This window comes from Palaemon carinicauda, chromosome 2 (assembly GCF_036898095.1).
Source record: "Palaemon carinicauda isolate YSFRI2023 chromosome 2, ASM3689809v2, whole genome shotgun sequence".
Taxonomy (NCBI): Eukaryota; Metazoa; Arthropoda; class Malacostraca; order Decapoda; family Palaemonidae; genus Palaemon; species Palaemon carinicauda.
Genome location: NC_090726.1, coordinates 43,996,262 through 44,048,761, shown reverse-complemented (window position 1 = coordinate 44,048,761; position 52,500 = coordinate 43,996,262). Strand labels below are relative to the sequence as shown.

General features: G+C 39.2%; 1 protein-coding gene across 1 annotated transcript; it reads right to left on the bottom strand.

The window, feature by feature from the left end:
• Positions 1-20,653: 20,653 nt before the first annotated feature.
• Positions 20,654-47,656, bottom strand: LOC137624398 (uncharacterized). Its single transcript, XM_068355139.1, has 2 exons — positions 47,460-47,656; positions 20,654-24,405 (listed from the first exon to the last, which is right to left on the bottom strand). The coding sequence occupies exon 2, from the start codon at positions 24,403-24,405 to the stop codon at positions 21,115-21,117; it is 3,291 nt and encodes a 1,096-aa protein (XP_068211240.1). The 5' UTR covers positions 47,460-47,656; the 3' UTR covers positions 20,654-21,114.
• Positions 47,657-52,500: the final 4,844 nt, after the last annotated feature.

The following is a 52,500-nucleotide window of genomic DNA, read 5'->3' as shown; positions in this document are numbered from 1 at the left end:
GGGATACGTTAACGTAGTGAAAGGGTTTTTGCATCGCCATGATCACCAACGCTGAAGGCCTACTACTCAGGGCGCCACTCATACTAGGTTGGTTTTCTGTACCAGTTAGACCCACTCTTGATACGTTGGTTTGTTGGACTAGTCAGAGCCACCCATACTAAGATGATATGCTGTGAGCGATCAGACTAAAGTCTCCCACCATCACCAATCCGCAGTGGCAAGCGTGGTGATGAAAACTGGCCAAACCAAAGACACGAAGAAGCAAGTGTTTGAGGCCTTTGTCCTACATTGGACTAGAAACGGCTGCATTTATTGTTGTGTGTGTGTATGTTTGTGGTTAAGCTGTTAGAATGAACTTGGTATTGATGATAAATATTGATTTCAATAATCAAAAATAATGATGAACAGAAAAAAAAAATTTCCAATGCTTCAAGGGTCCACTCATTTTCAATAAACAATAAAATATAAACGTGTTTGTTTGTTATTTTATGAATAATTAATTGAAAACCTAGGAATGTTTAGAAGGAGATGATGATGATGAAGATGATGATGATGATGATGATGATGAATTTACAATCGGAAACATGACAATGACGTCAATGTGACATGAGATTACATCAATCAAAATCTGGTGTGATGTCAACTAGGCGATGGAGTATTAGTTTAAAGGTCGCTCATGAATGGCAGAAGCAAGGGACAGAACATTGGCATAGAGGCTGACCATATATGCCTATGATCCAGCGGCCAAGCCTCTCTCCACATCAAGCTAGGACCAAGGGGGGCTAGGCAGTGGCTGCTCAGTCCCAATCCCCTCATTCCTAGCTCACAAGGTGAGGTTGCAGATACAACTCGAAAAGCACTCTGAGAGTGCAGACCTCCGCCTCGGCAGCTTATTTCTCGAAACCAGCTTGCCTTTCCCAGAATCAATTTAGAAAGTAGGCGTATTTGAAGTCTGTGTGACAACCATGTGCGAACTTGTGGTTAAAGTTAGGGTTAATCGGTCGACCCTTTTCTCGACCTTGACCTTTGACCTAGGAGTTTCAAAATTGAACCACTTCCACGTCTCGACATAACAATTAATCCCTGAAAGTTTCACTACTCTATGAGTACAATTGCGGCCAGGAAGTTGTTCCCAACCAAACAGACAAAACGGGTTCCCAAACAAAGACAAATAATGAACTGTAACGAAATATTTTAAGAATGGTAACAACATTAAAATAGATATTTCATACGAAAACTATAAAAAGAAATTTATGTCAGTTCGTTCAGCATAGAATTCTCTCTCTCTCTCTCTCTCTCTCTCTCTCTCTCTCTCATCCCAGACCATCCAAGACTGGAAGATGCATTAGCAACTCTCTGGTGGATATACGAGGTTCCTCACACTGAGGGACCTGGGGGAACACAAACATAGAATATGTTTAACAGGCTGACATAAATTTCTTTTTATAGTTTATGTATGAAATATCTATGTTAATGTTACCATTCTTAAAATATTTCATAGATCATTAATTCTCTCGTAGTTTATTTATTTCCTTGTTTCTTTTCTTCACTGGGCTATTTTTCCCTGTTGGAGCCCTTGGGTTTAGAGCATCCTGCAATTAGGGTTGTAGCTTAGCTAGTGATAATAATGATAATTATTATTAATAATAATAATAATAATAATGATAATAATAATAATAATAATAATAATAATAACATAAATTTACCGATAAACCGAGTTTGGAAGTCAGTCATTATGTCAGTTTTATATATATATATATATATATATGTGTGTATATATATATATATATATGTGTGTGTGTGTGTGTGTATGTATATATATATATATATATATGTATATATATATATATATATATACAGTATAAGTGTGTTTGTATGTATGTGAATATAATATCCAAGTTCGTTTGCTTCATTTACTTGTGTTTGCTCGCTTTTAATTACATTAATTTATTGAAGACACTTAAAAGGACGAGCGTTGTGTTTACCCTCCACAAATGGCGAGTATGAGAATTATATGCATATATGTTTGGGCAAATGAATGTGGAGAAATAGTCACTTGGAGTTTTTATTCATAGATAAACGAGGTGAGATATTTCTGGAAAATTGACGTCGCATCGACTATGGTCAACGACGTAACTGAGGTACACACAATTTGCACAGTAAAAGCTCTAACAACAACAACAACAACAATAATAATAACTAAGAGGGGCACTCAGTAGAACGCAGACTTCCGCCATGGGAGCTTATTTCTCGACCTTGACCTTTGACCTTAACAAGTATTAATTGGCCTGGATGAACCAAGGACAATTTGATTAGATTTAGGAAGTGATTGGGTCAAAGGTCAAGGGCAAAAACGTCTTTTTGCTATATCGTGGTCAATTTTGATCTGATTTGCATAAAAACTAGTGCCAAAATGTGCATAATTCAGTAACCTATATTGAAATATACAACATGATATAGACGAAGGTATGCCCTCTACCTAGTGCCCGTTCTATAGTCCATTTCTTTTAGCGAGTCATATTTGCACCGACTCGCAGCGGTGCCCTTTTAGCTCGGAAAAGTTTCCTGATTGCTGATTGGTTGGACAAGATAATTCTAACCAATCGCGACCAGGAAACTTTTCCGAGCTAAAAGGGCACCGTTGCGAGTCGGTGCAAATCTGCCCTGCTAATAAAAATTGACTATAGTTGAACACAGCTTTGAAAACTAGATTATTCTCGTACCTGTTATTGAGTCATGGGATATAAACCTCCGCCAACGAAGTTGGAAGGAGGTTATGTTTTCGCCCCCTGTTTGTGTGTTTGTTTGTGAACAGCTTCATGGCCAAAATTTCTAACCGTACAGTATTGAAACTTGCAGGGATTAACTGGTATGTAAAAAGCTGGAAATTATTAAATTTTGGAAAGTCAAGGTCAAACTCAAAGGTCAAGGTCAAGCAATTCACATAATCAGACATAAATTTGGACATCGTTGTCACAGAGACTTCAAACTTGGTTCGTATTTGAGTGTATGGAAATCCACTCCAATCAATAAATATTAAGGTTAAAGGTCAAGGTCAAGGTCGAGCAAAAGGTCAAGAAATAAGCTTCCGCGGTAGAGGTCTGCGCTCTACCGACTGCCCCCTCTACTATGGCACTACTCAAGACTAGAGAACACGGGTTTAATTTTGAAGTGTCCTCCCAGAAGAGTAACTTTTATATTCCCATTAAATTTTTTTCACAATTAAACTACTCAACCATCCATGTAGCTAAGCTACAACCCTAATTGGAAAAGCAGGCTGCTATAAGCCCAAGGGCTCCAACAGGGACAAATTGCCCAATGAGGAAGGGAAATAAGGAAATAAATAAACGATATAAGAAGAAATGAACAACCAAAATAAAATATTCTAAAAACATTAACAACATTAAAACAGATATTTCATATATAAACTATAAAAAGGACTTATGTCAGCCTGTTCAACATGAAATCATTTGCTGCAAGTTTGAACTTCTCTTAAATTGCATTCATAGGACTTGCTATTTTTTTTTTATATTTCACCTACTGTTGATCGTCATTATTATTATTATTATTATTATTATTATTATTATTATTATTATTATATTATTATTACTACTAGCAAAACTACAACCCTAGTTGGAAAAGCAAGATGCTATAAACCCAAATGCCCCAGCAGGGAAAAATAGCCCAGTGAGGAAAGGAAATAAGGAAATATATAAATGATGAGAATAAATTAACAATATATTCTAAAATCAGTAACAGCGTCAAAACAGATATGTCCTATGTAATCTATTAACAAAGTCAAAAACAGATATGTATCATATAAACAATAAAAAGACTCATGTCAGCCTGGTCAACGTGAAAACATTTGCTCCAACTTTGAACTTTTGAAGTTCTACTGATTCAACGACCCAATCTTACAGAAACTTTTCCATTCGAGGATTGGTATAACTAGCAATATTTCCCACTTTTCTTAAAAGACGGGAGTTAGTGTGAGTTGAGTTGGTCAGGAAATCACTTGTATGAGATTTATCAGTCATGCATATATTATTACATTTTGTGTAATTGATTAAATCATTTTTCATCTATACAGCAATACCTCGAGTTATTCAGTCCCTCATAAATCGATAAGTTTAGGATTCACGTTTTAATTCAAAAGCTTATCCATTTTAGCTTTACTAAAACCATGAATTTGTAATTCTCTCTCTCTCTCTCTCTCTCTCTCTCTCTCTCTCTCTTTTCTATTCGCAGATGATCCCCCTATTTCCTTCCATAGTATATCTAGAAAGGCCACAGTTTTCTAGTGAATGTAGGAGCGGGAAAAATAAACAATCTCTCTCTCTCTCTCTCTCTCTCTCTCTCTCTCTCTCTCTCTTTTCTATTCGCAGATGATCCCCCTATTTCCTACCATAGTATATCTAGAAAGGACACAGTTTTCTAGTGAATGTAGGAGCGGGAAAAATAAACAATCTCTCTCTCTCTCTCTCTCTCTCTCTCTCTCTCTCTCTCTCTTCTATTCGCAGATGATCCACCTATTTCCTTCCATAGTATATCTAGAAAGGCCACATTTTTCTAGTGAATGTAGGAGCGGCAAAAATAAACTATCTCTCTCTCTCTCTCTCTCTCTCTCTCTCTCTCTCTCTCTTTCTTTTCTATTCGCACGTGATCCACCTATTTCCTTCCATAGTATATCTAGAAAGGCAAAATTTTTCTAGTGAATGTAGGAGCGAGAAAAATAAACAATCTCTCTCTCTCTCTCTCTCTCTCTCTCTCTCTCTCTTCTATTCGCAGATGATCCACCTATTTCCTTCCATAGTATATCTAGAAAGGCCACAGTTTTCTAGTGAATGTAGGAGCGGGAAAAATAAGCAATCTCTCTCTCTCTCTCTCTCTCTCTCTCTCTCTCCTCTCTTCTATTCGCAGATGATCCACCTATTTCCTTCCATAGTATATCTAGAAAGGCAACATGTTTCTAGTGAATGTAGGAGCGGGAAAAATAAACAATCTCTCTCTCTCTCTCTCTCTCTCTCTCTCTCTCTCTCTTCTATTCGCAGATGATCCACCTATCTCCTTCCATAGTATATCTAGAAAGGCAACATGTTTCTAGTGAATGTAGGAGCGGGAAAAATAAACAATCTCTCTCTCTCTCTCTCTCTCTCTCTCTCTCTCTCTCTCTCTTTTCTATTCGCAGATGATCCCCCTATTTTCTACCATAGTATATCTAGAAAGGCCACAGTTTTCTAGTGAATGTAGGAGCGGGAAAAATAAACAATCTCTCTCTCTCTCTCTCTCTCTCTCTCTCTCTCTCTCTCTGTATTCGAAACGAATGCCATCTAACTTAGGGACATCAAATAGAGGAGAGGATTAATACGGAGAATATCCCTGAGCAACTTTAGTTGAAAATCTTCGACACGGCAATTTCTCCACTCCACTCCGAAAGCGAACCGGAAGAAGTTAACACCCGAAGATTTCTCAAAGCTGATGCCTCTTTCAACCAAGCTGGACTTTCTGTGAAAGAAAGCTCGCTCGAAGTCCGTCGAAAATAGCGAGTACCGTAGAGTAATTAAACTTGCAAGGATTAACTGGAATGTAAGTCAAAGTCAAAAGTCAACTATATATATTACATGAAGAGAGAGAGAGAGAGAGAGAGAGAGAGAGAGAGAATTACCGTGGAGAGAAAAAATCTTGAAAATATTTCACTATATTTTATAAGAAGAATTACTTCGGGGAGAGAGAGAGAGAGAGAGAGAGAGAGAGAGAATTACTGTGGAGAGAAAAAATCTTGAAAATATTTCACTATATTTTATAAGAATTACTTCGGGGAGAGAGAGAGAGAGAGAGAGGAGAGAGAGAGAGAGAATTACTGTAGAGAGAAAAAAACTTGAAAATATTTCACTATATTTTATAAGAAGAATTACTTCGGAGAGAGAGAGAGAGAGAGAGAGAGAGAGAGAGAGAAAAAAAAAATCTTGAAAATTATTTCACTTTTTTAAAGAAAAACTTACTTCGCAGAGAGAGAGAGAGAGAGAGAGAGAGAGATTACTTAACTGACTTTTGTTAAATACACACCTGAGAAATGTTGTTTACACGTTAAGTAGTATCACGTAAAAAAAAACCACAAGACACCCGTTTCCGTAAGAAATTCAAATTGCAAAATTAAGTCTTCAAGTCCCTTGCAAAACAGAAGAAATATTGCATCGCAAGACGAAATATCAAATTGCAAAGTTGAGTCCCATGCAAAACAGAACAAAAATGACATTGCAAGACGAAGTATAAAATTGCAAACTTAAGTCTATTGCAAAACAGAAAAAAATTGCATTTGCAAGACGAAAGTATTACGTTGCAAACTTAAGTCTCATGCAAAATGGAACAAAAATAGCATTGCAAGACAAAGTATCAAATTGCAAACTTGAGTCTTCAAGTCTTTTGCAAAACAGAAGAAAAATTGCATTGCAAGACGAAGTATTACGTTGCAAACTTAAGTCTCTTGCAAAATGGAACTAAAATTGCATTGCAAGACAAAGTATCAAATTGCAACTTAAGTCTTCAAGTCCATTGTAAAACAGAACAAAAATTGCATTGTAAGACGAAGTATCACGTTGCAAACTTAAGTCTCTCGCAGAATGGAAAAAATTGCTTTACAAGACAAAAATTCCATCGTTCACCAGAGACTCGGATAAGCGCATAACATTTGGCAAAGTCGAACGCACGACCATTCTTAAATCTCTTCAGACCTACAAGCAAAAACAAATTGCAAGTTGCAATTGCCCTCAGGGGGAGAAGCTTTCAGAAAGGCGGTGGGCGATTAACGAGATGACGATGAGAATATGAAGGGCAACGAATGCCTCGTTTGCATTATGCTTGCTTGCAATATGTTTGCAATATTAGGGGAGTGCATAATCCTGATAGTTTTGCTGGAGAGTGATTGTTGCAAGAGATCGATTATCTGTGCACGGTCTTTCATCTTGTTGACTTTAACCTTTATGTTTGAGTTGTTTTTATTTTATTCCATTTTAGAGAGACAGAGAGAGAGAGAGAGAGAGAGAGAGTCTTGAAAATTATTTTACTATTTAGCATAGGAAGAATGACTTCCCAGAGAGAGAGAGAGAGAGAGACAGAGGAGAGAGAGAGAGAGAGAGAGATTCTTGAAACATTTTTCACTAGGAAGAATTTCTTCGGAGAGAGAGAGAGAGAGAGAGAGAGAGAGAATCTTGAAAATTACTTCAATAGAAAAAATTACTTCGGAGGGAGAGAGAGAGAGAGAGAGAGAGAGAGAGGGAATCTTGAAAATTACTTCAATAGAAAAAATTACTTCGGAGAGAGAGAGAGAGAGAGAGAGAGAGAGAATCTTGAAAATTACTTCAATAGAAAAAATTACTTTGGGAGAGAGAGAGAGAGAGAGAGAGAGAGAGAGAGAGAATCTTGAAATTACTTCAATAGAAAAAATTACTTCGGGGAGGGAGAGAGAGAGAGAGAGAGAGAGAGAGAATCTTGAAAAATTACTTCAATAGAAAAAATTACTTCGGGGAGAGAGAGAGAGAGAGAGAGAGAGAGAATCTTGAAAATTACTTCAATAGAAAAAATTACTTCGGAGAGAGAGAGAGAGAGAGAGAGAATGAATCTTGAAAATTACTTCAATAGAAAAAATTACTTCAGGGAGAGAGAGAGAGAGAGAGAGAGAGAGAATGAATCTTGAAAATTACTTCAATAGAAAAAATTACTTCAGGGAGAGAGAGAGAGAGAGAGAGAGAGAGAGAGAATGAACCTTGAAAATTACTTCAATAGAAAAATTACTTCAGGGAGAGAGAGAGAGAGAGAGAGAGAGAGAGAGAATCTTGAAAATTACTTCAATAGAAAAAATTACTTCGGGGAGAGAGAGAGAGAGAGAGAGAGAGAGAATCTTGAAAAATTACTTCAATAGAAAAAAATTACTTTGGGGAGAGAGAGAGAGAGAGAGAGAGAGAGAGATTCTTGAAAAAATTTTTCACTAAGAAAAATAACTTCAGAGAGAGAGAGAGAGAGAGAGAGAGAGAGAGTCTTGAAAATCATTTTACTATTTTACATAGGAAGAATGACTTCGCAGAGAGAGAGAGAGAGATTCTTGAAACATTTTTCACTAGGAAGAATTACTTCGGGGGAGAGAGAGAGAGAGGAGAGAGAGAGAGAGAGAGAGAGAGAGAGAAATTTTCAAAATTAGCTTTTTCTTTAGAAAAATAATGGCTCTGTATGGATATCAATGTTCAAATATGTAATTCCACATTTCTTTTCAACTTTATTACCCTCCGCCAATAAAGATGGAAGGAGGTTATGTTTTACCCCTTGTTTGTGTGTGTGTTTGTTTGTGAACAGCTTCCTGGCCACAATTTCAATCGAAATGAAACTTGCAGGGATTAACTGTTACGTTAAAGCTGGAAATTATTAAATTTTGGAAGGTCAAGGTCAAAGATAATGGTCAAAGGTCAAGGTCAGGGTCAAGCAAAATGTCCAATTCACGTAATCAGCCATAAGTTTGGACATCGTTGTCACAGAGACTTCAAACTTGATTCATATTTGAGTGTATTAAAATCCACGCCAATTAATACACATTATGGTCAAAGGTCAAGATCAAGGTCGAGCAAAAGGTCGAGATACAAGCTGCCGTGGCGGAGATCTGCGCTCTACTGAGCGCCTCTATTAGTTATTATTATTGTTATTATTATTATTGTTGTTATTATTATTAATTATTATTATTGTTGTTGTTTTCGTTGTTGTTGTTAGAGGTTTTACTGTGCAAGTTATGTGTACCTCAGTTACGTCGTTGACCATAGTCGATACGACGCCAATTTTCCAGAAATATCTCACCTCGTTTATCTATGAACAAAAACTTCAAGTGACTATTTCTCCACATTCATTTGCCCAAAACAGGAAGTATATTTCATTCAATGTTGATGTTTGCATTTAAAGAAAATATAGAAAACCTTTCAGGAGATATAATAAACATATACGAGTTTTGTATAACAGCAGAATCATGATCATCATCATCTCCTCCTACGCCTATTGACGCAAAGGGCCTCGGTTAGATTTCGCCCAGTCGTCTCTATCTTGAACTTTTAATTCAATACTTCTCCATTCATCATCATCTCCCACGTCACGCTTCATAGTCCTCAGCATGTAGGCCTTGGGGAGGTGAGTGCGAAGAGCAGAATAGCTAAACTTATTTGTGGGGAGAGAGAGAGAGAGAGAGAGAGAGAGAGAGAGAGAGAGAGGAGCTTCCAACTCTTCTAGTACCTGGTGGAGCCCAGTTGAAAGTTTGGTGAAACTAATCTCTTTTGGGGAGTGAGTGCGAAGAGCATAAAAGCTAACATTATCTGTGGAGAGAGAGAGAGAGAGAGAGAGAGGGGGGGAGCTTCCAACTCTTCTAGTACCTTGTGGAGCCCAGTTGAAAGTTTGGTGAACTAATCTCTTTTGGGGAGTGAGTGCGAAGAGCATAAAAGCTAACATTATCTGTGGAGAGAGAGAGAGAGAGAGAGAGAGAGAGAGGAGCTTCCAACTCTTCTAGTACCTTGTGGAGCCCAGTTGAAAGTTTGGTGAACTAATCTCTCTTGGGGAGTGAGTGCGAAGAGCATAAAAACTAACCTTATTTGTGGAGAGAGAGAGAGAGAGAGAGAGAGAGAGGAGAGAGACCTATACCGTTGCGTGGAATCGCTCACTTCTGAGTACCGTAACCCAATTTGCAACGACGCTTCTGGCGAACGAGAAGATTGAGAAAAGAAGATAGAAAAAGATTAAAAAAAAAAAAAGATTTGCGGACGTTCTGGACGACTTCCATTGTGGAATATACGATGCGGAAGTGTTGGCTGACCAAAGGAAAGCCACTGGAAAGTTTGTTTTTGATCTGAAGAGACCTGTCGAATGCCTTGCGTAGGAGGGAAACCCCATTATAGACCGATAAGGCTCTGCTGACGGGCTGCCGACGCAAAGCCCGTGTCCAGCAGTAAGGCTGGGCGATCTAAGAAGAAGAAGAAGAAGAAGGCTTTACGTCTTCTGTGAGAAATGGCTGATTATTTCACACTTCTTGTTTTCTTTGGGTCAATAGAAGGAAAGATATTATGTTACGTAAATGATTTCCGTTACGGGTTCTTGTTTTCAAAGAATCGAGGGATATATTTTTGAGATTTGATTATTCCCAGAGCGATGGAAACCCTGGGTGGGCAGTTACGCTTAATTGAACTAGACGATTTTAGATGGTGTATAAAGTATATTTGCCTTTAACTTGTGGACAGTTTAGATAACAAGAAAGTCGAAATTGAATTATAATAAGATGTGTATAAGGGAAGTATTAATATCCATAGATAAGAACAAGTAATAAAGAAAGTTTTGAGGTGAACACAATTACTAAATATAGTTGAAACGTTCAATGTTTCAATCTCTCTCTCTCACACACACACACACACACATATATATATATATATATATATATATATATATATATATATATATATATATATATATATATATATATATATATATATAACAACTGCAACAAATACAGCTATTTCTAGTCCATTACAGGACAAAGGTCTCAGACATGTAAATTCTTTGCCTGGGCTTTGGCCAGTTTACATCCCCACACTGGCCAGTACGGATTGGTGATGGTGGGAGATTTTTGCCTAATCATTTACAGCAAATCAACATAGTATGGGTGACCCTGACTAGTACAGCTTGGCTATCATGGTGGTGCGCAAACCTTTTCACCACGTTAAGATATCCCCACTCAGAAAAGGATATTTCATATATATACAGTATATTTATATATATATATATATATATATATATATATATATGTATATATGTATATATATATATGTGTGTGTGTGTGTGTGTGAGTGAAAATTCTTTTACATAAATGAAACAAGGTAGAACAAAAGAATGTTATGGTTTGAAAACTATGAAGGATTGAATCATCCTTGTTTCATTAATATAGACACTTTCATTCAACAATATACATACATACATATTCCAAGGCCCTTCCCCCAAATATATACTATATTTAAACTTACTTATGGTACCCCCACCTCAATAGGGCATAGAATTGTATGGTTAAAAAAAGAATATAGAAAAGTGTGTTTTATTTCTTCCACCATCCTTTATATTCACTGCATTGTACCTTAGCAACGCAACCTTCTCATGTTTTCATCTTCCAACGCTTTGATTTCTGTTTGTCATCTTAACCTAGTGAATGATTTGCTAGTGAATATGGCCTAATGAAAGCCATTAATTATTGCCTGAAACATCTGTCAATATGCCCTGATGAAAGCCATTAATTATTGACTAAAACAGCTATCAATATGCCCTGATGAAAGGCATTAAATATTGGCTGAAACATCTGTCAATATGCCCTGATAAAAGCCAATAATTATTGGCTTAAACAGCAGACAATTTTCCCTGATGAAAACCATTAATTATTGGCTGAAACAGCTGTCAATATGCAATGGTGAAAGCCATTAATTATTGAAGGATATAGCTGTCGATATATCCAGATGAAAGCAATTAATTATTGGCTGAAACGGCAGTCAATATGCCATGATGAAAGCCATTAATTATCGGCTTAAACAGCTGTCATTATGCCCTGATGAAAGGCATTAAATATTGGCTGAAACAGCTATCAGTATGCCCTGATGAAAGCCATTAATTATTGGCTGAAATAGCTGGCAATATGCCCTGATAAAAGCCATTAATTATTGACTGAAACAGCTATTAATATGCCCTGATGAAACCCATTAATTATTGGCGGAAATAGCTGTCAATATGCCCTGATGAAAGCCATTAATCATTGACTAAAACAGCTATCAATATGCCCTGATGATAGCCATTAAATATTAGCATTAAATATTGGCTGAAACAGCTATCAATATGTCTTATGAAAGGCATTAATTATTGGCTGAAACAGCTGTCATTATGCCCTAATGAAAGCCATTAATTATTGGCTGAAATAGCTGGCAATATGCCCTGATGAAAGCCATTAATTATTGACTGAAACAGCTATTAATATGCCCTGATGAAACCCATTAATTATTGGCGGAAATAGCTGTCAATATGCCCTGATGAAAGCCATTAATCATTGACTAAAACAGCTATCAATATGCCCTGATGAAAGCCATTAAATATTGGCTGAAACAGCTATCAATATGTCTTATGAAAGGCATTAATTATTGACTGAAATTGCTATTAATATGCCCTGATGAAAGCTATTAATTATTGGCTGAAATAGCTGTCAATATGCCCTGATGAAAGCCATTAATAATTGACTAAAACAGCTATCAATATGTCCTGATGAAAGCCATTAATTATTGACTGAAACAGCTATCAATATGCCCTGACGAAAGCCATTATTTATTGACTGAAACTGCAATCAATATGCCCTAACGAAAGCCATTAATTATTGGCTGAAACAGCAGTCAATATGCCCTGGTGAAAGCCAATGATTATTGGCTGAAACAGCTGTCAATATGCAATGATGAAAGCCATCAATTATTGGCTGAACCAGTTGTCAATATGTCCTAATGAAAGCCATTAATTATTGGCTGAAACTGCTGTCAATGTGCCCTGAGGAAAGCCTTTGATTATTGGCTGAAACTGCTGTCAATGTGCCCTGATGAAAGCCATTAATTATTGGCTGAAACATCTGTCAATATGGCCTTACGAAAGCCATTAATTATTGCTGAACCAGTTTTCAGTATGCCCTGATGAAAGCCATTAATTATTGGCTGAAAAATCTGTCAATATGCCCTTACGAAAGCCATTAATTATTGGTGAAACAGCTGTCAATATGCCCTGATGAAAGCCATTAATTATTGGCTGAAACAGCTGTCATATGCCCTGATGAAAGCCATTAATTATTGGCTGAAACAGCTGTCAATATGCCCTGATGAAAGCCATTAATTATTGGCTGAAACAGCTGTCAATATGCCCTGATGAAAGCCATTAATTATTGGCTGAAACTGCTGTCAATGTGCCCTGATGAAAGCCATTAATTATTGGCTGAAACATCTGTCAATATGGCCTTACAAAAGCCATTAATTATTGGCTGAACCAGTTTCAATATGCCCTGATGAAACCCATTAATTATTGGCTGAAACATCTGTCAATATGCCCTTATGAAAGCCATTAATTATTGGCTGAAACAGCTGTCAATATGCCCTTACGAAAGCCATTAATTATTGGCTGAAACATCTGTCAATATGCCCTTACGAAAGCCATTAATTATTGGCTGAAACATCTGTCAATATGCCCTTATGAAAGCCATTAATTATTGGCTGAAACATCTGTCAATATGCCTTACGAAAGCCATTAATTATTGGCTGAAACAGTGTCAATATGCCCTGATGAAATTAATTATTGGCTGAAACAGCTGTCAATATGCCCTTAAAGCCATTAATTATTGGCTGAAACAGCTGTCAATATGCCCTGATGAAAGCCATTAATTATTGGCTGAAACAGCTGTCAATATGCCCCGGTGAAAGCCATTAATTATTGGCTGAAACAGCTGTCAATATGCCCTGATGAAAGCCATTGGTTATTGGCTGAAACAGCTATCAGTATGCCCTGATGAAAGCCATTAATTATTGGCTGAAACAGCTGTCAATATGCCTTGTTTAAAACCATTATTATTGGCTGAAACAGCTGACAATATGCCCTAATGAAAGCCATTAATTATTGGCTGAAACAGCGTCAATATGCCCTGATGAAAGCCATTAATTATTGGCTGAAACAGCTGTCAATATGCCCTGTTGAAAGCCATTAATTATTGGCTGAAACAGCTGTCAATATGCCCCATGAAAGCCATTAATTATTGGCTGAAACAGCTTTCAATATGCCCTGTTGAAAGCCATTAATTATTGGCTGAAACAGCTGTCAATATGCCCCGATGAAAGCCATTAATTATTGGCTGAAACAGCTGTCAATATGCCCTGTGAAAGCCATCAATTATTGGCTGAAACAGCTGTCAATATGCCCCGATGAAAGCCATTAATTATTGGCTGAAACAGCTGTCAATATGCCCTGTTGAAAGCCAATAATTATTGGCTGAAACAGCAGTCAATATGCCCCGGTGAAAGCCATTAATTATTGGCTGAAACAGCTGTCAATATGCCCCATGAAAGCCAATAATTATTGGCTGAAACAGCAGTCAATATGCCCTGGTGAAAGCCATTAATTATTGGCTGAAACAGCTGTCAATATGCCCTGTTGAAAGCCAATAATTATTGGCTGAAACAGCAGTCAATATGCCCTGGTGAAAGCCATTAATTATTGGCTGAAACAGCTGTCAATATGCCCTGGTGAAAGCCATTAATTATTGGCTGAAACAGCAGTCAATATGCCCTGAAGAAAGCCATTAATTATTGGCTGAAACAGCTGTCAATTTGCCCTGATAAAAGCCATTAATTATTGGCTGAAACAGCTGTCAATATGCCCCATGAAAGCCAATAAGTATTGGCTGAAACAGCAGTCAATATGCCCTGGTGAAAGCCATTAATTATTGGCTGAAACAGCTGTCAATATGCCCTGTTGAAAGCCAATAATTATTGGCTGAAACAGCTGTTAATATGCCCCATGAAAGCCAATAATTATTGGCTGAAACAGCAGTCAATATGCCCTGGTGAAAGCCATTAATTATTGGCTGAAACAGCTGTCAATATGCCCTGGTGAAAGCCATTAATTATTGGCTGAAATAGCTGTCAATTTGCCCTGATAAAAGCCATTAATTATTGGCTGAAACAGCTGTCAATATGCCCTGTAAAGCCATTAATTATTGGCTGAAACAGCTGTCAATATGCAATGGTGAAAGCCATTAATTATCGGCTGAAACAGATGTCAGGATGAATGGAATAAATGGATCAGGACAGTAATAAATTATGCCTTTTTCTTCAAAATTTTACCACTGAAGACAAGAAAAGATTCAGTAAACTAGGAAAGTGTTGCTTTAAAATAGTTGATGCCACAAGTGTTGTAGCATTTAAAGAATACTGCCTAAGAGAAAGACTGTCCAAAGAGTATAATATATGTATATATATATATATATATATATATATATATATATATATATATATATATATATATATATACCAGTCCAGTCTTGTTTATTCATGTCTAGATTTTGGCCAGTTTTCATCTCTGCGCTGGCCAGTGTGGATTGGTGATGGTGGGAGACTTTCTTGTCTGATCACTCACAGTAAACCAACCTAGTATTAGTGTCCTTAAATAGTACAGCTTTGCTGATCATGGCAATACACAAACCACTCAGAAAGGGAGTGTGTATGTATCTATATGTATATTATGTATATATATAATTTCAGTAAGGCTTTCTAATAGATTGCCCTTAATGTCAAATTTGTTTTAATTTTCTCTCTATATACATTCTGCACTTTTGAGGATATTAGTGCATCTATTACTGCGGAAAACTAAGCATTTTGCTTTTTATACCTTAAATTAGTTTAGATTTTGGATGAAATCTTTCACTGGAATTTTTTTTTTCACGTTTTTGTATAAAATATCCAGCAATGTAATGCAGTCGTCTACAGAGTGGTTGTTTACAATTAAACATTTGAAAAATTGGGCAGGATATAAATTAGAAAGCCAATATTACTGGATTTCTTTACTTAATTTATTATTATTTTTATTATTATTATTATTACCTGGACCAACGAAGTTGGAAGGAGGTTATGTTTTGCCCCCTGTTTGTGTGTGTTCGTTTGTGAACAGCTTCCTGGCCATAATTTTGATCGTAGAATAGTGAAACTTGCAGGGATTAACTGTTATGTAAAAAGCTGGAAATAATTAAATTTTGGAAGGTCAAGGTCAAAGGTCAAGGTCACGGTCAAGCCAAATGTTCAATTCACATATTCAGCAATAAGTTTGTTGTCACAGAGACTTCAAACTTGGTTCATATTATGTATGAAAATCCACGCTAATTAATATATGTTTAGGTCAAAGGTCAAGGTCGAGAAATAAGCTGCCGAGGCGAGGTCTGCGCTCTACTGAGTGCCCCTCCAATTATTATTAGCTAAGCTACAACCCAAATTGGGAAAGCAGGATGCTATAAGCCCAAGGGCTCCAATAGAGAAAATAGCCCTTTGAGGAAAGGAAATAAGGAAATAGATAAACTACAAGAGAAGTAATAAACAACTAAAATAAACTATTTTAAGAATAGTAACAATATTCAAATAAATATTTCATATATAAACAATAAAACCTTGTTTAAATAATTTATTTTAAAATCAAATCCACCCAACCTAGGATCAAGGAGGACTAGGCAATGGCTGCTGATGACTCAGCAGATAGAACTATGGGCTCACCCAAACTCCCCATCTTTATCTCACAAGGATGGTGAGGTCGCAGCGACCAAAGGAACTAACGAGTTTGAGCGCGACTCGAACCCCAGATCATGCTTTGCCAACTAGGGTTGTAGCTTAGCAAGTAAGTATTGATAATAATAATAGTAATAATAATAATAATAATAATAATAATAATAACAACAATAATAATTAATATACAACAATAATAATAAAACAATAATAACAGTAATAATAATAATATTTATAATAATAATATTTATAATAATAATAATAACAATAATAATAAACCCAGAGCTTTTGATGGTGTCTAGGTGAATATTAATATAGATATCAGATGGTTTCATAAACTTTATTGACAATCATATAAAAGTCATATCTCTTATAAAGTTAAAAATAAATTTTCAATTGTGTTATATTAGAAAAAATATCACATTTCCCGTAAGAATTTTCATGCATTCACATTGATATAATATATTATATATTGTATAATATATTATATATATATATTATATAATTAATTTCCAATGCCTCATTAAGGCACAAAAAAATATGTAACCATGTGAAGTTTACAATAGAAAAATTACATATTGTATATATTATATATAAAACAGAAAAATTTAATTTTTCAACAATATCTTCATTGTAAAAATGCATCAAGGCACAAAAAAATATGTAACCATGTAAAGTTTACAATAGAAAAATTACATATTGTATATATTATATATAAAACAGAAAAATTTAATTTTCCAACAATTTCTTCATTATAAAAATACATTAAGGCACAAAAAAATATGTAACCATGTAAAGTTCACAATAGAAAAATTACATATTGTATATATTATATATAAAACAGAAAAATTTAATTTTCCAACAATTTCTTCATTATAAAAATGCATTAAGGCACAAAAAAATATGTAACCATGTAAAGTTTACAATAGAAAAATTACATATTGTATATATTATATATAAAACAGAGAACATTTAATTTTCTAACAATTTCTTCATTGTAAAAATGCATTAAGGCACAAAAAAATATGTAACCATGTAAAGTTTACAATAGAAAAATTACATATTGTATATATTATATATAAAACAGAAAAATTTAATTTTCCAACAATTTCTTCATTATAAAAATGCATTAAGGCACAAAAAAATATGTAACCATGTAAAGTTCACAATAGAAAAATTACATATTGTATATATTATATATAAAACAGAAAAATTTAATTTTCCAACAATTTCTTCATTATAAAAATACATTAAGTCACAAAAAAATATGTAACCATGTAAAGTTCACAATAGAAAAATTACATATTGTATATATATATAAAACAGAAAAATTTAATTTTCCAACAATTTCTTCATTATAAAAATGCATTAAGGCACAAAAAAATATGTAACCATGTAAAGTTCACAATAGAAAAATTACATATTGTATATATTATATATAAAACAGAAAAATTTGATTTTCCAACAATTTCTTCATTGTAAAAATGCATAATGTACAGTAAAATACTTATAAATTATACATCTTTAACCTGTGTCATTGCACATTAATTTCAAAATAAAGAATAACAGTAAACAATAATTATATTAATACAGTATTCGAATACAACTCCCACTTAAAATTAAAAAATACATTATTAAAAATATATTGTTATACAATTGTAGGGAATGCATACATATTGGAAGGAAATTAGTTTATGAACAAAAATAATCATTCTAAATACTTTCAGATAACTCGTAATTAATGGATAAATCAATTAATTATAAACACTCATGAAATAAGAATAAAATAGTTGTGCATTGTATAAAAGTATAAAAGTCAAAATGAATTTTAAAAAGTTTAATATCAATCTTTCTGCCAGAAGGACCTTCCATCAGGACGACATGGCTATCTCACCCAAAAATAGATTTTTCCTACGTCAAAATCTGTTTAATATCAATCTTACATACATCATGCATATACCAAGGCACTTCCCCAGTTTTGCGGGGTAGCGACATCAAACAAATGAAACAAAAAAGGGGACCTCTCCTCTCTACGTTCCTCCCAGCCGGACAAGGGACTCGACCGAGTTCGGCTGGTACTGCTAAGGTGGGTAGTTTGTAGCGCTACGGCCAAGCGTCCTAATTTGCTTATTATCGCTCCGACTGTTATCTTGTATAGAATAAAAACGTTTGAAAATGGTCTACAGATCTTAAATATGTTGTGTAAGGGGGTGTCCAGGGGGGCGCAGCCCCCCTGGGTAAGGACACGGCTTTTAGCATAGGTTAGGTGGGTTTTTTAAGTTAGCTTCTCCTGTCGTACTCATAGGTAAGGAAACTGTTGCGAGGGGGGGGGGGGGCGGGATGGCGAAGCCCCCCTGGGTAAGGATACGGCTCTTAGCATAGGTTAGGTGGGTTTTTTAAGTTAGCTTCTCCCGCAAAAATCGTTTTTAGAACGACGGCCATAGTTCAGAATATTCCCGTTTTCTACGGGATCTGGCCGTCACCCTACAAAGGCTCCGCTAAGGGTTTTATTATGTTCGTCAACATGGTATATAGTGTGGCCCTTTTTCTTGATAAGGTTACCTTTGCCAATGCTTCAAAGACTATGGGAAAATATAAAAAATCAAACAAATATTGAATTATATGGCACTCTTCCTGTCACCGTGGTTTTACGTTTCAGCTTAAACTTTAAAAATACTCATTTTAAAAATGCTCTTTCTGTAAAAACTTTGAATCGAATCCCAGATGGAAGAGGAAACTACTCCCTCTTGTTAGGTTTTAGCCCATGTGAATTATACAGAAAAAAACTATTGGTAATTACGATATTCTTCCCTATGATATTATTTGGACAATTAATTTAAAGGTGTGAAAATGTTTTTGTTGAAATATTAGAAAATTGATTGACATATTGCTAGGCTTAGGTCTAGTATACGTTCTCGGTTTACTAATAGAAAGACAGCTAGACTTCAATTATCCAGGAGAGCAGGCAGGACTTAGAAATGGGTATTCAACAACTGACCATGTCCATGTAATTAACCAGCTAATGGTAAAATCAACAGAGTATGAAAACCACTGTGTATGGCATTTAAAGACTATGAGAAAGCTTTTGATTCTCTCAAAACTTCAGCAGTAATGAAAGCCCTTCAAAAACAAGGAATAGAAGAATCTTATGTTAGAAACTTGAAGATATATATACAGGAAGTACAGCAATCCTAAAACTACAGATAGTGAGAAAATTCTGATTGAGAAAGGAGTTAGACAGGGAGATCCCATCTCCCCTAAATTATTCACAGCATGACTAGAAGATAGAAGAAGTTTTTAAGAACTTAGAGTGGAAAAATGTATGAATTAATATTAATTGGGAACACCTTAATCACTTCAGATTTGTAGATGACATAGTTGTGTTTAGTTAATCATGGGAGAAATTGCAAAAGATGTTAGGAGATTTGAATAGAGAAAGCAGAATTGCAGGACTGAAAAAGGAGTATGAGTAAAACTAAGATAATGTTCAGTGAAAATGCAAAGAGACAACAAATAAAGAGTTATGGACAAACCTCTAGAGATTGTTAATGAATATACATACTTAGGGCAGACATTAAGTGTTTCCAGGACACGAGACCAAAGCTAACAGAAGGATAAGCATGGGATGGAGAGCATTTGGTAAACAAAAGGAGATTATGAAATGTAAAATGAAACTTTCTCTAAAAAGAAAAGTATTTAATGAGATAGCCATACCAGTATTAACTTATGCATCAGAAACTTGGAGCCTTACTAAAACCTTAGAATATAAGCTAGTTACAACTCAAAGTGCTATTGAAAGAATAATGATGGGAATAACACTTAAGATAAAGAATAAGAGCAACATGAATACGAAAGCAAACTAAAGTAGAGGATATTCTAACATGTAAGAAAAAGAAATGGATATGGGCAGGACATATAATGAGAATGACAGACAATAGATGGACATTAAGAATAACAGAATGGGTCTCTAGTAACTAAAGAAAGCAGTGAAAGGAAGAGAAGACGATGGATTGACGAACTAAGAAATTTTGTGGGCGTGGACTGGCATAGAAAGACCATAAACAGGCTCAAGTGGAAGGACATGTACTGTATGGGGCCTTTGTTCGTAGTGGACAAGTAACAGCTGAAGATGATATGATACACACACACACACACACACACATATATATATATATATATATATATATATATATATATATATATATATATATATATATATATATATATATTAATTTTAAGTTCACCTCTTAAGAACCAAATCTTTTTTTCTTACCAGAAATAGTTTCAAGTAAATCGTTAAAAGAAATTTAGTGAATTTTTCTGGCACTTTAAAACTAAAAGTCAAAATTGATTTTTCTCTAAAAAATACTTTTCTGGTGAAAAAAAATAACTTTGAAAGTCTAAAAAAAATAACTTTGAAAGTCTATAAAAAATTATTATTAGGTTTTAAAAATCAATCATCATTATATGTACAGTAATGAATAAGGCATTCAAATGGCTTTTATCCTGTCAACAATTGTTGTTTTACACTTAGAAAAAAAAATAACAAGGCACTGTACCTCTTTATTACTATATACTATACTATAAAAAACTAATCGTCTCCTAATAGACTCAATACAGTAGATACTTGGACATCTTATAGTTTTTTCAGGGTCAGTCGTGCCCCGGAAACTATGAAATACAGTAAGGTCCAAATTATATTTTAGCTATCAAATGGATAAATTTGTTCCCAAATTCTCGATGATGAGTAGATAAGGTGTTATAAGTACAGTATTCAATAAAATTCCTTACTGTACTTTGAATTTTTAAATGGTTTGGTGGAAAAGATACCACCCCTTAACTTTATAATAAATTTAACGCATGAACCATAAAGTTTCCATGGAAATGATTCCAGTTTTCTCAACCCCCAATACGTGTTTTGAAACAAAGAATGTGATAGATGTGATCGATCACTTATGTCTAAAATTATTAACAATCTCTGGGGTTTTACACTGACTAAAACCCAAGCTATGTAAGTTAAGATATCAACATCACTCAAGTATGGTACACTGCCGTGAAGGATCAGGTGTGTTGGCCGTGGACAAAGCTGCTTCAAGAAACTTGCTAATTGCTGTGGGTTAACTGAAAAAAAATCAGTCAGAACGATTGACATTTTAGCAATATTAGGATTCTTTTGAATTGATTTTGAAAGTTTTGGGCTCACATTGGTACGAGGATGAATCGCTAGTCTAAAAATCTTTAGTTCTGTAAGTGTTTCGAGTAACGATGCCACTAAAGAAAGATCCTTCCCAAGAAATTTTATTGACAATTCCTTCACATGTGTTGCAGTCTTCAGAATCCTTAGAATATCATCATCCACGCAACATCGTATTGATACTAGTTGACAGTGAGAGGTGTCCTTCATCAATAACATCAAGCACTTCTTTGTAAATTCAAGATCCGGGTCAGGTTGATGGAAAAAATAACTTAGGTCAAGATAAACTTTAACAGGATACTTGATGAAAAGGTTAATACTATCAAGCAAAAATTGTGATGGATCATATTCACTCAGTGTTTGCTTTCCATCACGGGTCACATAGTGTCTCTTACAATGGTGAAGAAATACAGACTGGGGGTATACAAAATTCAACAGTTCCTTCGCTTCAGAAAAGCCTTCATCTTCGTGAAAAACCCATGTTATGTTTTTAATGTACTTGCACAGTTTTTCTGTAAAAAGACTATTATTGACTTCTTTTATACAAGATATTAAAAAATTACCAAAAAATAAAAGTGTCCCCCTAGTATGACAGAAAATGAAACCTAGCTGTTCACATCTCGAGTCATTTAGTGCTCCACTGACACTCATGTATCCCATTAGGAACATAATCCATGGGCCACCAAAAAACAATTTCACATGGCACCAAAGAAGGTTTGATCTTGTTGTGATTAGGCCATTCTCTTCTACTTTGTAGAAATAATCGCTACTAATTTTCCTATCTAAAACATCGCATTTATTACAATATTCACAGTCATCTAGAAATGCATGGGAATGCATAATTAAGTACTTCTTGTGAATTTTCTCGAACATATCACTAGGTAAATTCTTTGACAGATTATCAACGTCATATTTGCCATTCAAGTCCTTTCGCTGTGGTTCATACTGCAAAAATGTTTTTCTTTTATTCTTAAAAAAATGTTCTGCTGTCGACATCACATCCCATCCTTCAGAGACCATTTTGTTCACAAATGATCTGGCACTCATAAACTCGGCCATTGTACGGTGAATAATAGTGTATTCCATTAAAACGCCTGTGGAATCTGCTCTTTCAGCATATACGAAAAAGGCCGACATAGTGTCTGAAAATGGAAGTTCAAGTTCCGAACACTTTTCTTCTAGAAAGTCAACTTCGTACTGCTTCAGAGAGAATTCAAAATCCTTTCCCCATAAGACACTCCCGAGGTAGTTAAAAAATATGTTCACTTTCTTTTCAAGAATATTTCTTCTTTTATTTAACTGCACATATGAGTCTCTGACCAAAAGCTTCTGAATTATATGATCAACAAATAGACTATAAAGTGATGAAAGCGTTTCAATATTATTAAGTCCATCTGGACTATCAAGCCAGAGGACTACAACAATTGTTACATACAGAGGAGTGCTAAGTAATGATACCTGGAAAAGGTTTCCTTTTTGCCAAAAGTTGAAAAACTCCTTACATTTTTCATCCCTTTCTCTCTCATCGGAAATAGAAACAGATATCAGTTTTCTTGCACACTCTCTAATATTACTTGGGGTAAATCCTTTTAAAGTGACACTTAAGCAAGTCATATGCAATTCATTCACACAGAGCTCAATATCCTGAGTGAACTCTGTTCTTGTTGTAATTAGTACAGAGGAGTTTGGGAATTTTTGAAGCAACTCTTTGATCACTCCTCTGGTTTTCAAATTTGCCTCGTCATATCCATCTAGAACCCAAAGAAGAGAGATATTCTTTAGTGCTGATATAATGTCGTCAATCTTCAAGTGCCTTGATACATTGTGCAAAAGGTGATTTCCCAACAGGTCTCTGACATTATCACTGTATACATGACGCAACTCTATGGGTATAACAAGGTCAATATTCTCCATTCCAAGCACTTTTGGGCTAGACGAAAGCCAATCATGAACAAAATATCGGAATAAACTTGTTTTGCCAATTCCTGGAGGTCCTGAGACTACAATGACATTTGGCAAATCACCAGATGGTAATTTTGTGGTTAACAATTTGATCATTTCTATATTACTCTTTTCCTCAATTAATAAATCAGTGAACACATTTTCCACATCTAGATGAGAATACTTAGAATCTAGAAGCCAAGAAAAGGGATTTAATACTTTGAGAGCATTACCCAGCCTATGAATGTCTTTTCTTCCTTCCCTCGTAAGAACTGTTGTTTGTTCAAGCCTCAACTGATTTAAAGCTTCTTTGTAAGGCTCCCAAAGGTCAATGTTACCCAACAGCACCTCCGCCATTTCTTTCTTCATGATATCAACTTCTGCAGTCAAGTCTTGCCCTTTAAGCAGACCCGTGGCCATGAGAACATTCCGACATAATTCCTCCATATCCTTCATCTTCTCTTCTAGTTCTTCAGATGTAAATGAAATTTCTTCGTGAGCGAAGACATTTCGATGGTCTTTCAGTCGTTTCAGAGAATTCTCCAGTGTTCCGTGATCACTCCACGCTGAACTATTGGTGTCGGCTAAACCACAAATTTTTTGAAGAAGTTTATAAAGAAGTGTTATATCAAATCCCTTGCTTGGTTCATTATTATCCAATTTGGATCTCTCATGATCATAAAATTTCTTATATTTTGCATTAGAATAACCAGGTATCTCGAAAAGCAATTCCTTTATTGTTTTACTATCATCAAGCAATAGTAATGAGAACACTCGATGTATAACCGGCTGGACAACACGATTAATGACAACATAATATTTCAATATATGATGATCATCAGTCTTGAGAATGGGAGTGGTGGCTGGGAAAAGTAGCAAAGCTAAAGCCTGTACCTGGGCCCCAATCCAGTTTGTATTCTTCTTCATCATCTGAAAAACAATTATTATTATTACTAGCCAAGCTACAACCCTAGTTGGAAAGCAAGAGGGTATAAGCCAAAGGGCTCCAATAGGGAAAAATAGCCCAGTGGGGAAAGGAAAACAGGAAATAAATAAATGATGAGAACAAATCGAATAATAAATCCTCCTAAAAACAGTAACAACGTCTAAACAGATACAGTATGTCATATATAAACTATTCACAACGTCAAAACAGATATGTCATCTATAAACTATAAAAAGACTCATGTCAGCCTGGTCAACATAAACACCGAGGTTAATTAAGATAACAGTTTATGAGGAGCGTAATCAAGCTGAAGGAGGTAAGAACACAGAATGATTGCCATACACTAAAGGGTCCTTAAGTCCGTCAATCTATCTTAGCTGTTTCACATGTCCCCCATCTCTTTGATATTTTCAAAGGTGGGAATTGTGTTTTTTCACAACAAATCAAATACTTTTACACATACTGTATTTACTACAACAATAGTATTGTGGCTTAAACTTGTACTGTACTCTCTTTTATCATCTTAGCTATACAATAATGAAATGCCTGTATACTGTATTAAAATTGAACTTTGTTAACGATCAGTAAATATTTCCCCTCAAAACTACTCGTTTACAATTTTTGTTTACTATAGAGTATATAGAAATTCAGGAATTTTAATCTTATACTGTACTTTCTTTTATCATCTTAGTTATACAATAATGAAATGCCTGTACAGTATACTGTATTAAAATTGAACTTTATTAACGGTCAGCAAATATTTCCCCTCAAAACTGCTCTTTTACAATTTTTATTCACTACAGAGTATGTAGAAATTCAGTAATTACTCAACAACGTAGCAATATCCGCATAAAAAAGGACATTCTGATCACTAGAAGCATAAAGGGCACTCGCTTGAAAGGGTCCTGCCCCTGAATCCCTGTTAGGCAAAACCCCCTTTGCATTATTCTCCCTTTATAAGACTCCAATACCTGAATAATGCTGTTCACCTGTTTTGTCATTTCCTTAAAATCAAACACCACCACAAAGGAATCTTTCTATTGCAGGGACACTGCTGCCCATTTCAGAATCTCTCTCTCTCTCTCTCTCTCTCTCTCTCTCTCTCTCTCTTTTCAGGCCATATCACTATGTAATTACCAAGAGTTACAGCTAGGAAAAATACAAACTTCTTTAAAAAGATCTTTTTGAAGAATTTATTTATATATTTTATAACTGTAATTATGGTAATATGGTCACTCAGCCTTCTAATTATCTCATGCTGTACAGTATCTTGTATTTCAGAGAGTAGGTCTTTTTTAACTGGCAGGCTTGGCCAAGAGAGAGAGTGAAATGGTATAAGCTCTTTTTATATATAAAGGTCCTCAGCTTACAAACATTCGGAGATAAAAGCACAAATCCAGGTGAAAATAACAAAGATAAGATAAAGAAGTACTGTAATAAAACAATATTATATCATTTAATACAGGAAGCAAATTGAGATTTGTAATAACCTGACATCTATTTCATATGAAACCCGACTATTTGTTGACTTACGCAGCTGGAAATCATGGCCATGGGATTCAGGTTAGGTCTACCCTAGGCCCCCCCCCCAAAAAAAAAAAAAATAAACTTAAAACAATTTGATTTACAAACATCTTGGAACCAATTAAGTTTGTAAGTTAAGGGCCTTCTGTACTGTAGTCTTCCCTGAGAACTGAGTGGCAAGCCTATGAACTTCTTGTCCCGGAACATTGTCTTTTGACTGATGAGTGGTGTTTATACTCGGTTAACCCCGTTACATGAGGAAGGCCATTACCGTATTGTGAAGGTACTTGCGTCACTTGTGGTATTCTTCGAGGTAAAATAAGTGTACTGAACTTCTTGGAATTTATTTCGTATCTCCGTTGGGTTACAGCATTTTTGTAACCTCTGAGAAAAGTTGAAAGAAGAAAATGTGGTGACCTGAATTGATTGAACCTGATGTCCTAAGGCATAGCAGTTTCTGTTAAGGGGGTTTCAGTTGACTGACATTAGAATTGCTTTATCAAGACTGGGAGTGGGTGTTCTTGCAATTATGTTTGTGAAATTATACTGTATCTGCATTCCATATTGTTATTTGCAATTTGTAAATGTTGTGTTTATGGAGGTTCTCATCTTCCTTATTTTTGCGTTGGTCCCATAGTATAATTTGCTTATGTTGAAGGCCTTGTGTGATTCTTCTGTGTTTAAATGATATCCTTTTTTTTCTTTTTCTTGAGGTAAAAGGTTGTCATGGTAGTTATATATGTATACTGTATTGTTACTTTTGATTTTTCATCTCCCCTATAGGACATCAAGTTTTTCTATAATTTTCACTTAAAAAATAAATCCTTTTTTATAATTTACTTGGGTTCCTCCTTCATTAACCTGATCCAGATATCTTAAGTTCATATAGCTTGTTGGGTCCCCTTGCCCATGACCAAAGCAAAGGGGGGGTGCCCAGAACTTAAGTGTTCTGATGGGGCCATTTATTTAACTGTGGTTAGCGGGATCGAGGGCGTAACCCAATAGTAAGCCTGCGTGCTATACTCGACTGCAGCCCGCTAATCACTACAACTGGATGCACTTGGGCTATTCCTCGCACATTACGAACAAGTCCAGTGGTCTTCCTATTCTCCAGCTCATTACTATCCCAGTACTTATTACACTGTCCCATATAAACCACGCTTTGTCTGTACGTACTACTGTACACTCATGGTGCATAGATGAAAAATTATCTTGAAAACTGTAGTTTTCTAACCTTGTAAATAGAACAAACCTGTGCTCAAATGAATTAGGGAAACATCTTTAGGGTTCGTTGAAATAAAGAGAAATTAAAAAATGGAAATTATTTTGATACTCAATATTCAATGTTTTATAAGCTTTAAAAGTGCAGCTTTGGTTAATAAACTCAAAAACTAGAGGACTAGCTAACTGACCCCTGAGGTACCAATTGAAATGTAAGCTCCATATTGGCATAAGGAGGTAGCCTACTGTACAGGCTCACCATTGCTAACTAATTCCGAAGGTAAAGTTTGATGCGCGAACTCCATATTGGCCCAAAAGGATAGCATGAACAATGCCTTTAACTGCCTACCGTGCATTCCCTGGTGATTGGTCCAGGTAGGACCGTCCACCTGCAACTGAAGAAACAGCAGTGGCTGTTACAGGAGGCTCATGTTTCACTTACTGACCCTGAAGGTACTGGTCGGTGGGTGGTTTTAATACAGTACAGAGTGGCATATTAAGAGTAAGTTATAATCCTTCTAAGTAACAATAAGAATGGGAAAAGTCAGTGCCCCTGGCCTACAGTGCTGGTGGTCAGTGTGAATATGACCGCTAACCTGCATCTAGTGGTACAAAGGTAACTGTAACACTGGAAGGTACTAATTAGTGAGTGAGTACCATCACTCCTTCCTGTAAGAGGATAGTGAATGCTAAAACTCCCTCAGAACTTTCCTAAGAATCCTTCCCACTCGACTTTTCTTTTTCAAGGAAAAAGAGTATGGCTAAGAGAAGGGCACTTCTCTCGGGAAGGGTGCCTGGAAGAAAATTATCCCTCCAAAACCTCCAAATGTGGACTGAGACTACATCAGGCTTCTCAGAAGAAACCGAAAGACCGAAATCCTTCTACACATGGGTTGCTAACTGTTACTGCTGATGTCTAGAAGCAAACGCCTTCTACAGCCGCTCCTCGGAAGGCAAATCTGTCAAACCCAAGGGGGCCAGAGAAAACTCAAAGCTTCGTCAACCTGAAACAAATGCTCCCCCTGAGGAGGAGACCCACCAGTTTCGCTATAAGAAACTGATGGACCCCCTTACCTCGAGGCTTGTCCCAAAGTTAAAGGGTCACCACTCTTCTCTGACTGGCCCCCAGAGGAGGCCAGTGGAGAAGAGTCGGAGGGTACGGTGGGTTAAGAATACCTTCTCGACTTCCTCCTCCTCCTCCTCCTCCTCTTCCTCCCATATGTCTCACACTGCGAGAATAGGATTTGGCAGAGTAGGAAGAGAGAGAAAGCAAACTCCATCTACTTTCCCTTGCCAACTGTCTCCTTGCTGTTACAGAGGAGTTATGGTTTGGGCAACAAATATAGCGGAATTTCCTCTGCAGCATAAAACGGAATTTCCTCTGCAGCATAAAACGGAATTTCCTCTGCAGCATAAAACGGAATTTCCTCTGCAGCATAAAACGGAATTTCCTCTGCAGCATAAAACGGAATTTCCTCTGCAGCATAAAACGGAATTTCCTCTGCAGCATAAAACGGAATTTCCTCTGCAGCATAAAACGGAATTTCCTCTGCAGCATAAAACGGAATTTCCTCTGCAGCATAAAACAAAGTACTGTACAGTACTACTTTGGCAAGTGCCAACTCTCTGTATTAAATGACAGTACAGTAAGTAAAAACATATCAAAAACAAGGAAAAGTTATAATTATTACTAGACAAGCTATAACCCTAATTCGAAAGTAGAATACTACAAACCCAAGGGCTCCAACAGGGAAAGCAGCCCAGTGAGGAATGGAAATAGAGAAATAACAAACTTTACAGTAGGGTATATGAGAAATACTGTCATATAAAAAGATATAAAATATTTTACAATCAGTAACTGTGTTAAAAAGACAAACCATACATAAACTATAAAACCAAATTTATGTCAACCTGCTTGACAGGAAACCATCTGCAATAAGTCTGAACTTCTAAAGATTTAACCCTTTTACCCCCAAAAGGACGTACTGGTACGTTTCACAAAAGCCATCCCTTTACCCCCATGGACGTATCGGTATGTCCTTGAAAAAAAATGCTATAAAAATTTGTTTTTCATATTTTTTGATAATTTTTTGAGAAAATTCAGGCATTTTCCAAGAGAATGAGACCAACCTGACCTCTCTATGACAAAAATTAAGGCTGTTAGAGCAATTTAAAGAAAATATACTGCAAAATGTGCTGGGGAAAAAATAACCCCTTGGGGGTTAAGGGTTGGAAATTTCCAAATACCCCGGGGGTAAAAGGGTTAACAACCAGATTAGGAAGATTGATCAACAATCTGGTCCCAGCTGGAATATAACTTCCAAATAGTGTGTAGTATTGAGCCTTACTATAAGGCAAAATTGTTAAAATTAACTGTAAACCTAGAGTTACATGCTGGATGGTACAGTCTGGGAAGACCTGAATGCAAAAGATGGTCAGAATTATGAAAAATATTTTGCAACATGCACAAAAAAACTAACTGAAAGACAGTTCCAGAGATTAATATGTGTGTGTTCAGATCAGTAGTAAAATATTTAATAGGCTGCACAGATCAGTAGTAAGATATTGATAGACCGCAATTATTTGTCGAACTAATTAAGATAAGAGTCAGCATCTAAAAACCAGACTGGAGAACAATACTCACACATGGTAGAATGAAGGAATTAAACATTTCCTTAGGGTAGATTCATCACCAAAAATCTTGTAAGACTCAATATGCCAGTTTTCTGTGCAACTTAAAAAGAAATAGACCAGATCTGTTTCTCAAATGTAAGTTTGCAATAAAAAATCACACCTAATATTTTAAATAAGTTTTATATAGTTAGAGGTATTATCAATGCAGAAATTTGGATGTTGAGGAGATACTGTCCTTTACTAATGTTACTTACAATCATATTTTAAGTTCAATTTGGGTTCAACTTCAGCTCTAATTTTATCTCTAATTTTAGCTAGATCTCTATTAAGGGAGTCAGAAACCACAGGTTTAGATTCAGAAGATGGAATTGGCGGAGCTAGCTGGGAAGTCGTCTCACAGCTGCGTTGATGTGTGTCTGAGAGTTGCCTGAAACCATTTATGCAAAGAGTAGCTTCATCCACATATTCAATAAACTAAATATCATGTGTCTATAGTATGAAAAGTACTGGTCCAAAAACGCTACCCTAAGGAACAGTAGATTATAGTCATTCCTATAGTCACTATGGGGCCCATCATCAACTACTGTACTCTGCAATCTATTACATAAAAATTCAATAACAAGATTAATGAATAAATAATAATTGAAATTAGTAAAATTTTAGGGTACAATACAGTCCTTATAAGGAATTCACATAATAATCACACAAAAAAATTGTATATTATGTGCTACTGTGATAACAAAAGATGTAAGATTAAAGTTACTGGTTACAAAAACAAAATGTATTTTAAATGAAATTTATTTTTTCAATACTTAACAACATTCATGGAGCTACACATTTTGCAAGCATAGCTTCGCTGATAAACTAAATAATTAGATTAGAGTATTAGTAATGTGTTTGTATGACTAGCCCTCCTATACCTATCGTTGGCAAACCCCACAAACTCAGGATATCTGTCGCTGTCTGAGGACTCAAAGACCATTCTGAGCCAACTATTTGAGATCTCCTACTCAACTTTCCGCCACTACATTTCTTTTGCTCAGAATGAAGCGAGCTGTCAGGGAAATTGCGTTGAGCTCCGCCCATTCGAGAGTTTCACTGCAAGTTGGCAAAGCTGTAGTAACACGGTACCCCCTTGCACGTTTATGTAGGCTGCCACGGTGATATTGTCGCTCATCAACACCACCGAGTGACCAGTCAGAAGACGGCTAAAGTGCCAAAGTGCTAAGAAGGCTTCATTTAGCCCCAACACATTGATATGGTCTCAGTAATCCTGATCAAACGACTATCCCAATACCATATGCTAAGAGAGGTGAGCTCCTCAACCTTCCTTGGGAACGTCCCTGACTGGTGATCGCCAGAAGGAGGTTCGAGTCCCACTCAGACTCGTTAGTTCCATTAGTGTCTGCAACCTTACCATCCTTGTGAGCTAAGGATGGGGGGTTTGGGGGACCCTATAGGTCTATCTGCTGAGTCATCAGCTGCCATTGCCTGGCCCCCCCAGGTCATAGCTTGGGTGGAGAGGGAGCTTGGGCGCTGATCATATGATATATGGTCAGTCTCTTGGGCAATGTCCTGCTTGCTAGGGGCTTTCCCTTGCCTCTGTCATTCATGAGTGGCCTTTAAAAAAAATCCGTGAAGAGCAGAATTTCAGTAGGTGGTATTAAAGAGTGGAAAACCTCTTAACAAGTTTGACTTGTCCAGCCGCCATTCCAAATCTCTTTTGGTCCCTTACCCTATCGCCACTAGCGAGAGGAGATGGTCTAGATGTCAAGACCAGTGCCCTGTAGTGACCGAAAGTGAAGACGACTGCTCAGCACCAGAGATGTCAGGTACGAGATATCATGTCTGGAGACAGAAAGAGCTTTCTGAGGACCATGACGATATTCATTCTTAGGTAAGTTAGTCTTTGCATGAGTATCATGAGTATTAACACAAATTTCTTTTGATTCACCACAATCCCTAGATCATGACAAAACAAAAGTAGTCTATCTCGGTGAAGGAGAAGGGTTTCCTCCAAGTTTTCTAGCATGAGCCAATCGTCTAGATAACGAAGAAAACAAATGCTGTTGGTATGCGCCCATGATGAAACGAGAGTGAAGACTGGTAAACACATGAGGAGCTGTCGAGAGCCCAAAGTAAAGTATATGTACCCTGAACTGGAATACTTTGTCAGCCACTATTAGTAGGTACTTCCTGGAAGAAGGATGAATTGGGATCTGGAAATATGCATCTTTCAGATTGAACGTCATCAAGAAGCCTGAAGGCATGATCGCTTGTTTGACCATGGCTGCAGTCTCCATTTTGAACAGAGCTTGCAGGACAAACTTGCTTAGGGCTGAGAGAATTAAGACTGGTCTCCAGAGTCTAGATGCCTTCTCTCTAAAAGAAAGTCAACTGAAGAAGGCTTGGGAGCCATCATCGACTTCCTGCAGCACCCTTCTCCAGCATAGCCTGGACTTCTTCCCAAATGGCGAGATCTTTCGCTGATCCCTGGCGATATGATTATGAAGTCGGTGGTGGGGGAATCAGAGGGGGAAAGCTGATGAATGGGAGGTAGCCGGAATGAAAGACATCCACCGTCCATCTCGCTACCCTGTGATACCACCACCTCCTCCAACTGGATTGCAGGCATCCTCTCACTGGTGGTGCCGTGGGAGGATCAGCTCCCCAACAGGATTGTCGTTCTCTACCCTTTCTTCTGCCTTTGAGAGGTTTCTGTCAAGCCTGAAAGGACTGATTCGTTCCCTCCTTCAAGATGGATGGTGGTGGGTGAAAGTCACTCTTTTGAAGCTGCCTGCAGGGCTGTAACTGCCTGCAGGGCTGTAAAGATGACGTTGCAGCCTTAGCCTGACTGGAGGTAGAGGTGGACTGCAGCTGATGGAAGGAGATGCCTGAGTGTAGTAGCAGATTCTGGTTATCCTTCCTCCACCTCTCGGTCATAGCTTTCCCCCCCTCAGGTGGAAGGAGAGACAGACCCTTTATGGTGACATTTCACAAGTTGAGACCTTCTTGGCAACCAATGAGTCTGTGGAACTTGGCAGCCTCAGTTTCATGTCATTTGAGGACCCAGTTAGCCCACTGGTTAGCTGCCTGATGCGTAAGGAATTTTCTCTCCCTTGCACAAGTAAGGACCATATGCCTCTTGATTTGTCTCTTGCCTAGAATAGACAAATCCTCAGTGTAGGTCAAGTAGCTGACCGTACCTCACCAGTGGTCTGACCAGGAAGCTGCCTGCAATGTCGCCATAGCCGTGGCTTCCATAGTCAATACCTCTGCCACCAAGAAAGTGATGGAGGATGTTGCCAATCTATTCACCAAGACCCCCAAGAGTCAATGTTGCCACTCTAGGCTCCAGAGGAAGAGGGGAAAGAAAAACCCTCTGCATTCTATAACATTTTTGCTAACAAGCGAATGCTGGTGGAACCAAGTGGGAAGACTCACCCACCCTCGAGGAGTCCTTCCCTGCGGAAACCTGACAGTCAACCTTGTCCAGAGCATCCGAAGCCAAGATTGGCCACGGAAGCTCTAAACAAGGCTTAGAGCTGCAGTGTGGCATCAGAGACAGTCAATAGCATCCTTTCTTCCCTTCGGAGTAGTCTGGGTGAGGTGAACGTAAGCGTCTCTCCTCTGGTTGAGGCACACTTGGATGAGGATTATCTGGGTGAGGCAACAAAAGAAGACGTACATCTAGGAGGGGCGCACGAGGAGGAGGCACGCGCTGGTGAGTTGTCTCTAGAAAGTCTAGAAGATGTAGACTGCTTACAAGAAGCACATCTACAATCCTCCTCCGAAGAGGCAGAATCTGGCAGAGGTTGAGAGAAAACGCTGGAAGTGTGCTCTGAGGGGCTACACTCCAAAGGAGAATACCTTTGTTGATGGCAAGGGACAGGCACTCATTTCTTGGACCTCCCACGTGAAGGGCACTTCTCTCGGGAAGGGTGCCTGGAAGAAAATTATCCCTCCAAAACCTCCAAATGTGGACTGAGACTACATCAGGCTTCTCAGAAGAAACTGAAAGACCGACATCCTTCTACACATGGGTTGCTAACTGTTACTGCTGATGTCTAGAAGCAAACGCCTTCTACAGCCGCTCCTCAGAAGGCAAACCTGTCAAACCCAAGGGGGCCAGAGAAAACTCAAAGCTTCGTCAACCTGAAACAAAGGCTCCCCCTGAGGAGGAGACCCACCAGTTTCGCTATAAGAAACTGATGGACTCCCTTACCTCTAGGCTTGTCCCAAAGTTAAAGGGTCACCACTCTTCTCCGACTGGCCCCCAGAGGAGGCCAATGGAGAAGAGTCGGAGGGTACAGTGGGTGAAAAAAGGCTGTGAGGCATTCACTGACCTCGAGGATGACCCCGAGGCATAAGAATACCTTCTCGACTTCCTCCTCCTCCTCCTCCTCTTCCTCCCATATGTCTCACACTGCGAGGGCAATCACTCTCAGCACTCATTGCTGGGGGAGCCCTGACTACAGGAGTGTCCTCTGCAGGCAGGGCAAAGCTGATGAGAATCCATGCCCCTTGAACTTATAAACATGCCACAGGTATTAGGTGGTACTCCGGGACACTTCTGCACGTTCGTCAGAGTCCTCAGCAAACACACACAGACACTAACACGCTGGAAAGAAAAAGAAAGTTAAAGTTAACCAATATTTACAGCCAGCGAGAATGTCTGTCCTCCCTGGTCCCTGGAATCACCGTGGTTTGTCAGTGAGAAAGTGGTGGACCGGTAACTACCAGCGGGTTGTTGACACCTCGTTGTAATTTCTACTGCCATATTCCACCTTCACTGTTATCAATCTCCTATATAAAGGACAAGGATTTGTATAATGTGTGGGAACAAACCACGTTTAGTTGGATGAATAAAACTTAAAGAAAATTCCTTGAATACCTCTTCCCTGTGATCTTATCCTCTACTGCTTTTGCGTGTCACAGTACGAGTATGGCAACAAGCTTGGTGTTTCTCATATTACAAGGGACATGAGAAGTACTACAGATGAGGCTTACTGGAAATACTTTTAGAATGAATAATTGTCCCTGCTGTACATTATATTAAAGGATGAATAAGAAAAATTAACTTGATATGTATCAATTCCATTGAAAGCAAAAGGAGGCACATGAATGGTATAATTTGCCTTGGAAGTACTGTAGCTCATTCCAGTGCCTTGGTAAAGTAAGAAGCACCAGAAACCTTAAGCTACTTATTTGGATACTTTTCAGAAAAATGGTTTTCATCCTGATAGAAAATGAGATTCTTCATTAGAGTCGGACTCTTCTTCTGGGTTAACTTCATCTTCTCTTCCTGCTGAAGGATTTTCTAGGGCATTACTTACTGGCTTTTCCTTTTGTTTACTTTGTATGGGAACCTTTGCGGATTTTATTGTCAAAGGACTCATTTTGGCAAGTTCAGGTTCTAGCCTCTACATTTACACCATTAGAACAAACTCCCAATGAGCTAGTGGCTGAGCGTATGAGACTAATGCATACTGCCATCTGAAACATGATGCAGCCGGTCAGTTTTCGCTGAAACATTGTCAAATTTAATACTGTACAGGTACATTTTTCTTTAAATGAATCAGTCTTCTGCCTTGCAATCTTGTGGTCTAATAGACCAGACTGGATTGTGGGAATGCAAGGGTTTTACAGCAAAAGGGTTTAAAGTAAATAAAGAACTTGAGGTTCAAAGATAGGGTCTTGAATCTGTGATGCACTGTATACCATGAGAACTCTTACTGATTGGTGCACTAGAATTATTAGGGAAAACATGACAAATTCGTAGGTAATTTGTATTTTTCCTAACTATACAAACCTTAGCTATTTAATATGGGTTATTACTTTCGGCGTAGCTGAGATGACGAGCCATTAGAATTTTAACGAGGGTTTACTACCCTACCGCTAGTTAGCGGGGGGGGGGGGGGGGTACCTGCTACCCCCTCCCCCTCACACACACCTATGCTGAGTTCACTTTGCTTAGAGGTAGGACTTCACGGGGGATAGGGCTGGCGAGCAAGCTTGATTAAATAGCTAAGGTTTGTATAGTTAGGAAAAATACAAATTACATACGAATTTGTCATTTGTTCCGTAACTGAAATACAAACCATGCTATTTAATATGGGTGACTCACCCCTTATGAAGGGTGGTAAGTCCCAGCCAGTACAGTACTGGCTTTTGGCTTTGCCCAGGGACTCAGTATCTGAGTGTGTCAGCACTCAACAATAAGGAGTCCCTGCACCTCGCTAGAACCTTGCTGCGCAAGGGCTGCGGCCTACGTAAGCTTTGTGTGAAGGTCTGAAGTGTGACTCGTCCTAGGAAGTTGACCTGTAGTCCCTTAGAAGGAAACTTTAGGCTAGGACTCTCCCAATACCACCTCGTCAGGGTATGGGGACGTGACAGTATTATCTTAATACTCGGAACACAAGGAAACATGGTTTACCTGCAGTGGTTTGAGGTCAGCTGTGCAGAGAACCCAGGATGCTGCTTTCCCCAAGAGAAGGGAGGATGAAGAAAAGAGTAAGGACCAGACAAATCTTTTCATTCATGCAGACCAAGACCAGGTAACAATGCCCTCAACCTTCTGCTACTTGTCCACTAGGGAGCCTGAGATTTCAAACCAGCTGTTGTGCAGCCACCACAGGGCCGATAGAAAACGTATCGAGCCTCCTGTGGGTCACATCCTGTAGGTAGTGGGCTGTGAAGGTCGTCTGATGCTTCTACACCCCAGCTTGAAGGACCTGCGTCAATGAGAAATTTCTCTTGAAAGCCAGGGACGTAGCTACGCCCCTGACATCATGTGCTCTAGGGTGACATGACAGAGGAGGGTCTGGATTCAGGGACAGATGGATCACCCTACGAATCCATGCCGAGATGGCGTTCTTGGTGACCCTCCTCTTAATCCTCCCAGTGCTAACAATGCTTGCACCTGGGGAAGGACTGTAGCCATTCTTCTGAGATATAACCTCAGACTCCTTACTGGGCACAGTAGGAGAAGGTCTGGGACATCTGTTACAGAACGGAGACTCGAACTCGGAAGGAGTCGAACCAAGCGCCCGGCCCCCCCGATTTGAGTCTTAGCACCAAACCCAGGGACGAGTTTAAACATTACCTTCCCTCCATACCCTTGCATGGGCGATGTCATATGAGACCATGAAGTTCAGTGACTTGCTTGGCCGAAGCCAAAGCTAGTAAGTACACCGTCTCCCAAGTTAGGTGGCAAACTGAAGCTTGGTGTAATGGTTCATAGTGAGGTCTCTTAAGAGACTTGAGAACCCGAACCACGTTCCATGGAGGAGGTTTCACATCCGACTGAGGGCAGGTGAGTTTGTAAATTCATATGAGTAGGGAAAGTTCCAGCGAGGAAGAAAAGATCATTCCTTTGAGCCTAAGGCTAGACTTAAGGCCGAGCGATAGCCTTTCACCGCCGAGACAGAAAGGCGCCTTTTCTTCCCGCAAATACACGAGGAACTCCGCTATTGCTGGAATAGTGACATCTAGTGGAGAGATACCAACCACCGAAGACTTTCCACTTTGCCGGGTAGACAGATGCGGATGATTTTCGTAGATGTCTAGACATCCTAATCGCAACTTGTTGTGAAAAATCCTCTCTCAGCGAGAAGATGCTGGATAGTCACCAGGCGCGAAGTCGTAGCGAAGCTACGGCTTTGTGGAAGATGGCATGTGGTTGTCTGAGTAGATCGTGTCATGGAAGGAATTCTCTTGGAAGTTCCGTCAGGAACTGCAGAAGGTCCGGAAACCATTCCGCATGATGCCATAGAGGAGCTATGAGGGTCATTGAAAAATTGACCGATATTCTGGTCTTGTTGAGTATCCTCCTCATCAGACAGAACGGGGGAAAGGCGTACACGTTGATGTTGTCCCCCCGTTGTTGGGAGGCATCTTGCCAGAGTGCCTTGGGATCCGGGACTGGGGGGAAGTACGGTGGAATCTTGAAGATCAGCGCTGTCGCGAACAGATCCACAGTCAGGGAACCCCACCAAGTCAGGACTTTGTTGGCTACTAGATGACACAAAGACCACTTGATACTCACTATCTGAGAACGCTCTGCTCAGATTGTCGGCGAGCACATTCCTCTTGTCTGGAATGAAACGCGCCGATAGTAGAATCGAGCGGACTCCGGTCCATCTCAGTATCTCTACTGCAAGATGGGATAGCTGCTTCGAAAAGGTACCTCCTTGCTTGTTGATGTAAGCCACTACTGTGGTGTTGTCACTCATTACCACCACAGAGTGACCTGCCAGGTATTGTTGGAACTGCTGAAGGGCCAACAAACCGGCCTTTATCTCTAGATGATTTATATGGAGGCACTTTTCTGATTCTGACCACAGGCCTGAGGTCCTGTGGTACAGAACGTGCCCCCCCCCCCTTTCTTTGAGGCGTCCGAAAACAGCATTAAATCTGGGGGAAGGACGAGAAGATCCACTCCTCTTCGTAGGTTCTCGTCTGTCACCCACCACTGGAGGGTCCGTCCGTTCCGCAGGACCCATAGGGATCATGACGTCCGGGGAATTGCAACCTTGATTCCACCGGGACTTGAGCCGCCACTGGAGAGATCTCATCCTGAGGCGATCGTTGGGAACTAGACGAGCCAAGGATGAAAGGTGACCAAGGAAACGTAACCACGATTGAGTTGGAAGCTCTTCTCGACTGAGGAAAGGGCTTGCGACCCTTCTCAGCCTTGCTATCCTGTTGTCTGATGAGAAGGCTTTGTGGAGATTGGTGTCTATAATCATACCTAGGTAAACCAGTCTTTGAGTGGGAAGCAGAGAGGACTTCTCGAGATTTACCATGATCTCCAGATCTTGGCAAAGTCCTAGAAGTTTGTCTCGGATTCAAAGAAGAGATGACTCCGAGTCTGCTAGGATCAGCCAGTCATCCAGTTAACGGAGGTAAGGATGCCGATCCTGTGTGCCCACGATGATATTAGGGTGAACACTTCTGGTAAAACCTTGTGTTGCTGTGGAGAGACCAAAACACAGCACCTTGAACTGGTACCCCTTGAGGTCTAGGCTGAATCCTAAGTACTTCCTTGAAGACGGATTGACTGGGATCTGGAAGTACATGTCCTTCAGATCCAGTATACACATGAAGTCTTGCGGCTTCACTGCAAGACTGACCGTGTTTGCGGTCTCCATGCTGAACAGAGTTTGCTTTAATCTGGACCTCTGCCCTAAAGGCCTGCCCCCTTGCTGATCCCATGGCAAGGGAGCTAAATGACACCGGATTCGTCCTCAGGGGAGGTAGATATGTTGTGAATGGGACGCGATGTCCCTGACTGATTACGCAAATCGTCCAGGAATCGGCCCCGAGTTGCTGCCACCTGTCTACGCAACCTTGTAGGCATCCTCCCACTGCGGACATGCAGGGGGACTGCCAATCCTAGCGTTTGCGGCCTCGGCTGCTCCCTCTAGGATTCTTCCCTTCCCTGGAGGACTTCTTGCCTTTCTTGTCCTTGACCGGAAAGGGCTTAGACACCACTGTCTTCGCTGCCGTTGTCTTGGTGGGACGTGGCCACTGGGGTGCTGGAAGTTTATAGGGCTTGAATGTTAAAGCCCTATGTAGGAGGGAGTCTTGGTGACTTCCTTCACCTCTCAGCAGCCTGCTCCACGTCCTTAGGCTCAAACCGGTTCGTTCCCATAACGGAAAAATGTCTGAGCCTGTAGATTCCGGTGCTAGGGGCCTCCCGATATTGTCTTGGAGTCCTTTGACTCCCTCCTGGGAGGGATGCAGGACTCCAACAACGACGGAGGCAGGCTCTTCTCCACCCTTATTCGAGAAGACTTTACCAAGCGAGGTGGGGTTTCCCTCAATGGTGTGATGGGGAACTTCTCACCTCACGTGACACTCCTGAGGACGGGAAATCTTCGTCCGAAGGGGAGGGAGAAAAGTCTGAGGGGGGGAGGGTGCCTGCCTCGAAGACTTACGAGGAGACAACTTTGTCCTCGGAGAAGTTACCGCGTCCGAAACTCCTCTTTCCCTCTTCAGGGGAGTAGATGCAGCCAAGAATTTGTGGCCCAACTCAGAGAGAACAGGCTTGAAAGCCTGTGCTACCGCTCTGATTAGAGCCCCAAACCAGGGCTGCCGGCTGACGGCTGCGCTGTCAGACACTCCCTCTGGAGGAGTCGCCTGTAAGAAGAAGGAAGATAAGGAAGAAATGTCCCTGGACCTTTCTGGAACCTTCCCCCCTACTGGCAAGCGCGCCGTTCTGTGGGGGGGGATGCGGTGATGGCTCTCTCACCACGCGTTGCCCGACAGCCTCGCGCGTGGGAGGGTATTGGCGATTGCACTGGGGAGCACGCTGGTGCTCGCGCGATGGGGAATACCCGGGGCTCACGCACGGGAGACTGCTGGGGCTCGCGCACGGGAGACTGCTGGGGCTCGCGCACGGGAGACTGCTGGAGCGCGCGGGGGCGCACGAGCTCGAGACTTCATAGTGTGTGCAGGAATCAGATTGACGTGCAGAATCGGAATGAAGAGCCCGTGCGGACCAGAATGTTGGCACGCGCGCGTAGGAGTTTGTTGGTGCGCGCGGAAGACCATCGGTGCGCGCGCAAGACTATTGGCGCGCACGCGCGGGAGACCATCGGTACCCACGCACGGACAAGATCGTCGGCGATTGCGCTCGTAAGAGGATCGTTGGCGCTTGCGTGCGTAAGAAGATCTGCGGTGCTTGTGTGGATCGTCGGTGCTTGTGTGGATCGTCGGCACTTGCGCGTGTAAGAAGATCGGCGAGCGCGTGCGCTAGGTTGGAGGGTCAGCTGGCAGGACGATCAGGAACTGGGATGTGTCCTTAAAAAAGGGCGGGTATCCCCTGATGAGGACCGTAAGCAGGTCTGCTTTAGAGTCTAGGACCGAAGTCCTTCGTTGCAGCGCAAGGTTGCGCTGGTAGATCGGTAGGTCATCTGGCAGGATGATCAGGAACCGGGATGTGCCCTTTGGAAGGGCCAGTATCCACCGATGGGACCGTAAAGGTCCGTGCTAGAGTCCAGGACTGAAGTCCAAAGGACCACGTTGCAGCACAAGGTAGAGGTCACTTGAAGTTCTGCTTGATCCTCCAAGGCGGAGTCTCTATGAGGGACCTCTCCCCCGAACGAGAGAGGTGCCCTTCGAAGAAGAGACTTGAAGACACACGTGGTGAATCCCCTTGGGGCCGTTGGATCAGCAAGCTGATTTTATCAGGAACGATCCTCCGAAGAGGAGTCTCTATGAGTGGCCTCTCTCGCTAACTAGAGCGGTGACACTTCGTAGAAGAGGCCTGAAGACACTCGTGGTGACGTCCCGTAGGACCGTTGGATCAGCAAGCTGACCTATCATGAACGATCCTCCGCAGAGGAGTCTCTATGAGTGGCCTCTCTCGCGAACGAGGGAGGTGACACTTCGTAGAAGAGACCTGAAGACACTCGTGGTGACGCCCCGTAGGACCATTGGATCAGCAAGCTGACCTATCATGAACGATCCTCCGCAGAGGAGTCTCTATGAGTGGCCTCTCTCGCGAACGAGGGAGGTGACACTTCGTAGAAGAGACCTGAAGACACTCGTGGTGACGCCCCTTAGGTCCATTGGATCAGCAAGCTGACTTTATCAGGAACGATCCTCCGAAGAGGAGTCTCTATGAGTGGCCTCTCGCGAACGAGAGAGGTGAACACTTCGTAGAAGAGACTTGCCAAGACTGTGCTCCCCCCCTGAAGGAAGAGAAACTCAGCAAGGGGGGAGAAAAGACTGGCCAAGGGGCAGCAACAGTAATCGAAGGCGATGAATTTATTAAGGTATGAGAAGTTCTCCCTCTGAAGGGAGAAAATCTCACACCTGGGGAGGAAACCTCCCTCGGAAGGGAAGTTGTCCAACCCCTGGAGGCGAACCTCCTTTAGCATTCTAAGATGATCTGAAGTGCTGGCACGTTGTCACGGGAGTACTTCTAAGAGAAGGGATAACGCCCATGACGACGTCCTCTGAGGGACGGCAGCGACAGCAGATTCCCCAGTCATGAACAGGACAGTTCGGCAGAGACAGCAGACTCTGCTTCGTTGGTACTTTTTGGTCAAACGAAGAAGAACTGCATAGTTAACTGGGAAAATAAAATTAAATCATTATTTTAACAGAAGTTCCCCAGGGAGGAACTCCGAAGAGAAACCCCGAGGGAATAACAAAAAATAAGAATTAAGTATGCGCCCTCCTTCCCCACGGGAGAAGGGGGGCGGAGTAGCTATAATAAAAACGGAATTATAACAGAATTATAATTATCTAAATCATCTAAGAATATACACTAAAAGTGAGAACCACTGATCCCCCGAAGGGAAGTGTTCCCCACAGAGAAGCTGAAAAGTTAAAACACCATTAGATTTCACTAAAAATAATTGAGACAAACAACGGAAATAGCAACCTAACCGGCAACGGGAAAGGAGTTATCGTAATAGTACGTAGTTGTAGTAAGGGGTGAACGACCTCGAGTAGAGAGAGACCGTAGTCAATCTAAAAAAAGGCCACAATCCCTTCGCTGAGAATCCAAGTTTCCCGTAGGAAAAGAGGCAAAGCGAAGATAATAGATGAATGAAGAGAGTCCAGCGATGACGGTTCCCCTGTGGCGGCCGAGTTAACGGAAATAAGCTGAAGGGAAGACCGATGGACCAGAGGGAGAGGTCGTTCCCCACGAAGTGGAACTGTGGTGGCCTTGCACTACACAAGTGTCGTTGTCGTACATCACACACACAGCACAAACACTGAAAAGAAAACTTACTACATTTCTATACACAAATATATACATAAACATAAAGAATGTTTATATATATATTGCAAGTATAAGAAAAAGTAAGTAAAAAAGACAAAAGCATTAATATGGCTGTCAAAGAGGCGAGGGTGAGAGCGGACACGTCCGACTACTACCCAAGCCGAGAGCAAAGTGAACTCAGCACAGGTGTGTGTGTGTGTATGTGGGGGGAGGGGGTTGTAGCAGGCTACCCTCCCTACCCCCCGCTAACTAGCAGTGGGGTAGTAGACCCTCGTTAAAATTCTAATGGCTCATCATTTCAGCTACGCCGAAAGTAATAACCCAATATTAAATAGCGTGGTTTGTATTTCAGTTACGGAACAACTGAGGATTTAGGTTAGGGTTCAAAACTGCCTTTATTCAAACACTCACTAGCCTTCTTTAAATTCATAAAAGGAATAAAAGAAGTTAAGAGCTTTAGAAGCTTACTATCAAAGCTAGACTTGATAATAGCTGGAATGGCATTATTGTCATCATCCCCTCTATAATCAACTAGCCCAGTCCTCTCTATTTACCCCTAGGACTAAAGATTTGGTCAGCAACGATAGTTTAGTTTTAGGAGTTAAACGTCGATAGAATCCAAGCTTCGGGAGCGAAGCAATATCACAAATAATTTAGACGGATTTTGACGTAGGAAAAATCTAATTTTGGGTGAGATAGTCATGTCATCCTGATGGAAGGTCCCTACGGCAGCTTCCTACTGTATAATATTTCTGCGAGTGATATTACAAGAGAATTACCCGTCAGGTATCATAGGGTTCTAAACCCCGGAACGACTATCCTAAGATATCGTGTATAATGAGGGACGTATCTGTAGATGACCATGGATATCTGCACCCCTAATAGACTTAACCCAGTCTAGGAAACTAGGGGGAAGGATAAGTGTGGAGCCGTTACATATCCTCTTCCCCCATGGTATCCCCGTATGTCCCTGATGGCGTCATTCCTTTGTTCGCAGCATTCCTACTTGTACGTAGTTTTTCGAGTGCGCCTTTTTTCAGCTTTTTTGGAGTAATTCCTCGCATGATGGCTTCCTCTTCGTCGTATTCTTCCTGTAAAGCTGGATATGGGTAATGAAACTTTACTGAAGTGGTGGTAGTTATGACCAGGTGGCGGGGAAGCCCTGCCCACCCAACAGGCCACTGAGCCCTCACTTTGACTTTCTGCCTAGGACTTGTGGTGTGGTCAAGGCAGGAAGTATACCTTACAAGGCTCAGGTTTGTATAGTATCGTTAGGAAAAATACAATTTTTTTTTTATTCATTCCTACACGAATACAAACCCTCACTTTTTAATAGGAGATTTATCCTTAGGCAGTAGGAAGTCCCTATAACCACAGAGGTTGGTTTACTATAACGGAAAATGTGCAAGTGTTTTGGTCCTGTACGGGAGCGATAGTGACGACTCCTGTCATGAAGATGTGGCAGGTATTAGACATGGTCACTGCCAGGAACTGGTAGAAGGTCAAGGGAAACCTATATCCATGTGGAGGATATGTTGTCAGAATGTATGGTCATTATGGCAATGGGTTGCATACATTGGGCATCCTCCCTCTCATCTTGGAGGATGGGGGGATAACTCCTAAACAAAACTTACTTGTAAGAAAAGTTGCTCAATCATGTGGCTCCCCTAAATCTAGCGTCTGATCCTAGCAAATAACAAAGCAGCTGCTGTACCACAAGGAAGGGGAAGAAAGAAGTGGTAGAAGGGCCAGTCATAGTACCTCTCCTTCGAGACTTATATTGCAACTTAGTTTGGATGAGATGTTTTTGATTCTTTTAAATGAGCTATGTTTGCTACTTAACCTGTTGAGCAACTATCATATGTGGGTATCCTATTGTAGATACAGTACATGTAATTGGGAAAGACTGTTCTATCGTCACCGGACTATTTTCATCACGAATTTCATTCCTAACAGATTCTTTCTGAGAGCTGGAATCATGCCTGTACAATATGTCTGACTTTGTGCACTCAAATCCAAGATGCTCCTTTTGTTTCCTTGGCAGCCGGAGGAGCATGTCTGAATGTCCAAAGAAGCCAGAAAGAAATATGGTTTAGGAGCTTTTTTCTTATTCCTTCTGGTTTCATAGGAGGAGTTGTAGTGTCCTCCCAGGACAGAAAGGCAAGTCATCCTGGTTCCCACAAGATCCTTATTGTAAGGCAAAGATGAAGGACTTGAAATTTTGAACTCCTGAAGCAATGTAATGGAGATCTTCCATCCTCCAGAATGACCTGTGGCACAGGCTAGGATATGCTGTTTTTTTACTTGCTTCATCAGGGCTCCTCTTTAGTCTAGACAATTCTCCCCAGGTTATGTTTTTGCCCTTCAACAACTTTAGATCCTCCCTTACCGCTGTGTTCACTGGAACCAAGGAGATGGGAGGATCGGTGATGACTGACCAGTGATGCTTCAGACACCACTGTAGCGATTGGTGGTTGAAGCGCCAATGGGGGAACGAGTTTCTACAACAATGAAAGATGTACTAGAAGGCGTTGCCACTGACAGGCCAGTAAACGTCGAACTGAAAGAAGGGTCACACAACCTCCTTGAGTCTGTTGATACGATCATCTGTAGGAATAGACATTTGCTGCTGCCTTATCTATCAACATACGCAGGCACTCTGTCCTTCTCTTGGGCTTGAGACAAGACTTCTTGTTGACAACACTCCCCAGATTGTTGCACAAGGCTAGGAGTTCGCATCTATCCTGGAGCAACTGTCTTCTTGAAGACAACAAGATCAGCCAATCGTCAAGATACCTCAGGAGACGAATCCTGTTTGAATGGGCTCAAGCAGAGACTAGCATGAACACTTAAATTAACACCTGCGGAGCAGTGGATAGTCCGAAGCACAGGTCTTTAAACTGATTCACCATTCCGTTGAAGACAAAGTGGAGGTACTTCCTGCTCAATTGAAAGACAGGCACCGATAGAAAGTGAGAAGTCCCTTTTTCTGATTGCGGCATGAATTGTGCTTGCCATCTCCGTCTTGAACAGAGTTTGTGGGACAAACTTGTTCGAAGGGAGACAGGTTGATCACCGATCTCCATCCTCCTGTCAACTTCACCAGGAACAGTCGAATGTACAACCCACTTCTAGCGCGATCTTGACAGACATCACCAAGACCTTCTCTGCGTGTGCCAGAGATTTCGGCGATCCTGGAGCATGTCTGAAACATCATCAGAACTCGAGCAAGTGGAGGGAGAGAGTTGATGAAAAGTATGCGGTATTCTGTCTGAAAAACTTCTACCACCCAATGGCTCAACAAGCATCCCCCCACTTATGGCAGCTGGAAAGCAGTAATGGCCATCTCAGTGTCTCCTTCCTCCTTTCCTTCCCCTACCTCCCTTCTTAGCTCAGCCAGTGTAAGGTTGTAAGGAGGAAGGAAAAGGCGCTGGAGTGGGTTTGGATTTTGGTAGTCATCTGCTTCTGCTTCTTCACTACCTGTCTCGAGGCAAGAGACAAAGAAGACCTTGGCATAGTGGGCTTAAGAAGAACCTTTGCCCCTATAAGCCACCGCCTGCTATATTAGGGAATCATGGCTAACTTCCATTCATTTCTCAACTATCACCTTAATGTCCTGATCTGTAGCAAAAAGGCAGCTTGCTGTTCCACAAGCTTAGAGAAGCACCGTGCTATTGAATCTCCATTTGAGGACCCAGTTTACCCACTAATTAGCCAACTGGCCTGCTAAGAAGGTAACAGCCTTAGCCCAGGAGAGAATGAGGGTAGTGCTCTTCCTCTTCAGGTCATCTGAGGTAAAGAGGGACATTGCAAAGTGGGCTATGTACTGCCCTTGATCAATCAACAAAACAGCCTGGAGGCTAGCCAAAGATGGTGATTCCATTCCCGTGGACTTGGAAGCCATAAAAGAGGTGCCCTATTATTTCAGCATCTTCAGATGACCCCTTTGTCGGCTCCTGTATCACGTCATCAATTGGTGGGGTTAGGTTATGATGTGTCCTTGTATTTATTTAACTATTTTTTTCACTGTCCACTCCAAAAAGTGATCTTAGTCACAAAAGCGGAGCTTTTGTATAACGATGGACAAGACCTCCAGCGTGCATAGAACACCATCTAACCTAACCTACTAGCCATGTCCTTACCTAACGAGGGGGCTGTTAGCTAACAGCCCCATTAGACTACCATATTCTTAGAAATAGGGTTGAAAGTACGAGATTTATAGGGCATGTCGTCACAATACATACACGCAACACAAACTTTGTACATCATATTTTCCAAGCGGTTTTGATACGAGTATTGCACATTTGGTAAATTTGTATTGTATAACAGGGTGTGATTTTTGCACAGAAAATACATGATTTCCTGTAGTAAATAACGTGATTTAACCGAATTTGACCTTCATTTCAACCGGAATCAAACAGATCAACCAATCCGATTAACTTTAAGTTTGGATTCCCGTTGGTTTTGATACGAGTATTGCACTTGTTTTTTGGGGGGATTTAAGTTTGTTAAAAAAAATATAATTAGTAGTTTCCATCAACAATGGACCTCAAGAGGTTAGAGATATTCATATTCTATATTTCGTGTTTATATATATATATATATATATATATATATATATATATATATATATATATATATATATATATATATATGAGAATTTTACCTTCGATAATAACCTCAAGTAAAACACCAATAGTATATTATTATTATTACTATCCAAGCCACAACCCTAGTTGGAAAAGCGAGATGCTATAAGCCCAAGGGTTCCAATAGGAAAAATTAGCCCAGTGAGGAAAGGAAATAAGGACATAAATAAATGATGAGAACAAATTAACAATAAATCATTCTAAAACAGTAACAACGTCATAACAGATATGTCATATATAAACTATAAAAATTTGCTGCAACTTTTACCTTTTTAAAGATGAGAAGCTTCGATTTCAGTCATCAGGGTTACGAGTCGGGAACTAGTCTGCAATATTGCCTTTGTTATATTCCTTATCGTCTTAGTGATTGCTTAATTGCCTTTTTTATATTCCTTATCGTCTTAGTGATATTGCTGATAACTTCAGATAACTGTTTCGTAGCTGCCCACTTTGCAAGCAGTGTTGCCATGAGCTTTCTCCTAATTTATCGTACAAGGGCTTCAAAATTGTTTTTTCCTATGGAATTATCGTACATGCTAATATTTGCATTTACTACAGTACATTTTATATATATATAGAGAGAGAGAGAGAGAGAGAGAGAGAGAGAGAGAGAGAGAGAGAGAGAGAGAGAGAGAGAGAGAGAGAGTACTATAAGATACATTTTATCATTTCACATAAACTGAGACAAAATAAAATGACCAAATTCTTTTGGATAAACCTAGCCTTACTACACATCAAAATGTACAAAATTGAAATAAGCATTTCCTTCAGCTATACTCGTGCTTTACATCAAAACAGACAAAATGAAAATGTTACTTTCCTTCAGATGTATCCATACATAATAGGCCTATATCAATGGAAAATAAATGCTTTCTTAATAGATTTTTACAACATAAATTGTATTTCTTGTACAGAATTTAATAGCATTGTATTAATACTCTTCATCATCTAATACTTTTTTATACAAAAGTTTACTATTTCTAATGTCACTTAAATTGTAAGATCAAATTTTCTACAATCTCCCTCGTCTTTTATACATTCAGTTGTTATGATAGGCCAATTTATTATTGAAGTATTCAGCCAGTTTTATGTTTTTCGAACAAATCTACTTTAGTGAATGAGCCAGGTCTCGTTCATCAAATAAGCTAATGGTAATCGGTAAAGAAAGATTGCCCACGGCAATGCCCTAAGTAACCCTCCCTCCTATCTCGCTCTCTTTCCACAGTGATATTGTCCCTCGGGATTTTTACTTTTTTTTCTTTTGTTTTGTCAGTAAAAGACAAATTATTAATAAATTTATATATAGTGCCAGAGACATAGTGAAATTATCGTACAAAATCGTACCATAATAGACTTGCTATCGTACATCGTACAAAAGGGTCAAATTATCGTACGTGTACGATATATATCGTACATATGGCAACACTGTTTGCAAGTTTGCAACGGTTTGGGGCCACTCTATCTATCACATGATAGATAGGTGCAAAGCTTCTTAGCTTATACGTATTAATGTGCTTTTTTCTTCCTGTACCATAAACAGCATTAATAATAAAAATATTAAATCTTTAATTTTATCCAATTCTACCCTGAAATCAGTTGGGATAATACCTTGTTATCCTCAGTTTTGGCAACCTATTGTGTTTGGGATTTTTAAATTTCAGATGCATTGACCTTGAAATTTCTTCTTCAGAGTCTTCTTCTTCTTCTTCTTTTTCTTCTTCTTCTCTCTCTCTCTCTCTCTCTCTCTCTCTCTCTCTCTCTCTCTCTCTCTCTCTCTCTCTCTCTCTCTCTCTCTATATATATATATACTTTATATATATATATATATATATATATATATATATATATATATATATATATATATATATATATATATATATATATATATATTTATATATATATATATATATATATATATATATATATATATATATACATATATATAAAGTATATATATATATATACAGAGAGAGAGAGAGAGAGAGAGAGAGAGAGAGAGAGAGAGAGAGAGAGAGAGAGGAGAGAGAGAGAGAGAGAGAGAGAGCAAAATGTTCATGTCCATATTTACTAATGTGTGTGAGCGTGTGTAAACATAAGATACAAAACTTACCACACATTGTATGAAATATAGTAGGCCTATATTTGTTGATAGGAGAGGAATATTTCAAGAACAGTAAGGATATTTAAATTCATATATAAACTATAAAAAAAAACTTCAACAACAAAAACGAGAGGAAGAGAAATAAGACAGAAAATGGTGCCCGAGTGTACCCCCAAGCAAGAGAACTCTACTCCCAAAGGCAGTAGAAGACCAAAGTACAGAGGCCATGGCACTACCCAAGGCTAAGATGTAATCCTTATAGAAAATAACCTCGATATTTAATAAAGCTTGTTGGTGTTTCACGGGTGACTCAAAATGGGATCAAGAAAATTTCACAAAATACTGTAATACTAACATTATTTTATGTCCTTTGTGGAGATGTATTGTTATTATTATTATTATTATTATTATTGTTATTATTATTATTATTATTATTATTATTATTATTATTATTACAATCCTAGTTGGAAAAGCAGGATGCCATAAGCCCAACGGCTCCAGCAGGGGAAAATAGCCCAGTTAGTAATGGAAATAAATAAACTACAAGAGAAGTAATGAACTATTAAAATAAAACACTTTCAAACAGGAATAACATTAAAATAGATATGTCGCATATAAACTATAAAAATAGACTTATTTCAGTCTGTTCAACAAAAAAAAGAAAGAAAAAAAAAACATTCACTGCAAGTTTGAACTTCTGATGATAGTGATGAAAGTAGTAATGATAATGACGAAAAAAAGTAAGTTTTTACGCGACTCGCTTGTCTTTTAAAAAGTCAGTAACTGGCTGGTGATTGCCAGATTGGGGTTCGAGTCCCGCTCAAACCCGTTAGTTCCTTTAGTCGCTGCAACCTCACCATCCTTTTGAGTTAAGGATGGGGGTTTGGGGAGGCCTATAGGTCTAACTGCTGAGTCATCAGCAGCCATTAATTCCTTTGGTTGCTGTAACCTCACCATCCTTGTGAGCTAAGGATGAGATGTTTGGGGAGGCCTATAGGTCTAACTGCTGAGTCATCAACAGCCATTAGTTCCTTTGGCTGCTGTAACCTCACCATCCTTGTGAGATAAGGATGGGGGGGGGGGAGTTGGGGAGCCTATATGTCTAACTGCTGATTCATCAGCAGCCATTAGTTCCTTTAGTCACTGCAACCTGACCATCCTTGTGAGCTAACGATGCGGGTTTGGGGAGCTTATAGGTCTAACTGCTGAGTCATCAGCAGCCATTAGTTCCTTTGGTCGCTGTAACCTCACCAACCTTGTGAGCTAAGGATGGGGATTTTGGGGAGCTGGAGGTCTATCTGCTGAGTCATCAGCAGCCATTGCCTAGCCCTCCCTGGTCCTAGCTTGGATAGAGAGGAGCCTTGGGCGCTGATCATATATATAGTTAGTCTCTAGGGCAAAGTCACTGTCTCTTGCCTCTGCCATTCATGGGCGGACTTTAAATCTTTAAAGGGATGAAAAATTTTAGGCGAGAATTGGCGGAAACTGTATAAATGATAAATGACAGATAACAAAGAGGTGAACGCATGAATGGGACAGGGGGATAATTGGAAATAAATGAACTCTGTCCACTCGGAGTTACAAAACTCATGTTTTTTTTTTTTTATGATGAAATTGCAGCGAATGTTTTCATGTTGAGCAGGCTGACATAAGTCTCTTTTTTTATAGTTTATAAATGAAAGCTCTGTTTTGGTGTTGTTGCTGTTGTGAAAGTATTTTATTTTTAATTGTTCAATACTTCTCTCGTAGTTTATTTCCTTTCTCAAATTCTCAATACTTTTGTTTTGAAGTGACGTCATTATAGTGGAAAATACTTATTATTATTATTATTATTATTATTATTATTATTATTATTATTATTATTATTATTATTATTATTATTATTATTATTTACTTACTTACTAAGCTACAACCATAGCTGGAAAAGCAAGATGCTATAAGCCCAGGTTCTCCAACAGGGAAAGGAAACAAAGAAAAATTAAATATTTTAAGAGCAGCAACATTGAAATAAATATCACTTTATAAACTATAAAAACTTTAACAAAACATGAGGAAGAGTTATAAGATAGAACAGTGTGCCCGAGTGTACCCTCAAGCGAGAGAACTCTAACCCAAGACAGTGGAAGACCATAGTACAGAAGCTATGGCACTACCCAAGATTAGAGAACAAAGGTTTGTTTTTGGAGTGTCCTTCTCCTAGAAGAGCTGCTCACCATAGCTATAGAGTCTTTTCTACCCTTACCAAGTGGAAAGTGGCCACTGAACAATTACAGTGTAGTAAGAAGAATTGTTGGTAATCTCAGTGTTGTCAGGTGAATGAGGACAGATGAGAATACGTAAAGAATACGCCAGACTATTCGGTGTGTGAATGTGTAAGGAAAGGGAAAATGAACCGTGACCAGAGAGAAGGATCTAATGTACTACTGACAAGCCAGTCAAAAGACCCCATAACTCTCTAACGGTAGTATCTCATTGGGTGAATGGAATTCTGCATTATTATTATTATTATTATTATTATTATTATTATTATTATTATTATTATTATTATTATTATTATTAGCTAAGCTACGACCCTAGTTGTTAAAGCAGGATATAATAAGCCCAAGGGCTCCAACAGGGAAATATAGCCCAGTGAAGAAAGGAAACAAGGAAATATATAAACTACAGGAGAAATAATGAACAATTAAAGTAAAATATTCTATGAGCAGTAACAACATTAAAATATATACACAAATCAATTTCCTTCATTTCAGATTAATATTATGACAATTTAGTAATTTGACGAGTCTGGCAGTACCATAGCCTCTGTACCATGGTCTTCCACTGCCTTGGGTTAGAGTTCTCTTGCTTGAGGGTACACTCGGGCACACTATTCTATCCTATTTCTCTTCCTCTTGTTTATTTTAAAAGTTTTTTTTTTCATAGTTTATATATGGAAGATTTATTTTGAAGTTGTTACTTTTCTTGAAATATATTATTTTAATTGTCCATTGCTTCTTTCGTAGTTTATTTATTTCCTGGTTTCCTTTCCTCACTGGGCTATTTTTCCCTGTTGGAGCCCTTAGGTTTATAGCATCCTGCTTTCCCAACAAGGATTGTAGCTTAGCAAGTAATAATAATAATAATAATAATAATAATAATAATAATAATAATAATAATAATAATTAATAATAATAAAAATATTAATAATAATAATGATAATAATAAT

What these genes read in the sequence shown, in the direction of transcription:
- LOC137624398 (XM_068355139.1), bottom strand. Translation starts at nt 24,405, where the DNA reads ATGATGAAGAAGAATACAAACTGGATTGGGGCCCAGGTACAGGCTTTA.